The 72,089-nt window shown below is 38.1% G+C and overlaps 2 protein-coding genes and 1 pseudogene across 6 annotated transcripts; 2 read left to right on the forward strand and 1 right to left on the reverse strand.

Moving 5' to 3' along the window:
* Window positions 1–13,171: 13,171 nt before the first annotated feature.
* On the forward strand, window positions 13,172–13,922 carry LOC148874957 (protein RESPONSE TO ABA AND SALT 1-like; annotated as a pseudogene).
* A 5,133-nt stretch (window positions 13,923–19,055) lies between these two features.
* Window positions 19,056–46,293, forward strand: CLC-F (chloride channel F). Its single transcript, XM_088963930.1, has 9 exons — window positions 19,056–19,744; window positions 24,033–24,435; window positions 34,966–35,160; window positions 40,701–41,155; window positions 42,017–42,121; window positions 42,586–42,819; window positions 43,013–43,225; window positions 44,328–44,560; window positions 45,883–46,293. Exons 1-9 carry the CDS (start codon window positions 19,397–19,399, stop codon window positions 45,956–45,958), a joined length of 2,262 nt encoding a protein of 753 aa, XP_088820056.1. The 5' UTR covers window positions 19,056–19,396; the 3' UTR covers window positions 45,959–46,293.
* A 3,775-nt stretch (window positions 46,294–50,068) lies between these two features.
* Window positions 50,069–58,163, reverse strand: WRKY2 (WRKY DNA-binding protein 2). Of its 5 annotated transcripts, XM_088963935.1 has the most exons (7): window positions 57,417–57,744; window positions 55,695–56,254; window positions 52,256–52,346; window positions 52,161–52,171; window positions 51,109–51,956; window positions 50,779–50,937; window positions 50,069–50,685 (listed from the first exon to the last, which is right to left on the reverse strand). In XM_088963935.1, the coding sequence occupies exons 2-7, from the start codon at window positions 56,172–56,174 to the stop codon at window positions 50,127–50,129; spliced, it is 2,148 nt and encodes a 715-aa protein (XP_088820061.1). In that variant the 5' UTR covers window positions 56,175–56,254; window positions 57,417–57,744; the 3' UTR covers window positions 50,069–50,126. The 5 variants fall into 5 exon arrangements, with proteins under 5 accessions (XP_088820061.1, XP_088820057.1, XP_088820060.1 ...); XM_088963931.1 differs by having other exon boundaries at window positions 52,161–52,346; window positions 57,417–58,163; XM_088963934.1 differs by lacking the exon at window positions 57,417–57,744 and adding an exon at window positions 57,234–57,404 and having other exon boundaries at window positions 52,161–52,346.
* Between the last annotated feature and the right edge of the window lie 13,926 nt (window positions 58,164–72,089).

Consider the following 72,089-nt stretch of genomic DNA (forward strand, 5'->3'; position numbering starts at 1 on the left):
TAACTTTGGGTTTGTTGTTAAGTTACATGCTCCGCTTGTCACAAAAAATGATATAGTTGAAACTTTCAAGATGGTATTCATCTACCTCATAGGACCAAAGAATGGGTTCTTGGAGGGTTATAGAAAAATTGTGGATCATAGTTATTGATTAAGCTCAGAGGTTACTAACCTCGATGGGAATAATGGGATATTCCCTATTGCATATTCTATGGTGGAGGTTGAAAACAAAGAAAGTTGATTGTGGTTTTTGACTAAACTCAGAGATGCTTTGGGTATTGATAACCCACATAGATGGACTTTTATGTCAAATAGGCAAAAGCTATGCAATTAATTACATGCTTGTATTGATTAATTGAGATAATTTGCTTTTATGGGTTATCTAGAATGTATTTATTGATTGCTCTTGTAACTAACAACTTGCTTGTAATTAGTAGGGTATAGTTAATGGGGTATTAACTTGCATGCCTAAAAGCCTAGTGTAAATCATCATTTTTGCCCATGACACCTCTACAACAATTTTAAGAAGATCTTCAAGGGTAGTGCATTAAAAGATGTTGTATGGCTACTAGGAAAGCTTACACATAAGCTTATTTTTGCCATTATATGGAGGTTGTGAATAGTTGTTCTAAGGAAGCTTATGGATGGATTTGTAAAGTCCCCCAAGACACATGTTTCAAACATGGGCTTGATCCCATAGTAAAGTTAGATGATTTAGCAAACAATTTGACTAAGTCTTTAAATTCATGAATTTTAGGGAGGAGGCTAGAACATAGTTGATTGTGAAAATTTTGGAGGATATATAAAAGAAATGGATGTAGAAGATTTATGAGAAGCATGAGAATGTCAATTCATTCAATGGTCAAATGTTGTCAAAGATGTAGTCTATCATTGATATGAGATGGAGAAAAACTAGGTAGTATCCAATGAAAATGCCAATCCATGGATTTATTTCTCTCTTTTGTTATTATTTTGAATGGCCATTACATATAATAATGGTTGTCTAATGTACATGTAGATTGCTTAGGGTTATATGCTCCGGGTAGTTTGAGTCTCAGACTTCAAGGAATGACTTAGTGGACAATGCCACAAGGATGAGTGTAAAGACTTGCACATGTAGAGTGTGGGATATCAATGGTATTCCATGTGCACATGCATTGGTTGTATTAACATATACCAAGGGCAAAATTGAGGACTTATGTGATAGAGCCTTCCATAAAGCCACATATGTAAAGATGTACAACCACTTTGTACATGCTTTTCTAGAACAAAAGTATTGTCCAAATGTAGATCATTGCCCAATTAGACCCCCATTAGTAAGGAGAAAGTCTATTAGACCACTAGTCTATAAAAGGAGAGAAGAAGATGAAGTAGGACCATCCTACTGTTCCCCACTAGAGTGTGGGACAATTAAATGCTTTATTTGCAATGGGTATGGTCACAATAGAAGGAATTGCCCTGCTCCTCCCCTTAGTACTAACAATACAATTGCAACGGTGAACTTTTATAATCAATAACCCCACCAACTTTTCAACCATTAATAGGTTGGGTCTTAGAACTAACTAATATTGCTAAAATATTGTAGGTGCATAAGCCTAGTCCTAACCAATCTAAATCAGACCATACTATAAGAAGGATATTTTTACTTGAGAATGGGGGTTTAACTCCTACCACTATTTAGAGCACACATGAAGTGGTTCCTTCCTCCATTATAGCTCTTAGTCCATCAACATATGGTGTGGGTTTTTCCTTTATATTAGCTCATGGTCATCATATTAAGTATGGTAGTGCAAGTAGGGGGGAGGATTGGTAATCCCAAGAGGATGGTAGAGGGAGTATGCTTAATCAAAACATACAAGATCCTCCACCAATTAATTTTATGTTATATGCTAAAGGGCCCTGCCCTATGCTAATTTACTAGCTATAATATACACTAATTTATTTGCAATGTGTATAGGTTGAACAACCTAGGAAGGGTGATAGAGGGAGGTTGCATTATCCACACATTGTGGTCCCCCCCAAGCAGACAAGTCACCCTCAAGCTAATTATCTATTTGTAATGTGTATATGTTGAACAGTCTAAGAGGGGTGGTAGAGGGAGGTTGGATCATCCACACATTGTGGCTCCCCTAGGCATAAATGTTACCCCTCGAACTAATTTTAAGTTACATGTTAGGTTAAGGCTTAGAATCTATAGTAAGTAATAACATTTTTAATGTGTAGGTAGAAGAAAAATCCAACCAAGAAGTTATATTCTCTCAGTCATGACTTAAAAGAGAAAAACATTGGTTTCTTTAAGTTACATATGGTTTTTGTATATTGAGTGCATTTTAAAGTTAAAATTCTTACATTAACCCTTTAACTTTTTTGGATAATACCAATTGAAAACCTTACATTAACCCTTATACTTTTTTGGACAATACCATGGATTTACAGCCCCATACTTTTTTTTTTTGGATAACTATTTGATTGAGCCACAACCCCATACTTTTTATATAAAATGACAACACAATACTTCAGTTTTTTTTTTTTTTTGTGAGGGGCACTTATGTAAATGGGTTGTAATCTAATGTTGTTTATATACTTGTAGACTAGACCCATACTCTAGTTATTTATCAATGTAAACCGATGTTTATGGATGATATAGCCTTTTAATGGGCTATCAAAGTAGTGGATCTTATTACCTATAAATGATTCATCTGAGTATACTACCTATGATTTGATATTTATGGATGATATTACATTTTAATGGATTATCATATTAGTAGATCTTACTACTTGTAAATGATTCATTTGAGTGTACTACTTGGAATTTGATGTTTATGTACTACCTAGGATTTGATGTTTATGGATGATATGGCATTTTAATGGGTTGTCAAATTAGTGGATCTTATTACTTATAAATGATTCATCTAAGTGTTAATTGGGATTTGATGCTTATGGATGATATGGCATTTTAATGGGTTATTATAAGATTAGTGGATCTTACCACTTGTAAACAAGGTTTTAAAAACCGACCTAGAAATAGAACCGTTCTAGCTACCAGTTTCTAAGTTAGCGGTTCGACCATCCAAGTCGAATGGTTCAAACGGTTTGCATTATGGTAAATAGTTATATACTTATATATGAGAAAGGAGAATTGAAGAAGAGAGTCAAGAAACTATTGTCGGCTGAGAAAGAAGAAAAGAATGAAAGAAAGGAAGGAAGGAGAAAGGAATAAAAAAAGGAAGAGAGAAAGGAAAGGAAGGAAAGAAAGTGGGAAGGAGAGAAGAAGGAAGAAGAGGAGAATGATTCGACGCTCACCAGCAACGACGACGGTTGTAACAACGCAGATGATAGATTTGAGATCTGAGATCGATTTTTCATTTTTTTCTCAGATCTTAGATTTGAGATCAATTTCTTTGCAACTTCTTCTTCTTCTTCTTCTTCTCTCTCTCTCTCTTTGTGTTGGATATCAAATCTGAGTTCGTATCTCAGACTTAGACTCAGACTCTTAGTTTCTCCCCTCTTTGCAATTTCTTAAACCGTGAACCACTGTCTGGGTCAAACAAGTCGACGGTTTGACCACCCGAGTCATCGGTTTTCTAACAAAGTCAATAATTTTTTTTACCTAAGAACGGCTCATGGGTGAAACATAACTAGTTTCTTGGATGGTTTTTGGGCTAAATGGTCTGACCGTTTTGGTCAACAATAGTTAAAAAACATTGCTTGTAAATGATTCATTTAAGTGTACTATATATAAATTAGTGGGTTATCAAATTATGGATGATATGGAAAATGATTAATCTAAGGCCACGTTTGGGAGTGCTTATTTAGGCCATTAAGCACACATTGGTATTTGGGAAATAAGCCCAAAATAAGTGCTTATTTTAAAAATAAGAACTTATTTTTAAGCCCAAATTTCCAGCTTTTTTAAGTGCTTATACAATAATCACATTCAATTTTTTTATTCCAAAATTATCCTTAGTTGAATTTTATAAAAAAGTATTTTTCGTATATTTACTTTTATGAAAGCACTTTAATAAAAGCACTTTGTAAATGAATTTGCAAAGCTTAATCCCTATTGTCTAGGATTTGTTGGATGAACCCTCTTTTACTTGAAAGAACAATTTAATATGTGTCATGGCTCCACAAGATTCCAATAAATGAATTTGCAATTTGCTAGAGTAAATGAATCTTAACTATGTGGTTTGTTCAATTTTGAGGAATTATCTAAATGCCTTACTTGGTGGAACTTAAAGTGAGTATAATTCAATGACTTTGTATGAGACTTAAAATAGTAATGACCCAAAACCACCATGAATATGAAATTAGAACTTAAAGCATAAAAGTAAGAACAGTTAAAACTAACAATCAATGCACTCAAGTCCATGATTTGGGAACTACAACAAAAATCTCTGAGTGAATTAGAATAATTTTTAACATATATTATTTTAGGTCTATATTATGACATAAATGTTTTTCTATTGATTTAACATAAGGAGGTTGTATTTGCAGATGAGAAGATTACTAGACTTAAAGGTTTGATGCACCTTGTTCATCTTTACCCCATATTGCCAGTTATCATGGTTCTTTATATAAGCTACAGGGCATGTAATGTAAATAGGGCCGAAGTATCCAAGTAAAGCTTTAGAGTAGCCTCTAAATCCTTTATGTCAATGCAACCTCAAAGAAGGCTACAACCTACAACAACCTTCTGCAAAGAAGGCTAACCGTGTTGCCTATAAAGACTTGGGGCTACAGCCTATAGTCTAACGGTTGTTTTATTGCCAAACTACAAATCTAAGCCATTAGAGACTTCTTCAAGTTCTAAACCACTAGAGACCTCAGGACAGCAATCCACCAATGCATGTGCACATGGGATACAACTGATATCCCATGTGCACGTGACAATCTAATCCATTGTGTTGGACATAGTCAAATTGCCTAGCTAACAATGTTACCTCTAAGTCCTTGAGGACAAAGCAACCTAATGGGACAAAAGCAAGGCAATGATTTTAGCTAGGAGATTATAGAGAACATTACTAAGACTGATAGGTCTGAAGTCCTGGATTTTGGTACCACCTACTTTCTTTGGAGTAAGACTCATGATGTCCCAACTCTCTTTGTAAACTAGGGCTGGCATTCCATCTTGTCCTAGGGATTTAAAGCTCCCAATGCTAAAAATTGCATTTTTAACTTCTTTCTCAAATGGGATGGCCAAAAGCATCATATTATCTTCTTGAGTGATGACAAGATTGAACAATTGTTTAATAATGATGCACGACCTGGCCACCATCCTGATGGAAGGTAGCTCAAATGCTGAGTTGGCAAGTTCATCGGGTCAACCTGCAAAAAGATAGTATCAAAGTACCTTGGTCAGGCACTCCGATGCTTAAGTCAACAAAGTATATTGGAGAGCTAGAGCACTGTGAGAGATAAATTGCGCATAACTCTAAGGGAGGGGATGCCTTTATAAAACGTAAGAAACTAGGAGCTTCCTATAACATGTCCGAGATTCCAGAGAAATCGTGCCTGCCATGTTCGGAGGAGATCTCTTAGTTGTGATCCACACAAAGGAATAAGGTCCACCCGATCAACTATGATGCAGACGATGCGGATAGATGGGTCTAATGGTCAAGCGTCATAATCCCATAGTAGTCAGAGATGATAACTCACTCAAGAAGGAGGTCACCCGGCAGGTCGCTAGTTGAACTTAGGTCAAGTCGGCAAAAGCAAGTCGCCTCTCATGCTGACCTGACATCTTGATGGGACTAGGGTAGTCTGGTGGAAGCAGGTCACATCATACACTGACCTAAGATCCCATCTACCTGTTTGCAGTTTGGTCTACCAAGGTTGCCCTGAGGTCACTAATGCAGTTATAAAGTGTTTGGGGTGATCTACTTATGTGGTGTCGTGGTGTCGTGGTGATATGCTTACATGGTGGCAAGGTGTCACCCAACTGATCTACAATGCCACGTGTCATGATGTTACTAGAGGACCAAATTACCCCTCATCAATTGCCCCCACTCCCAATATGAGGTCGGTTCGGAAAAGGGAGTAGCTCGTTATAGGTCTTTGGCCCAGAATGACTATTTCAATGAGTTTGTAGGCGAAGGGTAATCATTGTTGAATGCATAATTACGCAGGACTTTGCCATCTTGATTATCAGGGCACAGGAGAGAACTTATCTACTCGAGGAGAGGTGGAGCAAGCACTCCAAGGACATCTACCATACTTGAGAAGCAACCATTAAGGAGTTCTATAATTCGGCGAAAGACCTTAGGAGTGGAGTTCGTCATGCCATCCTCAAGAGGAGCTTCAAACTACATGACTGTCTCCTAAAGTCCCTCCACTTATATAGACTTCAATGCAATGTCCCTCAAATTGGTCCTCGAAGGAGTAGTCGATAAGGTCAATGCGGAGCTTGAAACCGAGGTGGAGGATGACTATGAAGAAAGCCAAATTTGCATGTTTGCCGAGGTGCTAAAAACGAACTAGACTTCCTTTGAACCAAAGTACACTTAGGTCATTGTGCAAAAAGGTGGACTAGCCAATTAGAGTAGCAGCTAAGTCAAAATGATGTCGAGCTAATTAGATGGGAGCCGACTTGTATAGATCGGTTGATGTGTCTCGAGTCAACTTGCTATACATCTTTGGCTCGAAGTGATTAGGTCCAGTTCGTCCCTTTATGATAGCTTGATACCTCGGCATTTGTAGTGAGGTGGACTTTGAACTTTTGAAGACGAGGCATAAGTTACACATGGTCAAACTCAAAATTCGATTTAAGGCACGCAGGAAGTAGTGCGACAAACTTAAAATTTGACTAAGGCGCACAAAATTCAAATTAAAATCGCCCGCCATGTCTTTGCGCAAGGCAGTCCCTGAGCTGCTTGATCAATATCATTGTGATTGTTCAATAGTCAAGCCCCTTTCCTATAAATAACGAGGGAGGGGGGGTCCCATTCGCTTTGTGCATTTGCGTAGACTGCTTGAGTGTGGGCGAGCTCTAACTGTTGCAAGCGAGGTCTTTTATCTAGTTTGTCATAAAGTTCTTCCATCGTCATCCTATCCGATGAGTGGCCATTCTTTTCCATAATGTCTTCCGAGGGTTCTAATGGGGAGTTGAATGTGCATGCTTGTGACGAGGTCGACACCTCAGCTCTAGAGTAGCATGCCTCTTAGAGGGATGCCTCCACTTCTCAACCCGTAGAGGGTTTATCCCTTGCTTGTTAAGCGGTGAGGAGGATGTCAATTTGATGGCAACCTTTTGGATTCCTTATCCTATGACTGCATTTTGCCCAACCCTATCCAATATCCTTGGGACCACGGCTCGAACCAAGTATGCGTTTTTGAAGAGGTGTTAGTCATTGGACTCCATTTTCCATTTCACCCCTTCTTTTATGAGGTGTTGGTCGTAGGGGTGATCTCTCTTTGTTACCACCTCGGTATTGAACTATCATTGACTACTTCTTTGGGCTCTGCAATATTAAGAAAATGCCCTAGGCGCTTTATTGTTTCTATATCAGTTACTACCCTAGGTACAAACTCCTTTATGGCTTCCCTTCAAAAGTAAGAGATTGGAAGCATAAGTATTTCTTCTTGTCTTGGGAGGAGGGCTGGTCGATTGATACTACTTGGCAACCTGAATCAAGGAAGGTCGTTGATATCATGTTTGATAGCGAGTTAGCCGACGAAGTCAAGTTCCTTGTAGCACAACGATCTCTGGTTGAGGAGTTCCTAGCCAAGACAATGCTCATTGAGGTCAGCCTTAGTCTTGTTGTAGGCCTTCCTCGATATGTTCTTCGTTGCAAGCTACTTATCCTTTTGTTTCCAATTCGAGTAATTGCAATTTCCTGTGCAGAGATGTCAAGTACATCCAACATCCTTATTGCAACCAAGGCAGCCGAGGTGAACAAAAGGCAAAGAAGGGTGAGGGAGGCCGCTAGCTTACTACATTGAGAAGGTCAGCCGAGCACATCAAGATCGACCCAAAAGAGGGCAGGGACGTAGTGCATCCTAATCCCTCCCATGTTCCTGAGTTGGTCTCCAACGCACCCCCTGTACTAACTCCTAAGGTCACGGCAAGGGCCTCCAATTCTGGGGCTTCCCCTTTCATTCCTAGTGTGCCCGATGTTTTCGTTACCAACCGAATTTGGGATCCCTTGGTCGTTGTTTGAATGGGGAGAGGTATTCTTCTTCCCGAAGATGTTTCGACCTATGGGGAGCTTGATCTAGTCAACTGGCCACCTTGATTGTTTGCAACGTGATGTAGGTACATTGTGCTTGTTTTTCTTCTTTTTTTAGCTCGCTCTAATTGCTACATTTGCTCACAGGCCAACTCCTTTAGAGGTTCTCTTGGAACAGGCCACCTGCACAAGGCATAAGACACACAAGATGAGGAATCAGATTGCGTGTCTCAAGGCCTAACTGTAGGATGTTCAACTCACTGTTGAGGACAAATACCACCAACATGGAGAAACCCAAGGGAGGGTGGCTAGCCTGACTGGCGAGGTGAAGGCACAAGATCACTTGCTAGAAGAGTGGCAGGCTAGGCATGTCATGGAGGTCCATCAAGTCGAGGTGGTCGCGATAGAGGCATAATGTGCCTCGCCAGAGATCGAGATGGAGAAAGCTACTACCACGTTGCCTTCTTTGAAGAGGGGGCTCAAACTTTGGTGCCGGTTCATCAAGGGCTGCCATCCTATCTTTGACTTTGGCTACATCTCCATCAAGTTGGTCCCCAATAACATGGCGGATGCTGTGGACACTGAGCCAAACACCTCCGACGAGATGATCAACAAGGACGATCTTGGAAAGAGGTCAGCAGGAATGATGATGTTGGGGAAGGGGATGCTTGACTGGATGTTTTTTAGCGATGTACTCTTTCTTTTTCTATATAATGGAATCAACTTTTTGCATATATTATGTCCCTCTTTCTTGCCTTGCATTTTTAGTTACTAGAAAATAGGTTAAGTATCAAAATATTCAATGTTGCGGAGGTGACGAGGTGCATGAGTTGCCTAGGTGCCAAAGCAATTGGGCTCTTAATTTTGGCAAAGTCAAAGCAATATTGAGTTGTCAAACTACCAATGTATCCCAAGGCCGGTGTAGGGGGCCTTAGCTAAAAGTAGATTGGCTTCCTCTTAGAATTTGATTTGACTAGGTCGTCAAAGTGGATGGTCATTCTGTAGTAGCTTTAAACGCGGCTGTATCAATGCCATCACATGGGATTGACTCTCCTGGGTCTGCATTCGCGGGTCAATGTTGCACATGTACTACACCTGCTCCTAAACTGCTAGCTGCCCACTCCTACTAGAACCATGGGGGGCTCACCTTGAAGGGGTGGCTCTATTGTTTACAGGTTGCCTACTCTCACGTGAACCATGAAGGGTTCAACTTGTGAAGTCGGCTCCACAGTCAGCCAACTGCCAACTCTCATGGGAGCCATGGAGGGCTTGATCAGCATTGAGGCTTTGTAGTTTGGACTGGGAGACAATCTGGGCCAAATTGAAAAAGCTCGCCCGCGCTGGTCATTTAGATTCTGCCATGTGTTGTTGTTGGTGTTTGAACGACGGGTTGGTGCCACGGCTACACTGCATCTACCCTCGGAGATGCTGGCTGTCTACTCCTATGATAAGCCATAGGGAGCTCAACCTGCGAGGGTGGCTCTACTATTTGTAGGTCGCCAACTTGCATGGGATCCTTGAAAGGCTCAACCTGTAAGGGAGACTACACAGTCCATTGGCCGCAAACTCCTATGAAGCCACGAAGGGCTCGACCTGTAGAGGCAACCTCGCTAATAGAGCTGACAAGGCTCGCCTGGACTGATTACCGTTGAGTGCGAATTTAAAATGAGTTGAGAACCTGGCATTTAAGTAGCGGTTCCCACAGATGACATCAATTGATGATGTGTTATCTAGCCACCACCCTGTTGGAAGGTAGCTCAGATGTCGAGCTGGTGAGTTTGTTGGGTCGACCTACAAAAAGATAGTATCAGAGTATCTGGGTTGGAAACTCCGATGCTTAAGTTAGCAAAGTATATTGGAGAGCTAGAGCATTGTGAGAGTTAAATCACGCATACCTTCTCTAAGGGAGGGGATGTCTTTATATAGGTGTAAGAATCCGGGAGCCTCCTATAGCATATCCGAGATTCCTAGGAAACTATGTCTACTGTGTTTAGAGGAGATCTCTTAGTCATGATCCACATAGAGGGATAAGGTCTGTTCGATCAACTCCAATGCAAAAGATGCGGATAGACAAGTCTAATGGTCGAGCGTCGTGATCCAAGAGAAGTCAGAGACAATAACTCACTCAAGGAGGAGGTCACCCAGTAGGTCGCTAACTGAACTTAGGTTAGGTCGGCAGAAGCAGGTTGCCTTTCATGCTGACTTGACGTCTTGACAAGACTAGGGTAGTCCGGTGGAAAAAGGTCACATCATACGCCGACCTGAAATCCCATCTAGCTGTTCGCAATTTGATCTACCAGGGTGGCCCTGAGGTCACTAATGCAATTATAAAATGTTTGAGGTGATCTACTTACGTGGTGCAGAGGTGTCACCCAACTGTTCTGCGATGCCACATATCATGATGTCACTAGAGGACCAAATTACCCCTCATCAGTTAAGTTGTGTTAAATTAGCATCAAATTGTGAAGTAAACAATTCTGAAAAATAGGAGATAAAAGCTTTGACCTATATGTTTATGGTCAATCACCCAAGCTCCTTGATCATTCTTAATTCCATCAATATAATTGCTTTTCTGACAAAAGGTAGTAATCCTGTGGGTATTCTTACTTTCAACTTAAAAAGAAAGGTCCCCATATTGTTTATACAGATCAAAGAGTTTAGAACTGTCCCAAGGGGTTAGTTGCTTAGTTTGTAAGGTTTGTTATTCGATTAATTATTGAAGTTTGGTTTGAGGGTTCCTAAACACATTTTTATTCCACTGTTGAAGGTTAATTTTTTTATCATGTCTAGTTTCAAGGTGAGTAGCATACCCTTGCACTCATAATTGCCATTCATAAGACATAATGTCCTTTCACTCCTAGTGCTACATCCACATTTTAAACAATCTAAACTATTTAGGATATATTGATGTTTTTAGGGGTTAGTTCAAGCTCAATAGGATGATGGTCTGAACCCCATGTCGGGGAGCAAATAGGTGAAGACAAGCATGAAGATATATAGTAAGTGAACCAATCAGGAGAGGCCAAGGCTCGATCTAGGGTCCAGTTTAAGCAGAGGGGTTAGCTACTTTCCTTTTATTAGATCAAGCTAAACCAATGGCCATGAGTATGGTGTAAGGGCTGAGAATATAGTGTCGGAAAAGATGACCCACTTTATGGCAAAGATGACAACAAACCTAGGGAAGATGTTCATAACAGAAGGTGACCCAATTTTGAGTACCACCGAAAAAACAACCTTTCCATAGAGATAAACACTTTTGCTTGGACATAATTTTTAACCACTGACAAACTCAATTGATTAATTGGCTCAGTTTGGAAAGAACACAATGTACAGTCTAAATACATACAAAATAATACAAAATATAAGGTTTTGTACTCTATATATTTATATTTGTACTCCTGGAAACGCCATTCATACAGGGGACATCTAGGAACCCAAGGTTTAAGGATTTTATTACCGGCCGACTGACCATCAAGCAACCAGGGCCCAGGGGGCATTGTTATTTCTAATATACATAAAATCTTCTTCATATCGAAAGCATAGACGAAGCCTGTTGTTGTTTAGTCTCCACATCAACCTTGTTCTAGCTCAAGCAAATTAATTGGTTATTTTAAGCGAGGAAACAAGCAGAAAAATGAAACTTGGGACTAGACATGATCTCCAATGAGAGAACTCGTCGCATAGTAACAACGATGGCATCTTCTCATTGGAATTAATTAATGGTGTCTAAAACCCAAGGAAAATGTCCCCATGGACATGGAAAGACTTATCGTTTCAGTTTTGAAAACAAAATTCACATATATAACCAATAACATGCATTTTGTATTTTTATTTTTAGAACTAATTTATTTTTTAAATAAGATGATTTGGATTTGTTTTTGGAACTTGCAACAAGAAAAAAATGCACATTGGATAATACCCAGTTGGTAATTAATTATTTTTGTAAATTGCAGATAGGGTACCCTAATATAGTTTTGGGGTAGTCTCACTTTAGGGCTTGGACTCTTAAAATCTGAATTTTCAGAAATATACATTAAAGTTTAATTTCATTAAATTACATTATGATAAGGGATAAAATTACAAAGATGCCCATGTTCTAAATCTCCTTTTTTCACTATTAATCTTTCTTTTACCTTTGGGCTTCAAATGCAAACCAATGGCAACAAAGTAAGCATCCAAAAGTGAGAGTACTACCAATGAACAAATTAGGGTTAACTTACTTTTTGCTGCTGGGTTGCGTGTAAAGTTCAAAGGTAGATGATGGTGAATAAAAAAAAAATCAGAAAATGCATTTTCAGAACTTTCTCCCTTACCATAACATTAGTTTAATGTAGCTAGACTTAAATGTATATTTCTAGAGTACTGAAGTAGCACACTTGGTTTCTTTTGTTGAAAATCCGGTCTTCTCATCACATAGCACTTCTCACACAAACCTCACAGCATGTCTCAACTACACATTAGAAACATCTCCCATACTTGAATGTTATTATTTATGGGGAGATATTTTCAATGCATAGTTAGATGTACTGTGAGGTCTTTGTGAGAAGCACACGGTAAGGAACAAATCCCGAAACCCTAATCCTTATTAGGGTACCTATATGCAATTTACCCTAACTATTTTTCTTTCCCTTTTTGGCCAACTAATAGGTAATAGGTATACTTTGGCCTGTACACTTGCTTGTGTGTTTTCCTGCTGCATTATCAATTTGAATGAGAACATTTCACATAATTTGGCTGTTTATGTTTGCCAAGCAATCCAATCTCGTCAAAATTTGGGCTTCCCATGGAATATCTTATGGTTCTGGTGGTTTCAAACATTGGTAGTAGGATTGGCATCTCCAACTGCCATGTCTAGAGGAATTTGATCTATATGGTGTAAGTATTCGAGAATTAGGAATGGCAGTTAGTGTGACAAAGATTCCGGTCACTTTTGGCCCTTAATATCAATAAAAATATTTTTTTCAATATAATCTCTAGAATATGCTATCTTTTTTAAAAAATATTAAATGAGGGCAAAAATTTTATTCACCTCCTTCCGAGATCTCATCGCGCGGGTCCTAACACACTAAATCCAAAGCGGCTCACAGGGACATGTTCCTCGTGTTGTCACCCCCTGGTTCAGCTCCTTAGTGTGGACCTTGTTCTGGATTGGCGGATTCAGACCCGGACTGGTGTTCCGGCTCGTTGCCACTTCCGTTGGGGACCTTCGCAGGACCAAGTGCAGAGGATGGAAACGCTGAGGGCTGAGACAAGTGCGGAGGAGCGGCAAGGAACTGGCGAGGCTACAGGAGAGCGTGGTGGCGCCACCCCTGTTTGAACTTCTGAGGCGGGGAGGGAGCGTGGTGAATGGGGAGGAGGGGAATGTCAATTCTGTGCTTGAAAGCATGATAACTGAGTTCGAGATTTTGCTGGGGAATGCAAACATGCTATGAGCAAACAGTGCAACTAATGTGATTTAGATACTAAGCCCTGTTCAGACTGTGAGCTTTTCAGTAGTCGCAGAATAGCTTCAGCTCAGTATTCGAAGGTTGGGTTTTCAAAGAGACGCTGAGCGAGAGGGTAAGTAGAAACCGCTAATACCCTCTCTCTCTCTCTCTTCTTCTTCTTTTTGATGGCTTACCGTCTACGACGAGTTGAGTCAAATAGAACGAATAGTTTGTAGTGAGAGGAGAGGGAAACTATGCTCTACTCTAAGAAGAAGAAGAAGAAGAGACGTGGGGGAGATCAGAGATAGGGAAGGCCACCGTTGTTCGCTGTTCAAACGAGGAATGAGGTGAACATTATTTTTGCCTTGGATATTTTTTTCAATTTTTTTTTATTGATATTAGGGGACAAAAACCCTTCTTTTAGGGAAATGAAGAGCACTATTACTGAAGTTTGCAAAACTCCAACAGCTTCTCTGTTAGTATGGCTTTTTAACTGGGGAATGACAAAGGAAACCAATTAAAAGTATTCAAAGTTATTGTTAATATCTAAAATTTGAATAATTGTATTTTCATTTAATGTTAATTGATAGAAAATAATTATTGTTAATTTAATATGAATAAATATTTTTTAATAAATTTAGTTTTTATTAATACTTTTAATATTTTTTATTATTTTTAAATGAAATTTTGATTAATTTTAAATAAATAAAAATAATTACAAAAGCTAATATTTTTATTAATTTCACTAATAACTAACAATTATATAGGAATGACAACAGGGTGGATTCAGGGCACGACATCCCATCTTTGTCCCTGCCCCATAGTTAAGACACTCTACCCCATCCCCGCCCCCATCCTCAATGTCAGGCGGAGCAACCACTCCTCAATGTCAAGCGAGTTCAGGACCAAGGCACCCCACTCCTCATCAAGGATGGAGAATCCTCAGATTTCCCTACCCCATCCCTAATATTGGGCAGGTTCATGTAGATGTGTAAATCAAGTCGTGTTGGGCCAAGCTAGGCTGCGAACATGGCCAAGCTATGAGAGGTCCATATAAAAAAAATAAAAAAATGTTTAAATTTTTATTTCATATGATTTTTGATATATACAATTAGACGTATTCATGGGCTAGGTAGCCCGACGGCCCGACACGACTTGACCCATTATTTTCAGGCTTAGACAAAATTTGAGGCTTGTGGGCTTGAGCTCAAGCTTTCTCAAATAAGCCTGACCCAATACTATTACATATATAAAAAAATTATTTATGTTATATATAATAAATATAATATGCTTCTTAAATTATTAATAAATATCAATTTACTATTAGGAAATATAAATTAGTTTATTAAATTATTACTAAATTAATATAATATTAGTTTATAAAAGTATACTAAAAATAAGACATTTTGTGTACAGATCGGGCTTCGGGCTCGGGCTTAAGCTTCGGGCTTTATATAAAGGCTGGGCTTGGGCTCAAGATCTAGGCCCGATGGTCAGAACGAGCTCGGGCTTAGGCTTGCACATTTTCTGTTGATAAAAAGGTTCGCGTTAATTATAAAACTATGATTTTTTACAAATTAAATTTTTTATTTAATTCTAGTTTAGTATAAAAAATATATAATATTTCTATATATATATATATATATTAATATAAAATTTTTTATTTAGATATTATATGATAATATTTACCATATATGCATATAACTTTCAAGTTGAGCTTATTAGGGGCTGTTTAGCTTAAGCCCTATTTGCTAAAGCCATCATTGGACTCCAGAAGTTTGATACCCAATTAGACTTTGGATTTGACTATCCCTGTTAATGTGTGGCTATAGTGCATATCTCAGCTAGACCTAATTCAAAAGAAAATAGCTGCTTGAGCTTACAAATTTATAGATCTAATCGGGTTAGGTTAAGTTATAAACGGTTTGTTACTTTTTATTATTAATTATTAAAATATTGTAATTAATAAATTACTATATTTATTTAACATACAATAGTTTCTAGAAATTATAATATTTTCAGAAATATTGTTAATTTCTTGGCTAAAACTAATTAAATTTAATTTTTTGGTAATTAAATGTAATTTTCTACTATTTATAGCTTAAATTATAATTACTATTAATTATAGTTTAAAAATAATTATTGTTAATTATATTACTATTAATAATTAAAATACATTGTTTTTTCATTATTATTTAGTTTTTGTAATAAGATACAATTAATTTAATTTTTTAATTATGTTTAAGTATTTTAATTAAAATTTAGGTCTTTTAGAATTTTTGGATTTTTAATTAACTTTTGGTGTTTTTTCATTATTATTCAATAATTTTTGCATATGAGTATTTTTCAATAATTTTTAGTATTTTTATCATTAATTTATTTTTTCATATTAGTCACTATAAAATTAATTTGCATTTGCTTTCAGTAAAAATAAATTAAATAACTAAATAAATACAAAAGTTAATGAAAAGTATAACTAATTTTCAATATTTTTCAATAATTTCTGGCTTGGGTATTTTTTTAATAATTTTTGTTATTTTTAATAATAAAGTACTATTAATTATTTTCAGTAAATACCCTAATTAATATAAAATATTGTTAATTTTCAATAATTTTTAATTATTTTTAGTATTTTAATTATCTTTTGGTTTCTCAAAATTTTTTGGATTTTTAATTAATTGTTGGTATTTTAAAACTATTTGTTAATATTTTTTATTAGCATTTATTAAAGTCTCAACTCATAAGTTATCTAATAATATTATTAAAACTATCAATTAATATTTTTATATTTAAACTTCTTATTTGTATTAGCGTTTATTAAGTTGAAATTTTAAATGGAATTGGAACACATTTTTTAATATTTACTAAGTTTTGTTAACCTCAACCTATTTATATTATTTGATTTATATCATGGTTTTCAAAATCGAACCGAACCGAAAAAACCGAGAACCAGTTAGGTCCACTTTGTACCCCAGAACCGTTATTTCGCAAAAAAAGAAAAAAAAGAAAAAATCGTTGATTTGGTCAACAAACCGCTGACCCAGGTGGTCAAGCCGTTTGAACCATCCAATAGTTTTGGCCATTTTTTGTCAAAATGGGTCGTCTATTCAGTTTGAACAGTCAAATCGTTTGACCCAAGAACCAAACCTATGACCAGTTTGGTTTTAAAAACCTTTATTTATATTATTACTACTATTTCTCTCTCTCTCTCTCTCTCTTAAATGTAATAGTAACATGCATTAAAATAAGAGGCATTGGAAAACCCAAAGGTCTCTCTCTAAGACTATGTTTGGTTTGAAGGAAAAGGTAGGGAAAGGAAGGGAAAGACAAGGAAACCTATACAAGGTTTGTAACGGTTTCCCTACCTTTCCCTTCATTCCCCTGCATTTTCCTTCAAGCCAAACATAGCCTAATAGTGTGCAGCTTTATTAATCTAATCAAGATAAGCAATGATTACTGTTTTATATTTTTAAAACAAAAAAAAGAAAAAATACAAAAAATGAAGAAAATAAATAAATGACTTCTCTCAAAGGAAAGACATACTGACATGGACCATCCAATTTTAATATATAGATGTTCATAATATCTCCCTTCCTCCTATTAAATATTTTTCCCTCCCTAATAAAATATGGGTATAAATTATATATGTTGGGTGGATTGGGTTAGGTTTCAGCTCAATCTAGGCCTAATCCTAAAAATTGAGCTTCAATTGAGGATGAAGTCAAGCTTGATCTGTCCAACCCAGGCCCAACCCCATTAAAAATTGATGCACTTGTGTTGGGCTTAAGCCCAAACTAGACATGGTTGGTCAATCAACCCACACTAAAATTTCACATAAACATTAAGGATACATATATGCAAATATGTATCTATATATGCATGCATGTATGTGTATAGTCAGCTAAGCTCGGGTTGGAATAAGGTTAGGTCAGGGCCAAGTTCGAACTATCTAAGATTTAGGCTTGGGTCCATCCTAAAAATAACATAAAAAGTTTTGAACTTTTGAGTTTAGGCCTAGCTGAAGGAAAAAAAAAATCTTAGCTCAAATTGTGTAAAATTGTGACTTGGGTGAGTCAAAGATAACATTGGGCCACCCAAATTGAACTCATAAGGCTATGTTTGTTTTGAAGGAAAGGGTAAGGAAATATTCACGAATCATGATATAGGGATGGAATCTGCTCAGAATAGGAACCGTCCCAATACACTTCCAACATAATTTGTGTCCGCACATCTCACATTGAGATCGGGACCCACACGTCTGCAATGTGTGGATAATATTATGTTGGAACAGATTTTTGTTGTGAGCAGATCTGACGCCACACACTATACATATGTGAGGCATGCTTTTAAGAGTTTGCATCTGTTCCCCCAAAGAGGAGATGGGATCTGCTCCTCACACTTGGCGCCTCACAGGTGCCTCACATGCACATCCTATTATATATTGGGAACATTTTACGTACTTATTAATTATTATTCACGGGAGATGCTCTCAATGCATGGTGGATGTGACTGAGGCACCCATTTGTGAGGAAGTAGACCCTGTCTCCCCAAAGAGCAAGACCGGATCTATTCCTCACACAGGGCACCTTACACCGATCTCACATGCACATCAACATTTTTCGTATTTGTAAGTTATTATTCATAGAAGATGTTCCCAATACATGGTGGATGTGCCTGTGAGGCACTCATGTGTGAAGAGCAGATCCCGTTCCCCAAAGAACACGTTCCATAGGCGCCCCACATATGCACCCCACTAACACCCCACAACATATCCCAACCATGTATTGGGAATATCTAATGGCAATTTTGGGAGATGTTCCCAATGTTGATGAGATGTGCATGTGAGGGATGTGATGGCAGATTTGATCTCTTATATCAACGTGCATTGGAAACACCTCCCTTAATTGTCAATGGGAGATGCTCCCAAGTAAGGTTTTTAAAATCGACCTGGAGAACGAATCGGTCAGGGTCCAGTTCCTGGGTTGAATGGTTTGACCGTTAGAACTGAATGATAGGCCTATTTTGACAAAAAAAAAAGTCAAAACCATTCAAACGGTTAACCACCCAAGTCAGCGGTTTACTGACCAAAATCAACGGTTTTTGGAAAAAATCTAGTTTTGGGGAAACCATTCAATCGGTTCCCAGTTTTTCCGGCTGAACATCAGGTCCGGTCCGGTCCGATTTTGAAAACCATGCTCCCAAATCGCAATACAGAATAGGGGATGTGCCGTGGGGAGCCCTTGCTCTATAGGGTGTACATGCCAATTCTGTTTTTCAGGACCAAACCAATTTGCCACGTGGTTTGATCATTCTTATCTGGACGATGAATTCACATCTGATACATCTGTTGCATATGCATATCACATCAACTAAAATTTTGATCAAACGCTGACGTGTTCGCATTTCACTGGTAGGCGTGGGTGCAGCGGACGTGAACTCCTGAAAGACTGGTACCGTCGGCTACAGATATCACCTTATTTTTTTTTTTGGTACGATACAGCAATCACTCAAGGTTATGGTTTTTCTTTGTAATGTTGGCATATAACTACCAATGGTTAATATTTCTCCTTTTGTTTATTTTTGTTTCGTTTGTTCTCCCCCTTGCACTTGCAGCGTACGACGAGATCCGCTCCGGGGATGAGCATGGAGAGGAGAGCAACAAATCATGAGGGGCCTCTGCCTCTGCCTCTGCCTCTGCCTCTTCATCTCCATTTATTTTATTGAAATAGTTCAGCAAATTCCTTTCCTTTTGCTCCTTAACATATCAAGTCTTCGTTGATTCTTGTTAGATCTAGATAGCGGGATATGTCGGGTGGAGAATTCGGTGACCACATACATATGCTGCGATCGAATTCTCCATCAGAGGAACCGGATTTGGAGTCCGCGCAGGGAGGTGGAGTAGGGAGGAAGAAAGGAATCAGGGACCTGCTGAGGCATCTGGATCGACAGCTCTCGGGCCGACGCCTAAGCCGGAAGCATTTGGACAGGGAGCCTTCTGGTCCTTCGTCTTCAACGTCTTCTTATGTTGTGGTAGGTGATCAATCGTCCCACGATGCCCTCAGCGATGGCGCTCCCCCTGAGTGGTTTTTGCTTCTTGTTGGCTGCCTCCTCGGCCTCGCCACCGGTCTCTGCGTCGCTGCGTTCAACAAGGGGGTGAGTCAGGCTTTGCTTCTGTTTCTTCTCCATGTTATCATTTAAGTAACTCATTATTCTTATGCATTTGATTATGAAACTCTGAGTCGTTATGATGAGGTCTTAATGTGTTGTTCCGCATGTTTTGATTAGGTACATTGCTTGTGTCTATGTTTTCTTTCTTTCCTTTTTTTTTTTTTTTCTGTAATGAATTTAATGATTCCCATATTCGAAAACGAACGAGAAGAATTAGATATTTTTATGATGATGTGGTGCTATATTTTAGAAGCGGGGAATCATTGTTTCACCATATTCTTTTTCCTGTAAATGGTGTTTGGACATTGTGAAAGATGATATGTTAAAGGTGTTCCAGGTATTTCAGGGGGACTGTTTGAATTCCATTCTCTTAGCCTTATTAATCCCAAAGAAAGGCGCAATGGAGTTGGAAGCCTTCTAGCTGTTATCATTGGAAGCATCTACCATATGATATCCAAAACTCTTGCTTTGGGAATGAAGAAGGTAAAGATTGTGATAATCTCCCCCTCTGAAGGAGCTATTCTTACAGGACCGTCAAATCTGGGGTGTTTCCTAATTGAAAATGGGTTGATTTTCTCTAGTAGAGGTTAGTAGGATTGGGTTGACATGCAAAATATACTTGGAGAAAGCATATAACCACCCCAGCTGGAGCTTCCTTGATTACATATACTTGGAGAAAGCATATAACCACCCTAGCTGGAGCTTCCTTGATTACATATTGGGCAAAGCAAATTTATTGGAAGTGGAGAAACTGGATCTCACCTGTTTGGAAACTCCAAAATTTTCTACTTCTATAAAGTGGGGGGTATCTAAAGGCTTCTTTGAGAGCTTTGACAGTACAGGACAGGGTGGTTCCCTCTTCCTATTGTTTGTTTATTTGTTTGGAGGATGCACTCGGAAGGCTTTACCACAAGCAGTAGATGATGCTTTCATTGGGAATTTTGGAGTAATTGCTAACCTTATTCAGTAGCTGGTGACAGTTTGACACATCATTCTTTTGTGATGCAGAACAAATGTCATTGCTATATCTCAGATGCCTCTGGGGTTATCAATTGGATCAAATGTACTGAGGTTCAAATTTAATATCATTAACACAATGAACTAGAAATGTTGTTGATAATTAATAAAGTAAACTAAAAATGAACTGAATAATATATTATTAATAAAATGAACTAGAAATGTTGTTGCTCAAAAATGTTTAGGAATGACTTAAAAAGTAACTCCTATCCTATGACACTTTTAGTAAAGATACAACACTCAAACCAACTTTATTAATGCCTGAGGTTAGGTCTGTGTCCAGTCTATCCCTTCCAAGACTTGCAATAGCAGGCACCAATGTTGTGTACTGGACCTTATTTACATTATTATATATTTAAGTGTTATTGGATTTGGATATTTTGGATAGCATTGATCTGAATTCATATTTCAGTCCTGGTTTAATAATATATCATATTCAGATCAGATTTTATATTCAAACTTAAAGTAAATGGATACCTTTTACAGTCTTAACCATCCTTTGGTTGTTTGAAGCAATTTCAGGCCTAATGTTAGGCCCGGCTAAGAGTGAAATATTGGATGTTGGAGAGGTGCAAAACAAAGATGAAATGGTGTTGACCTTGGGTTGTAGTCTATGATAGTTGTACTATGTTTCTCCCTCTATCAATAAAATTTTCACTTTACCTTCCAAACAAAATGATAGTTGCCCTTGGCTTACTTGGGGCAACCTTTGGGTGCTAGGTGTGTCTCAACGATGATTTGGAATCAATAGTGGGGAGCTTTGAAAAAAATGATGGCCTTCTTAGAAAACCTAAGGGAGACAAAATAATTATTTTAAAATGTCAATTAGTTAATATAAGTACTTCATTTCTTTGTTTCTTATCCCTATTGAAGTGGTTAACCTACTTGAGAAACCTATAATACTTGAATATCTGTACACGGGTGCTTTATTTTGTTAGTTGCTTAAATTTCTAGTGTAAATTCTCCAGAGCTGTATCCAATCGTGTCCTTGCTGTATTTGGGTAACATAGTGAGAAGTTTCAAATGCACTTTCTTGTTTTTTGATAAGTAAATAAATCCTTTTATTAAATTAGAAATATTAACACACACAAGCAGCCCTCAGAGAGGCGCGAGTTGCGATCTCTCCACTAAAGAATGAAACTTTTTAGTCCTGTCGGTCTTACACTTCCCTTTAATGAACGAGGTATGATCAATATGAGATTGCTTATAACCAATTCTCTGGAGAGCATTCCTAAACCTTTCAAACCAAGCTTTAGGAGACCATTTCCATCTGTAAATTAACTTCTGGAGATGACATACTTTCATTTATTTTCTGGTATGTTGATACCTGGATGCAGCCTCATATTTTCCTCCTCATGGAGATCTCCAGTCAGAAAGGCTTTTCTTTTTCTCTTTTCTCATTCAATTGATACAATCGCCAAGCGCAATGATCAGAAAGAGATAATAATAGATGAATTGATTTCATTTCGGCTAAAGGAGCAATGGTCTTTTGATATTTAAACCAACAAATCTAAGTGTAGTCCATGAGCATGAGTCTGATTTTATACCTTTCCGTTGAACCATTAACCTTATATTTGATGATGAACATCTATTTACATTGAGCTGGTTCCTTACCACTAGGAATATTAACTAACTCGCTGGCAGTATTTTTAATGAGAGATTCCATTTTTTGGGTTATTACATCCTAATATTGTGGATATGGCATGTCTTGTGTAATGCTAATAAGCACAGGAAGAAATGAAGTGGCAAAAACAAAGGAACAATAAGAAGAAGACAATGACTCATAAGAAAGAGGTTTGAAAAAGATAAGCAGTAGAAAAGTCAATTTGAGTATACTACCTTTTACTATCATTCATAGGGTGGTCAATATCTGAAGGAGGTAGATACATAGTCTACTGACAGGCTTAGAAGTAGTAAGAATCTCAAAAAAAAAAAAAATAAAATAAAAACACCAGAAGAAATTTCATAATTACCTGAATCACCTTATCCATCAAAAAGGATTACCTGAATTACCTAGAGCAAATGGATCCAAATGTTGTAGCTGATCAATAAAAACTTTTTTTTTTTTTTTTTAAACTTTAATTACAATGTTTAAGTGCCTTGCACCCTTTTTAGGTAGCTGGCCTTAGATAACCCGCCCATTACACATTTCCTTAAGTTAGTATTTAACCCCAATACGTTTCATGTTTGAAATCTATATACCCCAGACTTTGCCAAGGCATCAGCTAGGTGGTTAGCTGACCTTGGTGTCCACTTGTATTGAACTCCTATTTTCATTGACAGTCTTAATGTACAAAAGGCCAGAAAGACTATCCAAAAGGCCAGATAAGCCTATCAGAACCTATGCATCACTATGTGTAATAATCTCCAAAACAATCCAGAAAGATCTCCGAGAAGCTTCTCTGTCCATGTCTTCAAACTCTGCCAACTGTAAGAATATACAAGAAGTTATATAGTTCTTTATTTTCTGTGTTATGTATAATTCCTTGTTGTACATGAGCATACTTGTAAATCTCTATGCTCTTTTTAAATACAATTTATACTTAAAACAACCCAGAAGCAGAACCACTTTTCCCTTGAGTGACAGGTCAGCAGTTTAACAATCCAGGTCAAACAAGTCAACTCATAATGTCATAAATCAAATAATAAAAACAGAAAGAATAGAAAATGCAGAAAAATTGGGTCTTTCTAATATTATTTATTCATTCATCATATTAAACAAAAAGAAGTGTGGTGAATGAGAATTATTGTTATTAATGAAGGAAATAGTTAAAAATGCAAAGAAAAAAAAAGAGGAAAAAGAGAATTAACTGTGGCCCACTGACTGGATCAAATGGTTAAGCGGTTTAACTGGCCAAGTAACCGGATTGTTGACTGAGCTCTTTTTTTTTTTTTTGCAAATAAATGGTTCAAGGGCTAAATGGACCCAAAAATCCGGTGCGTGGTGATGTCATGGACAGCTCTGACTGGTCGGTTCAACCACAAGTTGAAAGCATTTCTTCTAGCATCTTTTTGAAAGAAAAGTTAATTTCTAAAAGAGAAGAACCTGATTTACAAAGGACAAGAAAGAAATCAAATAAAAGGGGTTATACATTTCTCTTAATACTAAGAAATAACTTGAGGCTGTTTATGTTTTATTCTTCGTAGGTACATGCTTCATTGCCTTTTCTGATCCATCTATTTGCGGTCATTAAGTTGTTGTTCTTTCAGATTCTGTTCTTCACCTTGTTGATAACAGTTTTGTTTCCTCATCTAGGTACATGTAATACATGAATGGGCCTGGGCAGGCACTCCAAGTGAAGGTGCTGCTTGGCTCCGTTTACAGAGACTAGCTGATACATGGCATAGGATACTGTTAATACCTGTGACAGGAGGAGTTGTTGTCGGTATGATGCATGGACTACTAGAAATATTTGACCAAATAAGGCAGTCTCGATCTTCTCATAGTCAAGGCATTGATTTGGTGGCTGGAGTCTTCCCAACAATAAAGGCCATCCAGGCTGCTGTAACTTTAGGTACTGGTTGTTCTTTAGGTCCTGAAGGTCCAAGTGTTGATATAGGAAAATCATGTGCAAATGGGTGCTCAGAAATGATGGAAAGCAACAGGGAGAGGCGGATAGCTCTTGTTGCAGCTGGTTCAGCTGCTGGGATTGCCTCAGGTATTCTGGTTTGTCTTTGCTAAACCTTTTTTTGTGGTTCAACAATTTTGATTTCATTATAGTGATTGGAACTTCCTTTTGGTAAGTCTTGAACCCAAAACTATCCCCTTACACCCCCACAAAGGAGAAAAGTGAATTACAAACAAAGAACCCATATGTTTTCACAATGGTGAAAATTCCTAGTTCAAGAGTGTATGTTGTAGCATTTTTTATTTAACAACCTTCAAATTTTTTACGTCTGGGTCTAGGTTGTAGTGGAGCTAACCTTGTAATAGGTTTGGAATGGTGAGATGGTAATTTTTTTTTAATTATTAAGCAAAAAGGATTTGAAGTTTTGTTTATTTTTAGTTGTTTCTTTTAATTGAGAAGTCAAGTTTTGGACTGGGATGAATACATTGTTCATTATTATTATTATTATTATTATTATTATTATTATTATTATTTTGATATCTCATTTCTAGAGTTTTGCAAGGTGATCAGTTATTATGCCTTTTGTTTTGTTATTTAAGGTTATATTGTAGTACACATTTTACATTAGATAATTGGTTCTTTAAGGAAGTGGATTTACTTTTCCTATTAGGTTTTTCTGCAGAGGTCATATATAACCTACTGCAAGTGTTGTACAGTCCAAATGAAAACTAGGTATTTTGTTTTCTTTCTTAGGCGCATAGGTGAGGCACATTTTAGGGTCTGTACCTCGCCTAGGCCCAGGCACAGCCCCTTTGAAAAGGTGTGCCTAGTGCGCCTAGTTTGCTTTGTGTCTCAGATCAGGCATATACCTTTGTTAAACTTTACACTATTTTGTGCTTCAAAGGCCCAGGTGCTGCCCCTTTGAAAAGGCGCACACCTAGTGCACCTGGTGTGCTTTGTGCCTTAGCTCAGGCACATGTCTTTGTTAAATATTGCATTTCTTTTGTGTTTTTTGAAGCACAGTGGCTGGGCTGGGTGCGGGGCCCCCTGGACCCCAACTAAGCCCCTTCAAGAAAACTCAAGCAATTCCATGTTAGGGTCTTAAATTATTAAGTCCTACTAAAATGGTTCTATAATTTTAATTATCTTTTTCAAAAAAGTTAGCTTTTAGGAAATATCTTTTATTAGGAAGAATGAAATGAACAATTTTAGCAAGTAGGGGGTTCTTGGAGCTTTGCCTCAAGGGGCTTGGTACAAAGGTGGCTTGTAGAATTAGGAGTGAGACATGTTTAACTTCATATTATCCATTTGAAATAGTGCACTAATTCAATTAGGAAAGAAATGAAGAAATTGAAAGTTTGACATACTTGAATATGTTTGATTTTACTGTTTGCATCTTCAATTTGAATATGCTTTATATGTTATGGTTATGTATTTTAATTTGAGCTAATAAAGCTTTTTTAAATATTTAGTTTAAAATTGAAGTTTGCATTTTTAATTAACATTATTTAAATATTTTCTTAACTTATTATTTTTATACATTTTTTGCAATTTTTGTTTGTTTTTTTTTTTTTTTAATTTTGCACACTGCTTCGGAATGGTGCACACCTCAAGCTTCAGGCGCAAAATGCCCTTTGCACTTTTGTCGTGCCTTTGCTTTTAAAACAATGGCTTCAGGTTGATTGCTTCTGTTGGAATAGATAGGCGGAGGTATGGGATAAATCATAAGTTGTTAATGGTTGGATGGAAGTTGTCAGTAAAGGTTTATGGAGTTTTAGTCATTATACTAGAGGGTCAAGGGCTCTGTCTTTTATGTTGGCACCTCTGTCAGGGGTTGAAGGAAAGGAGTTTTGTTTCATATGTATTCATTCATTTATTTATTTTTTGTTTTTAAATCTGATATGCTAGGGTTGTGGCTTACTTCCTGTTTTGCATGCTTTCTTGGTTTATCCCTAGGGCCCAGGTCTAGCTTCTCTAGGTAGGCTAGATAACTATACCATACATCTTTTTGTTGAGGAAAGCAACTTTTACCAACCTGAACCAATGTCACTTGTTTAGTCTTCTTTCATAATCAACTATTATGAATTGAGAAACCAGAGAGATTGCCCTGACTAAGCCAATCTCTGCTGGAGTTTGGCTTCTGTCAGGGCAATGCCTGTTCGAGCAGCCTTTACAGCCTTGCCTTGGGAATATCTCCCTCCTCATGTGCTTTATTTCACGGGGAGATATTCCCGATGCAAGGTTGCAAGAGGCTGTTGGTACCAGTTGACATTGGGCCTCTAATATTGGGCTGTGTCATGGTGCATTTTGTGTTTGAGGATGTGAAAAAGGCTTCATTTGGAATGTTCTTTTGGATATTTTATAGCAATGCAAAATGTACTAAAGGGAAAAAGGGAAAGGAATGCAAATCACACATGGGCACTAAGGTTCAAGCAAAATTGAGTAAAAGAAAAAATTCTTTTTTGTTGGGGTGTTTTCTCTATGCCCTTCTACCATTTTTTTATCAGCAACAGTACAGTGAACTTCATTAATGTGAAAAGAAGAATCCCTACAACCCAAAACTGTGGGTTGCAATGGTACATAGAGAACCACATTTTGCTCTTCATACCAGACTAACAGTAAAAGGTCTTTACATCTCTCTTTGCAATGTTGCGTATCCCACTCAAGTCTGTCCCTTGTAACCCCTGATCTAGCTATGAAATCTGCCAGACGGTTAGCAGCTTTTGGAACCTATTTGAATGAACAGCTCAAATTTGTGGCCTCTTGCTTCTCTTACCAGAAACCATAGTATGCATGGTGTTTCTTCTCCTGATATCATCCAATTTTCCACGACTTGACAATCCCCTTCTACTTGTAGGTCCAACCAGTTTGCAGGTGTAATAGGGCTAAAAGCTCTGCTCTCAAAGTGTTTCTATTCATCAACGGGTCCTGAAAAGCTACGCAAGATATTTCTGCCATCATCTCTAACCACACCTCCAATACCCATAGCCCCTGGGTTGCCTAAGCTGCATCCATCAAAGTTTGACTTTCTTTCTCCTTACTTTTGGACCCTACGTTTTACTGTTCATTTCTGTCTTCTAGCTGAAAGTTCCACTACAATCTGCCAACACCACATTAATTTGTCCATGGTGACCGTTAAATCCTGCATATGATAATATCCAATGAATGCAAGAATTTTTGAAGAAAACAGCATAGGGGTGGACAAATTTATTGAACTCGCAACTTCTAGAATTGCATCTTGTGTAATGGTTTATGATGAGTTCAAAGGAGTATCAATGAATGAATTATTAGGAAATTGGTAAATAGTTGCTTCCTATCAAAGAGCTGAAGCACAATGAAGGGAACAATGGGGGGGCATCTGCATGGAAAAGGTTGACATTCAAATATGATGGATGCAGTTTAGGGATCTAGGAGTATTGGGAACTGGAGTAATTCAAGACTGCAGCATCACATACTTCTGAGCTTTTCAAGTAGAATACTAGAAGTGCAAATAGCCTAGAAGATGGGGGTGAGCCTTGGTGCAATGGTTGGGTTGCTCCATTGCAACTTGGGTGACCAGGGTTCAAATCTTGGAAATAGCCTCTCTGTATGTGCAGGGGTAAGGCTGTGTACATCTGTCCTACCCAGACCCCGCATTGGTGGGAGGCCTCAGACACTGAGCTGCCAAAGATCCTGGCAAATGAACTAGTTAAAGCTTGACCAGTTAAAGAGTTCTTGGATTAGGTAGAACCAAGGCCATGACTTACTTTGATGAAGAGGAAGTTAGACAAGCGTGTTCTCTATGGATAGAAGGTCCAGGTCCAAATGGATTTATCATGGCTTTTTATAAAGATTTTTGGGAAATAGCTAAGGTGGATTTGCTTAAAGTTTTCAAGGAATTTGAAGATAGAGATGTAATCATCCCTAGAGTTAATGCCACCTTCTTAGCTCTTGTTCCTAAAAAGATTGATGCTAAGCACCCTAAAGATTACAGGCCTATTAGTTTGGTGACTAGCATTTATAAAATCTTGGCAAAGGTGTTGTCTCTGAGGATTAAAGTGGTTCTACCATCCCTCATTTTTCAAGCTCAAGGAGCTTTTGTACAAGGCAAGCAAATAACTGATCGAATTTTAATAGCCAATGAGTGTGTGAAGGGTTTGATGAAATCTGGAGGTTAAGGTTTTGCTTGCAAATTGGACCTTGAGAAGGCATATGGTTTGATGGATTGGAGTTTCCTTTTAAAGGTACTTAGGAGTTACGGGTTTGGGGAAAGATGGTGTAATTGGATTTTTGGTTATCTCACTGTAGTTCACTATTCTGTGTTGGTTAATGGATTGGTAAAGGATTTCTTTCCAGCTTGCAGGGGTTTAAGACAGGGTAATCCTCTCTCTCCTTTCTGTTTTACACTGGTGGCAAATGTGCTTAGTAGATTGATCTCAAAAGCAGACAGGGAGGAGGTAATAAGTGGTAGGAAGATTGGCAGAAGTAGTGTTTAAGTGACTCATCTACAGTTTGTGAATGATATTATATATATATTTTTTTTGTGTGGGAAGTGATTTGAGCTTTGTGGTGGGTATCAATTTGGATGATAGGAAGGTTGAGTCTATTGCAATATGCTTAGACTGCTCTATTTCTTTTAGCCCACCTGACCTACTTGGCTTACCTTTGGGTGCCAATCCTAGGGAAAGTTGCTTTTGGAATTCAATTCTAGAAAAATTTGGAAAAAGATTGGCAGCATGGAAAAGAATTATATTTCTTTGGGGGAGAGGGTAACACTTATTATTCACTGTTTGGAAAAAGAATTATATTTCACCTCATGTTTGCTGCCTTTGCAAAGCTAGTAGAGAGAGTATCTGCTATTTGTTTATTCATTGTACTTTTATACTTTGTGTTTGGGAGCATTTCTGTTCTCTTTTTGGTCACAGGTAGACTCTTCCCTAGGATGTAGCGGGTCTCTTTGATCCAAACTCCTGAGACAGTCAAAGAAGAGAGGAAGGCTTCTGTGGAAAGCAATGAGATCAATCTGATTTGGACTATTTAGGAAGAAAGGAATGGGAGGATTTTCATTGGAAAGTGTAGATCTGAGTTGGACATCATAGAAACCATTAAGATAAAAGTTGCAAATTGGATAAAATCCTTGGAAATCTTCCATGATTTCTTCTCCTTCAATGACATTTTGACATCATGGAAGTGGGAATCAACTCAAGAGAAAGAAAGGGTGGTTATGGAATGGAGACTGCCAACACCTAATGCTGTGAAACTAACTTTTAATGGAAGTTTCTTGGGAAATGAAGGGCTAGATTAGGGGGTGTATTCCGAGGTACAGAAGGAGAGATACTAACACTTTACGCGGTCCTATAGAAGAAGGAGAACCACTGACAGCAGAGTTAATGGCCTTGCTTCAAGGGTTGAAACTTGCAAAATAGTTTGGTTTTCAAAGGTGTGGAAGGGGACTCTCAGGTGGTTATTTCTTGGACAAAATTTCATAGTCTAACTCCTTGGGTTTACAAGAAAAGAATCATGGAAATTGAAAGGTTATCAAGGGAATTGAGTGTTACTTTTAAATGTGTGAGATGAACTGCAAATGTCATGTAAGATGCTTTTTAGCTAAACACGGGGCAAATGGGCAGCACTTATTTTGGGATAAATTGTAAGGCTGGTTTTGGGGACTGCAATTCCAGTTGTATTTGTTTAGTCCTATGGTTGTGGGAGATTACCCACAGAATTGTCATCTTAAGTTTTATATAATGCATATTAAAATTTACCTTTGCTGATAAAAAAAGGGTAACTCTGATTAGGGCTACGCTTGCCAATCTACTGGTGTATTTCCTCTCTATTTTTAGGATTCCCTCTAGGGAGGCTAAGAAATTAGAAAAGTTGATGAAAGTTTTTCTTTGAGAAGGGGGTTTGGGATTAGGGAACTTGGTTCTTAAGAATGAAGCTTTACTAGGGAAGTGGTTGTGGAGATGGCCCTTGGAGAGAGAAAGCTTGTGGCATAACGTTGTGACTTGTATTCATGGTTGTTCTGAATCTGGTTAGGATGCTAGAGTATCTCGTCGGGCTACCTTAACAACATCTTAGGAAAGCAATACATGGCGTACTTCCCAAATTTCTCCAGTTTGCAAGGTATGATGTCTATTCTGGAAATTCAGTTCTCCTTTGGGTACATACTTGGATGGGTAATGTACCTCTAAAAGACCTCTTTCCTTCTATTTATTCTAGTTCCCTTTATAAAAAAGAGGTTGTCTCCAAATTTCTCTCCCCCCTCCCCAGTCCTCCCTTTGTCTTTGAATTAGGACTTTGGCTTTCATAGAGGTTTGAGGGTGGTTGAGTTTGATTGTGTTTTTGAGTTGTTACTTTCCCTTAGCAATGTTTGTTTGGACCCTTCGAAGTTTGATAGAAGGATTTGGGCCCCTGTTCTAAAATGTTCTTTTACTTGTGCCTCCTTTTTCAAATGTTGGTTCCTTGGACTTTCCCTACGAAAGAAGTTTGGACTAAGCTCTCCCCAAAATTGTTGTTCTTTGCTGGGAAGTGTGCTATGGTAAGATTAATAATTTGGAGAACTTGCAAAAGAACATGCCTTTTTTGTGCTTTTCCCAAACTGATGTTTTCTGTGCAAGGTCCATAGCGAGGACTGCTACCACTTACTGATTTCTTGTTCCTTTGTTGCAACTCTATTTCAATAGATGTCTATTTTGTTTGGTTGTAGGTGGAGCTTGCCAATAGACACAAAATTGCTGTTTAGTTTGTCTACCTTTGTTTGGTCCACAGAAAGAGGGAGAATCATTTGGAGATGTTTCAAAGTAGCTGCCTTGTGGACTATCTGGGAAGAGAGGAATGCTAGAATATTCCAAGACAAGGAGAGAACATTTTCAATAGTGAAGGAGTGTATTTTAAGTAGGGCTATCCACTCTCTGAAAACCCTGAACTCCTTTATTTCCTTTTCTTTTGATGACATTTGGAGAAGTTGGTCTGTAGTAGTTAATACTTCTTTTAAGACAAATAGAACTTTAGCAGTTTGGACTCCACCTCCGAAAGCGTTTACTAAGCTGAATTTTGATGGGAGAAGTCAAGGCAATCTAGGACTGTTAGGCATAGGAGGGGTTTTGAGAAATGAGGATAGTAACACCATATCCTTGTTTTCAGGCCTGGTGGGGATAGGTGATTCCACAAGGGTTGAGTGATTAGTTGCAGTACAAAGGATTCGGATTGCCAACCAACTTGGGGTGGAGAATCTACTAATTAAAAGGGACTCTAAGGTGATTGTGGGATGGTTGTTGGACCTAGATTGTCATTTGGTGTTATAGGGATCTTATAAAAACAATTAAATGGTTAACAAGGCACATGACAATTAGAGTCCAATGGGTGGGTAGGTCAGCAAATGCTTTGGCTGATTTTTTTGCTAAACAAGGGTCTTCTCGGGAAGTGTTATTTTGGGCAGCTTTGTAATATTTCTTTTCTGAGTATATGCAACCTTTGTTTTTAGGAGAGGCTGCTCCTCACACCTCTCCAAGGGATGCTTGTAAAAGTTTATTATCTTTGATTAAAGAAGTTATTATTCAATTAGAAATACATATAAAATATTATATTATAAAAAATAACATATTATATATTATAAATAATAAAAAATATATAAAAATATATAATATACATAAATATATGTATAATATATATAAATATATATACCGGTTGGTTCGGTTAACTGCCAGTATTTTATATTGGTTAACCAAAACTGAATCAGTAGCTTCAGTTTAAAAAATTCTGGTTAACCAAATTAGTCGGATCGGTATTTTTGAAAAACCGAAGCTATCGGTTCAGTTTTGGTTAACCAATATAAAATACTGGCGGTTAACCGAACCAATCGGTATATATATTTATATATATTATACATATATTTATGTATATTATATATTATATATATATTTTATTATTTATAATATATAATATGATATTTTTTTATAATATAATACTTTATACGTATTTCTAATTTTTTATTATATGTTAACTGCCAGTATTTTATATTGGTTAACCAAAACTGAATCAGTAGCTTCAGTTTAAAAAATTCTGGTTAACCAAATTAGTCGGATCGGTATTTTTGAAAAACCGAAGCTATCGGTTCAGTTTTGGTTAACCAATATAAAATACTGGCGGTTAACCGAACCAGTCGGTATATATATTTATATATATTATACATATATTTATGTATATTATATATTATATATATATTTTATTATTTATAATATATAATATGATATTTTTTTATAATATAATACTTTATACGTATTTCTAATTTTTTATTATATATTTATATATTTATTTATAATATATTTTATAAAGTCAAAAAATTGAAAAAGTCGATGAGCTGAACCGATGGCCAAACCGATCGGCTTTGGTTTAGTTTTGGTTATCGGTTTTCCAAAAACCGGTACTACCGATTCACTTTGGAATTTAGGCCCACCGTGAGCACCCCTATATTTATTTCATCCTATAGGCTTCACAATATTGCAACCTTTCAATGCCACATTAGTTTTTGCCTCCTTGTATGACAAGGAAACGAATGAGAGAAAATTAGGTCATTGACATTTGTTTCTGCTGTCCATGATGCCCCAAAGAGAGATAATAGATGCATACAAGATAACAAGAGATGATTAATACATTCCCCATTCTTAGAGGATGCACACATGAGGGGATAGATGCCAAGACTTCTATTTTTGTAGCATCTCACAGGGCTCGGGCTTGGGCTTTCACTTGTCATTAAGGGAAATATGCTAGGCTCGAGCCTGAGCCCGGCCCGACCAACAGGCCTATAACTTGGGCCCGAGCCCGGCCCTGATAAAAAGCCAGAAGCCCGAGCCCGAGCCCGAGCCTGAAGCCCGACCTAATAAAACAAAAACAATTTTCCCTATTCAAATTAGAATTAAAAATTCAAATAGTTTTTTTCCTATTTAAATGAACAATGGGCCTACAAGATGGTTTTTTCCCCTTTCTTTTGTATTTTAAAACACAATTTTATATTCTTAAATAAAAAAAATTATTCAAATGGGCATAATCACATTACTCACTTTAAGTCTAATATTAGGTCGGGCCGGGCCGGGCTCGGGCAGAGCTATTTTGACAAAACCCGAGCCCGGCACGAATTTATTGCGGGCCGGGCTTTTTGGCCCGAATTTAAGCCCGTGGGCCTATAACCACGTTCAAGCCCGTCCGGGGGCGGGGCCGGGCTGGCCCGTCCGGCCACCCGGCCCATGAACAGGTCTAACAACCTCCCAACAAGAAGCTTTAACCTCAGAGGAGAGGGATTTTCCAAGATGGCTTTAATAGGGAAAGGTTGGAGAGGTGTATTGATCTGATGAAGGGTTTTAAAGAAAGAAGCATAAGAAAAGGAACCACAAGAATCTGGACTCTAATTTCTTTTATCAACCTTGGAGGCTTGGATGACAAAGGAAAACAAGTTTTAGGTCTTCTAAAAGGTTCAAAAGCTTCAAAATCTCTAAAACCCCTTGTCAACCCCAGGTTTGAAGATAAACCCCTAAGCCCCAACTGAGAAGAAACATCATCAGCAATGATTTTATTTTTGCAATTGGAGAAAGTAAAAGATTCTTGGGTAGGTTGGACACAAAGGATGATCTCCTCACTCCTTATCAACCCCAGGTTTCTTTATTTGCATATTTTCCTTTACCTTGTACAATTCATAATTTGGGATGTTTTCTACCAAGAAACTTCAATATGTGTATTACATGTGAATTTACTATCTTTCCAGGTTATTTTCATGTTCCAATACCCAAGCTAAGCTGCTGGATCATAGTGAAGAATGGCTGAAAACTTAGAACAGTAGGAAGAAGAAACACCAAATCAAACTTCATCATAAAAAAAAATATAATTGAATATGTGAGAAATTAGAATAATAGCAAGAAATTTCTCATTCATCACCATAGACTTAGAAGCAAAAAAAAAAAAAAAAAAAAAAACAAAAGACTACAATACCTCCACTTGTGTAGACTTGGATTTTCTTAAGACTGTGTTTGGTTGCAGTGCAATTTTATTTGCACTAATACAAATGTATGGGACTGCAAATGAAAAAAATGCAAATTTTGGTTCAATTTTGTTTTGGATTTTACTCTATTGTGCTTTGGGTCTTATTTTACTTCATTTTTACTGCAATCAAACAAAGTAAGGTAAAATTTGAAAAAAAAAAATCAAAACTTGCACCCAAATCATTTGCACTACCATAGTTTTGCATCAGTGCAAATGAATTTGCACTGCAACCAAACACAGTCTAAGGAAAAAAACAAAAACTACTACCTGTGCAAACACAGTATTTTGGGATTATGGCTTCATATTGTCAATCCCATGAGTTACTTAGAGGCAAAGACATGGTCATGCTTGTCTCGACCCAAATGCTTTGTCCCAAGGATCAATACCAAGTTGAGTTTTTGATTTATTTGAATGAATAGATTTCTGAACTTTCAATTTTAGGAGTGAGGTACCATTTTCTAAATCCTTTACTTTCATATATAATTGTCTTGTATTCTTTTATGTATTTCTATTTTCTACTTTTAACATTGTGAACCATTTATAATCCTCAGAATATTTTCTTTTTTTTGTGGATATGATCCTTGATATTCCCTTTTGGATTTTCAGGGTTTAATGCACCAGTCGCTGGTTGTTTTTTTTCCATTGAAACTGTATTAAGACCACTTCGTGCAGAAAACTCTCCTCCATTTACAACTGCAATGATAATATTGGCATCTGTTATATCATCCACTGTATCAACCATTTTACTTGGAGAAAGACCAGCATTTACAGTGCCCACGTATGATCTGAAATCTGCTGCTGGTATTTTATCTTATTCTAACCAACTGAGCTTTAGAAATGAGAACATTAATTTTTGGTTATCAGGGAATGGTTTGATGGATAATATCAAAAAGTGGAATGCTTAAACATCTTGTAGAAAACTTTTGCTTTTATGTGATTGACTGTTTCTATGTATATATGTTTATGCATGTTTGTTCATGGTATACATGTTTAAATGTTTCTCAATATTTTCATGAAATGTTTACATTTGACCATTTCTATAGGCACCACCGACATGAAGGGCTTCAACTTAGATGTACATGGATATCCAAATAATTTGTTTTAATCAAATTTTTAAAAAGTGACCCAGAAACAGAAGTTCTTTTCTTTATGGGTTGTCCATATGCATTTCAACCATCCAGATCAAATGGGTTAGCCTGTGACATCATAAATCAAATAATAAAAATATAAAAATAGATAAAATGCAAAAAATTGGACATATCTCTAATATTTATATATTCATCATATTAAACAAAAACGTTTGATAAATGACAATTGTTGTTATTAATGATGGAAATATAAAAAAATTAAAAAATAAAATCAAATAAAAACAGAACCTGTGACCTACTGGCCAGGTCAAATGGTTCAGTGGTTCAACCTTCTTGGTCACTGGGTTGTTCACTGAGTCAATGTTTTTTGCAAGTAAACAGTTCGAGGGGTAAACTGACCTAGAAACCTGGTTGGGTGATAGGTTGACCAGTCCATTCAGTAGGTTGAACCATGGGTTGAAATCATTGGTTTTAATATGATTCTTTTCTCTTCAAGGTTTTAAATATTGACATGATACACCCAATACAGGGTGTCTTGTATTGGTTTCAGACCAGGTGGGCACGTGGCATGGGTGGATAAGGCACTTTTTCTAAAATTCCACCCATGCCCACACCATATCACTTGGTATCACATTGTACCGGCTGATATGCTATAGAATGCAATATGCAATGATACAATTTGAAATTCAAATTTTGTGCCATATTCACATACATTTAGGGAGACTTGAACCCAGGTCATCCAAATCTGAAGTATGCTCTATGACCACTAGACCATCTTTCTATCTCATGCTAAGAAGTGAAATAAAGTAAGTCTTATTTTATTTAGTGTCCTCATATAATCCAAATAAAAGCAAAAGGCCTGTATGTGGATGTGTTATCCTTTCAAGGAATGGTATCCACACGATGACACTTCCTCACATGTGGGGTCAAAGGCTATTCTGGTCTTTTTACCTTTCAGACTCTCTCTCTCTCTCAAACCTGATCTCTCTGCGTTGCTTCCATTGACCGCTGCCGCCAGCCATTGCAACTTTCAATGGTAATGGAGAGGGAACAGGGGTTGGTTCAATTAGTTCCCCTCATCAGCCCCTGCATCCGCTAGTTTACATTAAATAACAACATATTCATTATTTGCAAAACTATTTGAGAATTTAATATTAAGTTGACTTTTTTGTTAATATTAAAGTAAAATAATAAAATAGAAAGTAATTGATTTAGTAATTAAAATATAATAGTTGCATATGATTTGTGTCTTGGATCTTCCACATTCTTATGAGTCTAATATATGTTTTAGGTTGATTATATATTTTTATAGTTATTGATTGGTAATTGACTTAAACAAATAATAACATAATAATGGCTTCATACGTGTAGTAATTTGTAAGAATCTATACAACGTGTTTATTGAACTCTTAAGTGTTGCATTATCAATAATTTGTAAGAATCTATTTTGATTGTAATGTATATCTTCATATGTACTATTAAAATATGTTTCCTATGTATTTATACCTTTTTGTGGTTATTTCAACCTTAAATTTAGTGTTATTAATGTATTTGTAGAATTTATAGGAGTTTCCCTAATTTATCCATCATATCCATATATTTCCACTGTACTCATGTGTTTTTAAAGCATATTCGCATCCGTATATGTATCCAAGCTTAATAATATGATACTCGATACTGATATTTTGAACCTTGTTTTTCTTAATTATACACAATTTAAGAAAATATGGTCAATGTTTTCAAAATTTTAAACTCTTAAGAAAGAACAAATAATATAATAGCAAACAATCTGAAAAATAAATAATATAATAGCAAACAATCATCATCATCATCATCATCATCGTCATCATCTAAGCCTTGTCCCAACCATATGGGGTTGTCTACATGAATTCTATTTCACCATTGTGTTCAGTCTAGTGCCATATTTGTTGTTAAATTGCGAGTGATTAAATTGTTCACTGCTACTTCAAACCACGTCCTTTTTGGTTTTCCCTTTAGCCCTTCTAGCACCTTTAGCTTGCAACAAACAATCTCTTATGGATGTTGTAGATGATCTTTAATGCACATGACCAAACTATTTTAGTATATTTTCTCTCGTTTTATCACTTATTGGAAGTTGAAATCACTTTTAAGTTCCCTCAAATGATTTTTTTTAACTTATTTTTTTGACATGTTGTTTCTATTATCCAATACTCTGCTCCATAGAACAGTGTTGGCCTTACAACCATTTTATAGAACTTCTCTTTTAACCCAAGTTGTATTTGCCTATCACATAAGACTCCAGATGCACCTGTCAATTTTGCCCATCCTTTTCTAATTCTAAGGTGACCTCCTCGATCTCTCCCTTGTTATGAATTATCTGACCAAGGTAGCAAAAGATATCATATTATCTCTTGGTCTCCAATCATAAGGGTACCCTCTTTTTATTAAATTTAAATAGCATATATTCTATTTTAGTCCTTATTTTAAAACCTCTTGTTTCTAAGGTATTTGTCCATAAACTTAATTTTGCATTTTGTCCTTCGTTAGTTTCATCAACTAATACAATGTCATTAACAAATTACAAGCACCATTGGATCTCCTCTTGAATATGTTCCAAATCATCTATGATCAGTGCAAATAAATAAGGACTGAGTGCTGACTCTTGGTGAAGACCTACCATAACTATAAAATCTGATGTCTCTCTCATAGGTGTTCTGTTTTGACATTGGTTATTGGGGCTGTTCATAAGAAGACCCAACCTGACCAAACCAACTTAGTAGTTAGTAGTTAGTTCGTAGTTAGTAGTTACAACCTACTTAGTTCCTACTTAACTAAGTTGTCTCTATCCTAGTTACAACCTAACTTAATTTCTAGTCTTCTAGTTAGGAATGGCATTAAAGGCAAGTATTGTAAGACAACTAGACAAGGATTTTTTTTGGAAAAGTTTAAAGAAAAGAATCAAAGGATCCTAGTTTCTATGGTCTTTTACACCAAATAGGCAACCAATTACAATTATAATTAGGTATCATTTTTTACTTAGATTAGAAGGTTTCTTGAAATATACAAATTTCAGTCTTCTTTCTCTAATACAGTTTGACTTTCTATTTTCCTGATAACTTCTATTCTAACTTGGTCCGCCTCCCTTAGCCCCTCAACTCAAGCACAATCTTTAATACAATTTGACTCTCAAGCATGGTTGAACTTAGAGTTGAAACCGACCCAAACCGACCCAACCCGACTCAAACCGACCAGGTCGGTTTTGCTTAACACAGGGTCGGTTTCGGTTTAAATTTTAAGTAACCCGACCAGGTCGGGTCGGTTGGAAAAATCTCAGTAAACCGACCCAACCCGACCCATGAACAGCCCTATTGGTTATTGAGCCTTCATACATATCCTTAATTAGGTCCACATTCTTATTTGGAATTGCTTTCTTTTCCAAAACCCACCACATTATCTCTCTAGGGACTCTATTATATGCTTTCTCTAGATCAATGACACCATATGAAGCTCTCTCTTCTACTCTCTGAACTTTTCTATCAATCAAGTTCAAAAGAAAATTAGCTTGCATGGTTGATTTCCCTAGAATGAACCCAAATTGGTTCTTTGCTATACTTGTTTCATGTGGTGACCTTTGGTCAATATGTAGATCATAATTTTTATTTTAGGTAAGGAATAGCAGAATAATGTGGATGATATGGCACTCATAGAATGGAATGGCAAAACATGATTCATATAGCCTATCCCATATGGTTGGGATAAGGCTTGGTCTGCTTGGATAATGATGATAATGATGGCATAAAAGAATAATGTTTATAATTACAATAGCTGTTCTAGATTGTGCTAGATTCAAAGAACAAAATTTTCTAATCTTGTAGGAAGAAAGAGCTTAGTCATTGCATGTTCTAGATTGTGCTTGTGCATTCCATCACTTCAACTACTATCCCTGCAATTTGGTGTTTCTATTCCCTCATTTCTTTCTTATATTTTTCTTTTTGAATGATGCTATACTATATTTAAACACACTGGGGAACAACCTTGTGTACATATTTCATTGACTAAACTCTCAACAAAATGTTAACAGAATTTGGTAGATGATCAAGGGCTATGCAAGGGATAGAACACTAGTTAGAACATACTGGGTGATGCAGGATCATCCAGCCCATCTTAAGGTCTGATAGGCCTAAATTAAAAGCCCATGAGAAACAATGAAGGTCATAAATTTGATCCTTTCTATTATTGTGTGCTTCTAAAAGGCACTCCTAGGTTTATATATGAGGCTTGTTTTGTAGGATGTTTCTCACCTGGCTTGTTATGAATTTTTATGATTTTTTTTTTTAATTTGAAATGCCCCATATTTAGAATTTTTGGCTTGGTCAGAGTTGCCCTAAATGCATTTATTAGTAGGTGTTATAACATATGATATATTATTGCTATAAAAGAAATAGCTTGTAATATATATCGTTTTAATCTTATTTTGATACAAAATAGCTTTAAGAGAAAATCTTAGAATCATCTGCTATCTTTTTTTTTTTTCATTTATTCACATTTTTTTATTTGAGTGAGTCAAGGAGTTGCCTGGGCAGTTGGACCATTTTACTCATGACTCAATGACCAAAATGGTTTTACGTCTGGTCGAAGTCTTACAACACTGGATATAAGCTCTCTTTACCTAAGGATATGATAAGAAATGTCTCCTGTCAAAGTTATCAATGATTAAACCATCAAGCAACATGGCTCACCAATTGTTGGACCTTCCAGTGCTTCTTCGAATGGTTAAATGGACCAGCAATTTTGTCAATCCCTTCATGCACATGCCTCACTTCCTATATGGGAATCAAACAATATGGTTGCCTCTTATAAGGATAGGAAAGTGAGTAAAGGGTAAAAATGGATTTTGAACCCAGGCATTTCACATTTGGCATATAACATTTTTTTATCAATATTTGGTATTTAACATTGATGTACTTTTTTTTTGTTTAACAAGTTAGCACCTTCATGCCCACAGGTGCTCATGTACTTAGTATACATTACACAAATAGGCGTAATTTAGACCTTATCAGAAATGCATGTAATGGAGCACAGTTGCTGACTTTGTGTGAATATGGAAATTAAATGGTGTATGGTCATAGATGTTATTTTAATAGGACACTTTGTTACATAGTCCTGAAATCTATTCTGGTTGGTTTGGCAAGTATATGCAGATGGAGGTAAGTTTTCTCTACATTTCCCCTTCAGAAATCTGACTGCATGGTTTATACACACTTCTTGCAGAACTACCTCTCTACTTGATACTGGGTATGTTATGTGGAGTAGTAAGTGTAGCCTTCACCCGCCTAGTGATTTGGTTCACCAAGTCATTTGAATTCGTCAAGGAAAGATTTGGCCTTCCTGCTGTTGTCTGCCCTGCTTTAGGTGGTTTAGGAGCTGGGATAATAGCTCTGAAGTATCCTGGAATACTGTACTGGGGTTTCACAAATGTCGAGGAAATTTTACACACAGGGAAGAGTGCTTCAGCACCTGGAATCTGGCTCTTAACACAACTAGCTGCAGCCAAAGTTGTAGCCACAGCACTGTGCAAGGGATCTGGGCTTGTAGGTGGCCTCTATGCTCCAAGCTTGATGACTGGTGCTGCTATTGGTGCTGTATTTGGTGGTTCAGCTGCAGAACTTATAAATTCAGCCATTCCGGGAAATTCTGCTATTGCCCAGCCACAGGCTTATGCACTTGTAAGTTTTCTTATTTTGGTTAAATCAGGTTGTCTTATCCAGTGATTTAAAAGGCGCACCTGAGGCGCGCATAGGTGCACAGGCAAGGTGCATTTTAGGGTAGGCGCCTCACCCAGGTCCTAGGTGCAGGCCTTTCAAAAGGCGCATGCCTGGTGCACCTAGGCATGCGCTTGATGCGCCTTGTGCCTCAACCCAGGCATGCGCCTTTTGAAAATTTGACACTTTTTTGCTTTTTTTGAACTTAGCATTACCTCCTATTTAGTAATGTTGTTCATTCATTCGTCCTAATAAAATATCTTCTTGAAAAGCAATTAAAATTATAAAATCATTATTTTTTATATGAGAATTAAGAATTTAAGACCCTAACATGGACTTGTTTGGGCTTGTCTCAAGAGGCGTGGCACAAAGGCGGCTCATAGAATCAGGAATGTAATATACTTTACATCACATTAGCTAATTGAAGTAATGTAATTGAGGAAAAAAAGATTGTGGGTCTTACATGCTTGAAAATGTTTTATATGTTTGATTTTATTTTTAAATTCTCATTTGAATATGCTTTACATGTTATGTTTATGTATTTTAATTTTAGATAATAGGTTTTTTTAAAACATTTATTTAAAATTTAGGTTTATATTTTTTATTAATATTATGTTTACTTTTCTATTTTTTTGAATTTTTTGGCATTTTTTTTTTATTTTTGTGCCTTGCTTCAAAAAGGTATGCGCCTTGCCTTGTGCCTTGCACCTTTTTTGTGCCTTGCGCTTGTAAAACACTGGTCTTATCTCACATTTATCCACTGCTTTTGTAATCACTTTGATGGCATAAATTTTGACCCTCAGAAATTGATGCATCTTAATGCAGGTAGGAATGGCTGCTACTTTAGCCTCAGTTTGTTCTGTACCCTTGACTTCAGTTCTACTGCTGTTCGAGTTGACAAAAGATTACAGAATCTTGCTTCCGCTCATGGTATTTTTTCAACCCTCAGTGAATGCATGGAAGTAATGTCCCACCATTTTGCTCTGTCAAATTGTTTATTTTTCTTACCACTTTGGCTCGCATTTTCTTTGGTCTTTCCCATGCTACTTTAAGGCTTCCATTCATTTCAGATTAAAGAAACTACTATAACTCTTAATCTGTTTAAACAATTTTTACCAGAAAAAAACTGTTTAAACAATAACTTCAAAATTTTAAACATAAGCTAACTATGACCAGACAACCTCTAGGCCAAATTATGCCTGATAGATCTGTAAAATGAAAGCAAAAAAATGCATTAAAGTTCCGGGAACCTCATTTCTAACCAATTAGTTCCTGCATCACTGGTCTTCGTTTTTGAATGATTCTTTTTTCATTTTTGTTGAAGTTCTGTGTGCCATGGAACCTACCAATATTGTTGTTTAATTCTCTTTCGTATGCTTCTATTTCACAAACAGGGGGCTGTTGGATTAGCAATATGGGTGCCCTCTATAACAAACCAGCCGAAGGAGACAGATGTGTCTGATACACGAGGACCAGCACGAGGCTATTCTCCTCTTTCACCTGTTGAAGACATAAATGAGGCTATCTGGAGGCGAACTGATGGTGGAAATGATTTTGAACTCTCTTCCATTGCAAATGTTGTTGGTCATGAAATAGATAATGAATATATGCTTTTGGATGACCTTAAGGTTTGATCTTTCAAAGTTCCTTTTACTGGTTACCAGTTAAAATATTAAGTTGATTGGGTTGTTTCATATTTGATCACTTATGTTGTTCAATCCTAGACTAGATTTTAGTTAGCCCGCAACAGATTAATCTGTTTCCTGATATTGAAACATTTAAGTAGACTTCCAATATTCTAGTCTTCGTGCTGGTTTTCAGGTCTCTCAAGCAATGTCAAAGGACTATGTGAAGGTTTCACCATCAACCACCTTAATTGAGGCAATCAAACTTATGCATGACTGCAAACAAAATTGTGTCCTTTTGGTTGATACTGAAGATCTTCTTGATGGGATCCTTACTCTTGGGGATATCAGGCGGCATGAGTCTAAGATATCTTTGGATGCTCAAAAGGGGGATTCCACCACTTTGGATGTATGTACTATTGAAGTTTTCAATCTTCATGAATTATGATGATGTTGGGATATGCATACAATCTTGCTTTATCATATTATCTAACCGATTTATTGTCTTTCTTAAGAAATAAGCTTATTGCTTGAAAAGAAAAGGCCATTACACAATGTTGGTCCAGCTATCTGGGGTCTTGGGAGGGGTAGACTGGGTATGGTCCTAACATTTGACTTGTTTTGCACAAAGTGGCCACTTCCAGATTGAAAAGAATAAGAATGTACAGAAAATTACAAATGCAATTGCTGCTTTATAGCGTGGCACACACTATCCAGTACAATATTCCAGTTAAATACAAAACCCCTTTTACAGCCGTACCAAAATATCTTTTACTGCTGAAGAGCAGTCAATGATGAAGCTACTAGGATTGGCTTAGAAACAAGGCAGAGATTTTTCCATCCTTTGAAAATTATGTGTTCCTTTCAGTTCAAATGCTGCAACAATATGGAATTAGCCTAAACTTGGGGTTTTAGATGATTTTTTGCAGCTGCTTAGAGCTAGCTTCTGATTTTTCTTTTTAGCTTTGGACTTCCATGGGTGTATTTGTTTTTGCTTTTCTGTTTTCTCTTCATGTGACTCTCTTTCTTCTGTTCTATTTTCCATTTTTCCCCATCTTAATATTTTTCATGATCTTGTAACCCATATTGAACCACCTTTAGAAACCAAAGCAAGGCCTAGAGGAGGTTCTCCAAGTGAAGATAGAGCATCTTAATGGAAAACGATATTATTTCATGGTGTTGGAAGTCTTGAATGTAGATTGATATTAGTACTGGTTCATTTCCTTCCCAAAAATGGGGTTTGATAATGATATGGAAAAGATATGATATCTGAAAAACAACTGACCAATAAACCAGAATCATAAACGTGGTAGGGAACATGGTGTTATTTATCAAGATTCATGGGTGGGTTTTAATTGGTCAAAACTCTTTCCATACCATATCTTTTCTGCATCATAGATTTTCCCTATTCACATAGAACTTTAGTTCCATTTCTCTGAATATAATTTTTATTGTTGTCTTTTCTTTTACTTTCCAAAGGATGACATGTTGACTTTTTAAACACTTGCCAGGTTGATGCATGCCTTGTTTCATCCGTCTGTACTAGAGTAATACACTATCGTGGACGTGAATGTGGACTCTTGACTTGTTATCCAGACACAGATTTAGCCCTAGCCAAGGAACTGATGGAAGCCAAAGGAATCAAACAGTTGCCTGTGGTTAAGCGTGGTGGAGAGCTGAGAAAAGAATGGAAGCGTAAAGTCATTGCTCTTGTTCATTATGATTCAATCTGGCGCTGTCTCAGGTTAATATCAATTTAGATGTCTACATTGCGATATTCTGTTTCCTTGTTTCTCTTGGTTCTATTTGATTAATGCATAGTTTGCATCAATCCCAATCATCTCCATCTGGATTAGTTATATTTTGTTCAATCTAGATGCCTTTTTTTAATGTTTTTTTGAAGCTTTTTTATGTTTCATGAAGTGAAACATGAGATGACAAATTCATGCCTTGACTTACTTTATTTGATATCCAAGCACTATTTAAAAGTCAAAAGCTGTTACCTTAGTCATCGTCAAAACCTCGTCCCAACCATATGGGATCAGCTACATCCTGTTTCACCATTCTGCTCTGTTAAATGCCATATCCATTGTTACATGATCCCTTAAGTCATTTCTCACTACAATTCTTGTCATTTTTTGTCTGCCCCTAGCTCTTATAGCCCAATTGACTTGTAACAGGTTGTTTCTTCTTATGGGTGCTGTAGATGGTCTTCTATGTATGTGACAACCTTCTTAGTCTACTTTCCCTCATTTCATCACCTATTGGAGATACTCCTATCTTAGGTGTCCTAGGTGATGTAACAAAGGTTGTGTTTGGTACTATTGCTATTTCTACTTGAAATGGTTTGGGTTGATCAATACAAATTGTGGTTTCTACCTAATTTGATATTTCAACTGTAATCATCAATGATCAACCCCACACATGCATTTTTCTAGTTGAAGTGACTCTCATATGTAATGTAACAAACTAACAATACATATTTCTCACCAATTTGTATTGGTCAACCCAGAATATTTCAGGTGAAACAGCAATGGTACTAAACACAACCAAAGTCAAAAGCTGATACTTTGTTGATCTTAGCATATCATATTTGTACAATGAATTGCTATAGAGATTCTGTTTCTTGCATATAGAAAAGAATTGCTAACTTTGAAGTCTCAAGTGGATGCCACAAGCTAATTGGTGTAAATGAATTGCTAATTCATAATTTCTTAGTAGGTTTTGAGAATCAAGCACGTGGATATAATGCAATTTGAAGAATGGTTTAATCTTTTGTGGCTTTATTAGTTACATAATGGTTCTGATTATCATTTTTTGAGTTCTTCAATTTTTGTTCCTAAAATAGATACATGATGAGTTAAAAAAGTGCAATGAAAAAAACTATATAGTGAGCACTGTAGCATGAAATAAAACAAGGTTGCCCTTTAGTTATAATTTCATGTTCTATATATCATCACAATTGAGATGTGAAACCTATTTCTGTACCTTTTCTGGAGTATGACTACGCCAGTGCTTTTCACTACCTGATTAACTGTTTGGGCTTGGTTTTCTTTGTCGGTGCAGAGAGGAGATGAATCGTCGAAACTCAGTCTACAAGCAAAAAGAGTTTCAGGAGGAAATTATTGTTAATGGTCACTGAATGTGGTGGTCACATGGATAATTTTGATACGAGTTCCAAAAACTCCCTCTCCAAGGTTGAAGTCTAAAGAAGGCACTCAGGTTAATCCTAATTTCATAGTTTCACCCACTATAGGATTGAGAGGGAAAAGAAAGTTTTGGGCGAGAGGAGCTACAATACTGTCTCCAGTATACGTCTGAGGGCTTGTTGGGTGTTAATGGTCGTATCTTGTTTATCTGTAAGAAAGCCGGAGGGCAGAGATGTGCGGAGATGAAGAGTTGGTTGTGTAATATTGATTCTAAAGTATATGACAAAATGTAATTATATGCATAGAAAATATTCTCTCTTTCTCTCTCTCTCCCGGTGTGCGTGTGTGTGCAGTGTTTTTTGTGATTTGTATCCAAAATGCATCTTTTCAAACTGTTAAATAACTAAATTGTTCCAGTATTTATAAAAATAAATAAAAAATTGGATAAAATATAAGGTGAAATGCAAAAACCTCCCCTGAAGTTTCTGACAATCATAAAGACATCCCCTATAGTTTTACTTTAACAAAAGCCTTCTCTTGATTTTTAAAAAATCCGACAAAAACCTCCCTGTCAATGATCAAGACAGAAAATGTCAGTAGTCACGAAGTTACCCCCAAGTGTCATTTAATTATTCTGTAAAGTATCATTTTTGCCCTCAAACGAACCACATTTTACATTTTCCTTTTTGTCAGATTAGAAGAACGTAAACCCTAAAGTTGCAGCAGTGCTACACCGCTACTGGTCGGAATATTCTACTTCTCGAATATTCATCCATTTTCATGCAATTGTTCTTCATTGGAGACTGACGAATATTCTCATATTTCCGTTTTGAAGTTTGCTATCTGTATTCATTCTTTGAAAATCCTAGGAGTTCGGTTTCTTCACTAGCCAAGGGTTCAACATCTGAACAGTTGAGTGTTCATATCATGGTTTTTAAAATCGACCTGGTGACCAAATCGGTCAGGGGTCCGATTATTTGATCTGAAAAATCGGCCCGTTCTGACAAATAAAAAAAATTAAAAAAATTGAAAAATGGTCAAAACCATGGTTCAAAATACTGATATGTCCGATATGCCGGTATGGGTGTATCAGATGAACCGATACTCCTTTTGGTGATATTTTTTATTTTTTTTTGCCAACTGGTTCAGGGGAGCTGGTTTAGGTCTTTGCCACACCCTGAACCGGTCAGACCACCAATACACCCACTGTAGGGGCATATCGGTGGAGTGTCGGAATGATACGTATCGGTCCATATCTTTGAACTTTGGTCAAAACTGTTCGAACGGTTCGAACAGTTAACTGATCGGTTCAGCAATTTGCTGACTAAAATCAACGGTTTAGGGGGAAAATGCGGTTTTGGGGAAAAATGGAACTGGTCAGGTGACCGGTTCCCGGTTTTTCCGGTTCCATCCGGTTTTGAAAAGCATAGCAGTTGGTTTGAATGGATTTTTATTGGATACGAGGGGGGTTTATTGTAGTTTATAGGTTTTCTTTGCTTCATTTTTTTTTTTTCATTTTCGTTATTTTAAACTCCCATTGGTTTTTATTTCTCCACTGTAAGTTTGTAACCCATTGTTTGACTTCATCAAACTTTACAACAATTCATTGATCTATATTTAACCGGTGCATAAAATTACAGAAAGAGGAAATAAGAACCAGAAATATGATACGTTTTTAGAACGGTGCAAATAATTATAATGTAGTGGAATTTGACCTTGGAAGTTTGCTTAAATCAATTCATATCCATATTTACAAGCTTAAACCCCCTCTTTGTTTATTCAACAGAAATTTTCACATATGTTTGATGTCCCTAAGGCTAATAGGGGCATTCAAGGATTTTTCTCTCCGTTATAAAGCAAAAATCCCCACCTCATTTTGCCAAAAATCAGTGTTAAGACATACCGAAAATAGAGCAACATTGACTCAATAATATCAACAGTTACCTCACTGGCTTTGTTACAGAGGTATAATGTCAATGGCTACCTCGCTGGCTTTGTAACAGAGCAGCACTAGCTAAAATTCAAAAATTACCTGCATCGATGGTATAATGTCAACGATTACCTCTCATTGATTGAAAGAGAAGGAAGAAATCGACAAAGATGAAGAAAATGGAAAGGAAAAAGAGAGGCAATAGAGTTCGTTGAACCCTTGTGTTCCTCCTGCTCCTCTACAGATTTGATAAACTGGGATAAGAAAACATGGTAAATAGGACAACATGAGAGGAAAAGAGGATAAAATGTCGATAAAGGTATTTTAGCAAAAATAGATGCAAATTAATTTTAAAAAGGGTAAGATAGGTATTTAAAAAAATTGATTCATGAGTTTAACGTTCTCCCTCTTGATCATTGATGAAAGGGAGGTTTTTGTCAGGCCTTTTAAAAACCTAGAGTTTTTGTTAAAGTGAAATTATAGAGGAGGTTTTTATGATTGTCAGAGAAATTTACCAGAGGGTTTTGCATTTTACCCTAAAATCTATTATATTTTATTTCTTATTTAAAATTAAATATTGACGTATTTTTCAGCTCATATGTTTTTATATGCAAGGGAAAACTGGTATTTTATATAGAAAGTGGAAGAGCTTTTGACCAATCAAACCACTCCCCCCCCCCCCCACCCCCACCTGAATTGTTATGAATACCACCTGATTGGACACCTCTTTTATCATGTCAGTTTGTAACTTTTTTTGGTATCATAGTCGAACCCTAAAATAAAACTCAAGTACAAAAATGTTTTATTCATTTGCAAACTAAGGTAGGTTTTGCTTCATGGTTTTGAGAGTAATTTTAACAGTTGATGCCTAATTAGATGGAAGGTTTTAAGGTATGGATATGGCAAAGATTATGAAAAACACAATTTTGAGAGATGGAACTGGGTAAGGTTGGAAATGCATGGCTACGATGGAGAAATGAGGGTGACAATACACTCAAGGTATGGATATGTCAAAACCTATACACATTTTTTTAATTGTCATTTTAAGCACATTAAAGTGGATGGGATTAAATCTAAATCTGATCCAAATCTCACATAATAATTGAATTTAGATCCAAAGATCTGATAATCAGATGGGATGTGGATGTAATTGGTTCCTATGAATTTGAATCTGGTTACAGCCCCAAAAGCAAGGTTGATCCATGTGATAAATTACAGATAGCCACCCTGTACTTGGGGGTGGTAATACTTAGCCCTTCTACCAAATGTCTTGTTTCCTGCTTCCAAAATCAACCCTTCTTAACATTGATAAGATTCAAAAACAATTTTCATGGGGGAGGGGAAAGACCCTGAACAAATTAGCATGGATCAGCTGGAGGAAATTGTGCAAACCCTAATGAATGGGGGGAGAGGCTTAGAATCCAAGAGGCCAGAAAATCTCACATACCCCGAATAATGTATGGGTTAAAGTGGTCGAGCAAATACCTAAGAAATGGAGCCCTGTTTTAAGCCATCCCCAAAAAGAATATGTCCCTCAGTTGGAAAAGAAGGGCTCAGATTTTGGGACCATGAGTCCTTCCCACATCCCTACCTACGTGACATTACAGCTGGGCATTGGGAATATCTCCTTTTTCATTTATGGGGAGATGCTCTATGGATAGAGATGTGGGAACAATTAGTAGGCAGCAGATCCTGAATGCAAAAAGAATCCTTGCTAAATTGCTAATAAAGATCTTTTGGTGAAAGGATTGAGATGGAGCATTGGAAATGGAGAGACCGGCCTCTTACCATTGATTCTGCATCTTGGGTGATCTCTGATCAAGAGGATGAAGAAGAGAGAATTTAAAAATGAAAATTTGGTAAAGCAGAAGGTGCAACCAAAGGTTAAAACTCTTCCTTTGGTTTTTATGAATGGTTAGAACTTAGAATTCCATCGATGACAGTTGGATAATGCAGTAGCATGAATGGAAAGCATGATGAATTTTATTTTTATGGAATGTCTCAAATCTCAAATCCCAGCCAGACACTCCTCGGGGTCCAGATATATAATTGGCTTGACATCAGCTTGTTGTTTATAGTTTTGATATTCTTCCACCATAAAACTACATCAATGCAAGCAAGAAACTTTCAAAGAGAAGGAAAAAAGGACTCATAAGATGCAGAGGAAAGAAAATATAAAATAGTGAATCGCCATTATATACCAACACAAAATTTTCCGCTTACAGCATGGTTTACAGTGGAGGTCCAAGAGGAAGCCTATTCATGATCTGATGATATACGGATGACCCATTTGAAAGGTTAAGACCAGGCTCTGGCATGGTCTCTTCCTTTGGTTCCCCTTTTGGTATCATAAAACCCATTTCACTTAACCGGCGCTGTTGCCCTAGATAGGGATGAACAGGCAAAACAGGTAACTTCCTTTCACTGGGGCCCAACCCAGCCATTGCCAGATTGGCCAAGCCTGGCTGGGTCATTGCAAAAGTGAACCCGGTTGAGGGTCCTATTTGCTGCCTTCCAGGAAGACTAAATGAACTGATTGATGCAGGCCCTTCAAACCTTGCCATGCTATTGTGAATTTGAGATGGCTCAGGCCTGTGAACTTGAGTTTGAGAAGTTGGCAGAGGTGCTGTTATCGAGTTACTGGAGCTAACATGGTTACTGTTCCTTGCAGCAGGAACATCATGATTGTGCTTGCCCTCGTATGTGGTGATCACTGATTTGAGGTCATGTGCAGCCCTTTCTACATGCTTCCTCACTGTGCAGCCTGCATTTGTGCACTTGTAGTAGCTCCTGCATCAAATAAGCCAAAATGTTGATCTTGCTTCAGATTTACCATCTTATTAGCAAAATGACAGAAAGATGGGACGTAGAAAATAGATATACCTTGGATTTGGGTTTCCTTTGACAACTTTCTGCCCATACTTCCGCCAGCGGTAGCCGTCATCGAGAATGTCTACCTCACTTGTTGTTTGGACCACAACTCTAGGCTCCCGAATTGCTCTTGAGGCCCCATTCATTTCCAATACAGATGCATCAATCCTCCTGGAATTACACCATATGCATAAGTGCTGCCTAAGTTAAAGATCTAATATAACATGACAATTTGATCTATCAAAAGATATATATATATATATATATATATATATATATATATATATATATATATATATATAACATGACAAATTGCAGAACAATTAACACATTAATTTTGACCTTCTCTTAGATTCGGACTCATCCCCTTCACCATCATAGCCTAATGACATGCTTCCATGAGTTCCCCTATCATCTTCATCTTCATCATTGGAAAGAGTAGATGAGACGTCCACAGCATCACCAGATTCTAGGTGAAGACCATTTTGAGCCTGTGAGTTGGATGGGTCACAGAAGTCGGGGCTCATAGCTGAAGTCACCTCCAGGCTGTCACGCCTCCACTCAGGGCCTCCAATGATAGATGCTGGCTGTGAGCTTGCCCATGCTGCATCACCCTCAGCTCCATCCTGCAGCCCTGCTTGTTCTGGGATATCAAGGTGCATGTCACTCAAGTTTGAAGATCCAATGGCCGATCGTCGATTAGGTGGGGGTTTGGGGTGATTGTGGGCCCCCTTATAGATTATCTCTGTGATATGACCTTCAGGAGATCGTTCTACCTTCTTCTTTACTTGACAATGTGGATGTGTGCATTTGTAATAACTTCGAGGAAACTCACTACCTTTAACCTGTTTCTGCCCATACTTCCTCCAGTTGTACCCATCCTCAGATGGGGCACCACCAATGGAGTTCACTTCTCTTTTTTCTTCTTCTCCATCATGTTGTTCTTCAAGTGGTGGAGAACATTCAGCATTGCCTGCAACTGTATCAAACACCACTGGATCAGGCACAATATTTTTTCCCTCCCTATCTCTTCCAATTGATGCTTTTGGAAATTCTGGCTGATTAAACCCATTTTGATTCTGAGAGAGAACATCTGTTTGTTCTGCATTCTGAGACATTAGAGACTTCCCTGATTGAACTGAGACCTCAATTCTGGGAAATGACTGCTGGAGATTTGACACACTAGTGACCTGTATGTAGAAATCAAATAATTAGTTATTCTTTTTTTTTTCCTTTCTGCCACAAAAGTTACCTATCTAGCATTATGACTGACATTCACATTGCCTTTTTATCCTTTGTACCTAAATATAACTTGAGATGTACTTCCAACTTAAAATGCTACACTAGAGAGAAAATCAAAAGCTACTCCAGAAAGAAATCCAGTTGATAGTTACTTTATTTGCATCTGCGAAAAACAAGAAGCTTGATTTTAAATGAGGCTTGAACTCAAAAGATGAGGTATCAACATCTTCGAAAGTGCCATCCTTACTTCTTTCAGGAGCTTCTGAGATTGACAATGAGCTTCTACTGTTACTACTTGAGGCAAAAGAGAATTTGCCTGTTGTAGGAGAAGGCTGTGCCTGCAAAGTGAGTTTAGAAAGTTAGATAAAATATATCACAGAAAGGATTCATAGTCCGAGTGATTTCAATAAATGTTGGTGGTATCCAAAACAAGAATTGCCTTGGGTCAAGGAAAAGATATAAAATTGACCTAATCATGAATTAAAATCTAATATTCTAATTAATTAAGATTTTAAAATAACATCAAACATATATAAATCAACAAGGGATTACCTTGGCAATTGAAACTAAACACTATCCTGATTTTTCATGATAATTTATAACTTAGCTAGCACCTTATTGCTTGACACACAAATGAGTATTGATTAAGCAACTACGAAATTAGTCCATACTTAAAATAAAAGGAGTCTAATTAAGAGAAAACACAAAATTACCTTGACAGATTAATATTGATCCTTTAAACTAATCATAATGTTTGTCATGTAAGATTTTGTGGAAGGAGAAGATTCTTCCCCAGTCAAAAATTAATGAATTGAAACTGGTATCTGATCCAGCCATCATAATAAAGTGAGTACCTCCCTTCATAACCACTTGGTCCATTAGTTCATTTGAGAATTGTAACTAGATCTCCACGAGCACTTCTCAGGCATGTTCTCAAGGAAAAGAAGAGAGAACACAATGTGGAAGAACCAAACATATAGCATTGTAAGCAAGTGATTGGCTGTTTTCAAGCAATGATATCAATCTTTAACTAATACGAAAATAATATTTTCTTGCTTGAACCAAGAAAACTAAAAGGCAAATACCATTTTCCACTCTTGCACCAAAAAGACTTGTCATCTCATTGACACGTTTATGTGAACAAACACATTACGTTGAAATTGGTGCACACATGGGAAAACTGCATGTAAAACAGTGAATCATGGGAAGATACTTACATTACATTCTCATAAATATACGAATGGCCATGTGATGTGGGAAAGGAAACATGGAAAAAGAAATAAGTTTCTTTCAAAAGCTATATAATGGCAATTTTGTAATTTGTGGTCAGAATTTGGTCAATTTGAGTTTTGTAAAAATTATTTTCCAGTGTATTAGTATCATCAGGAGGCTTAATCATCTTAATAGGATCATAATAATTTAAGGTGTCTCTTTTAGAGTTCTAGAATTTTGAGAAGTTGAAGATGCATTAATATCAATTTTCTTTCAGCCTATTTTTAAGGAATCAAAACTTATCCATTTCTTGTATCAAATCAGGGTGGAAGAGAAACAGAAGCACAAAATTGTATTCGCAGAAGAGATGGAGAATACAAAGAGGAGCAAAAGATCTGTCATCAGGATAGCATCATTGTCTCCCTCATCCCATACAGCGTATTTGCAAGATTGTACTCTCTCTGTGTGTCTCATGCAACTAAGAGGGCATTTTTCTCTTACCTTGCCCCCAACCCAACCCCCCTCTGAGGGCAGAATTGCCTCAAATCAAGGTGGGAACCAAAAGGATAAAATTGTCTTTACAGAAGAGCTGGAATACAAAGAGGAGCAAAATCTATCATCATACGAGTAAAAAGATAGCACCATCTTCTCCATCATGCAGAGTAATTGCAAGATTGTACTCCCCCTGTACCTTGTGCAACTAAGAGAGTGTTTTCTCTCTCAGGGCAGAGTTGTCTCAAATCAGGGTGGGAAAGAAACAAGGGGAATATTGTGTTTGCAGGAGGGTTGGGATACAAAGAGCAAAAGGTCTGTCATTTTGTGAGTAAAAGGATAGCATCATCCTCTCCCTTTTTTTGAAAGAAAGTAACTGGAATTCATTAGAGAATCAAAGCACACGAGAAGATGTACGAAAGGGTAGGGGAAATGCCAAGAAATTACACAGGTAGCAGTCTATCACTATAAAAAAACATCAAGAAAGAGCACCAAAATTTGCTAAACCATCTGCTACTGAGTTTAGATCCTTCAGAATCCAGGGCAAGTTAGCATCTAAAAGCTCCAGTAAGTCTCTAACCTATGCAAGAAAATGGCTGTCTCCGCAGGCCACCTTCTTTATCCCCCAACCATTTTATAATATTTGCGAAGTTGCCTGCAATGGATAGGTTCTGAAAATCCAAGTTTCTAACTATTCGAATGCCTGTGAGAGTAGCCAATGCTTCAGCATTAGTAAAATCAGCAATTCCAATTGGCCCATGATAGGCCCAACAGATAATACCCCTGTTATCTCTTAAAACTCCTCCAATTCCAGCTAAACTGGGATTGCTAAAAGCACTTCCATAAAATTTTGAGGTCATCCCTCCTTCACATCTGAAAATTGGTGGGAGAAATTGATAAAAAAAAAGGAAATAGGTGGGAGAAAAGGTGAGAACAGAAAGTTGTGCACAGCTCTATCAAGGTCACTAACTGAGATTCCTTTAAACAAATCAGACCCACAGATTTCAGTAAAACATGATGTGGGAGGTGGGATATTAACTCTTCCTGAGATTTGGCCTTATTCTCAAACAACAGACCGTTCCTTTCCTCCCACACACCCCACATCACTGCATGCAGCACTGTTTGCCAATAAACCTTTCCTCTTCTACTGAGGCCTCTGCCTTGCCAGTTGCCACTGATGTAAAAAGTTGAGAACATGTTCAGGAGCAACCCATCTGTAATCATCCTCTCCCTCTCCCTCATGCAGAGTAATTGCAATTCAACATGTTGAATTGTATAGAGGAAGCAAGCATAAACCTGTCTTTATTGTGCATATGATGAAGCACAGGAACTGCCAAGTCTACCATGAATTGACCCATTAATATGTGTCAGCTCACACATCCCAACCTAAAGTAGGGTGTCCATCAGAAACTAATTGAAAGACCTAACCAAAACTTCATGGTCAAACTCCTATGATCTATGAAAGCTCCTCCTACTCCAGAATGGACCCAGGTTCACTATGAATTACCTTAAGAAGTTGAGCTTAGTATCTCCTTCTCAAAGATGTTTAACTGGTAGTTGTAGGATGAGAAAGTAACCACCACCCATTACCTTCCAACTATAGAATCCACCTAGGAATCTCTGAACTCCTCTATAGTTAAGATCTAATGAGAAACCTAGATATTGAGGAAGACCAATCAAAAAAGGATAAACTAGGTAGTCATAAAGTCAACTAAAACCTCAGCATACTGCTTTTTCGTAAAAAAACAAATGTTTGAGTTACACTTAACAAGGTTGTTTAAACTTCGAAATTCCACAAACCATCTCACTACCTAAAGATACAAAATATAAGTTTTTGGAGAGCACTGTATTCTTATGATTGTGTTGATATCTTATCAAACCATTTTCTTTAACAATTTCACATTTTGCCAATAAATGAAAATAAGCTCATGGTAGAAGCATAAAAAAAAGGAATTAACACTTTCCAAGCATTTTGATCTTACCAGAGAATTGGAAAGGAAAACTGGAGAATCCAGCAAGGTGGTTGGACTTAGACCCGGTGGAATTGTTATATAGGGAGACTGGATTTCAGGTGATGAGGACAGGTTAGCGGATCTGATCTTTTCGGTATTCAATTTTGGTGCACTAAACCCAGCTCTTGCTGCCATTCTCTCTGCAAGTCCCCCTCGTGAACTTGATTTTTGGATAGAAAAAAGGTTTGGTTCTGACAAAAGATGAGTAGAAGCATCAACTCCTGTCCCATTTTTATCTTCCGAACGAGCCATATCTTTCTGATCAGCTCCCGCATGAGTCCCCTGACTACTATTGGGTAAACTCCCTCCATTTCCATTATGTTCAAGCAGCTCTGAGAATGGCCTTGAACCAAAATCATCACCTAAGATGGTTGAGAAGAACGTCCTTGGGCTAGGCTCAGGAGGGGCCCAATCCCCTATTACAGCAACGTTGTCATCAATCCCAGCCATGATAATTCAAATCTTTCAGTAATATCAGATCAAATCAGGTCTTCTTCAATTAAAGTGTCACAAAAGAAGAAATCATAATCCTGAAGGAATTAGAATTCACAAGTTAGATCCATTATGCCAAAAAAAAAAGGGCAGACCCAGCTACCCCTGGTTCCGGATAATATAGAAGAAACAATTAGTAGGACAGAACTCAAATTTACAGATGTATAGACTTCAGAAATTAAAGAATTCTATATTTCAAAGGGTCCAAAAGGTAAAATCCTCAGAAGACCAGCCATTTAGTTGAAAAATGGGCAAGCCAATGGCAAGACTAGGAGTTTCCAGGAGATGTCAAAGAAGCGCATCAAAAGCATGAAAGAAACGCAAGTTCAGCTGACGTTTAAGATCAACACGACCTATATAAAAAAAAAAAAGAAAAACAAAAATAATAATAATAACAGTTCAATCGTTTCTAAAAACTCTTAGAAAATATACATGAGGAGAAAATGAAATGAAGTACCGGTGAAGAAAACATATTTCAGACTTTTAGGATAAACCCAATAAGAAATATTTTGCATTTATCGTTTCCCTGCCTCAAGGAATCAAAACAAACCAAGGCCAAGTATCTAATTGGAAATAGAGAACAACTGCCCGATATATCTGAGAAATGGAGAAAACCCATCAAATAAAACACCATAATAAACAAAAAAAAATGCAAAAAGAGAAAATCATTTGCGCTAACAAATTTCAGACGTGAAGAAATGGGACAGACCCAGTAAGAAATATTTTGCATCTACTGTTTCCTTGCCTACAGGAATCAAAACAAATCTCTAACTGAAGGAGATGGAGAATAATTCTCCAATACATCTGAAAGAAACAGAAAATCCATTACAAAAAAAAATGTGAAAGAGAAACCCATATAAAAAATGAAAAATCCGAATCCAATAAAGATCTAATCATTAGAAATGAAAATAACTCCCATGGGAGATCCAAATCAATATATCCCCTGAAAGCCCAAATAAAAGAACCAGCAAAAAAAATCCAATAAGCAGCTAAACAGGATGAAGATTCAAGAAACACCTTATATTTAAGGATAATACAGTCACAGAAGCAGCTGGTTAAAATTTCACAAAAGAAAAACCAATAATAAAGAATGACAATGATAAGAAAAAGAAGAGGACCCAATCATTAAAATGGAAATGGAGTTAAACAATGATTAGTCCAAGCCCGAGAATAAATGGAGGAGGAAGCAGAGAGGCAGACCTGATCAGTTGCAGTTTAAAGCAACAAATCCTTCTTCAGAAAATAATATCCCCTCGCTGTCAATTTCCCAGCTTCGGCTTCGTACGGTTAATGAGAGAGAGAGAGAGAGAGAGAGAGAGAGAGAGAGAGAGGAAATAAAGAAAAGAAAAAAAGCTGTGTTGTGGTGGGGAAGTTTGACCGAGACTGGAACGGGACGGATTCGTTGTTGAAGGGAAAGACGAAATAATTAAAAAAACAAAGGGGGGGGGGGAGAGAGAACCTGAGGAATGAGACGGAGGAGGGTCTCTTCTCTTCACTCTTGGCCTTGGGCTTCGGGAGACCAAAAAGCGGACTCATTTGTGTTCCTCTCATCTTCTTATCTCATACCCACTTCCCACTTCCAACCTCTTTTCTCATCAAAATCTTTTTTCTTTTTTACTGGGACAAAGGAAAAGTTAGTTAATTTACATTATTATGGTTTGCTTTATCGACTTTGGAATATTACGCCATGATAATGATCGTAATGAAGATTGAAGAGAAGTAGAGAAGAGCCCTACACTACACCACCCTGCCACCTGTTATCCTTCTCTTCGTCATAACCTTCGTTTCCATGAATCACAACAGTTTTACGCGGTTTTTGCTTTTTTTAGTCACACATCACACGGAGAGGCCGACTGCTCAGAGCGGAAGCCGGAAGCTCTTCTTCTCTCAGCTCAGGCTCAGCTTCAACTCTCCAACTCTGCCAAGCGCCAACTGGAGAGTGGAAACAGGAGACGAGAGAGTTGGTGGCCTAAGGCCTTGGCTTGGCTTGGCTGGGCCGGGCCTACTACCTGGGCTATTGGGCTGGTGTACAATCTACAGTGTCCCTTAATGCCCAAGACCAAGACCAAGCCTGCTCCTCCAGCATCAGAGATCAGACCCCGCAAATTCTGTCACCCTTAGCCCATTAGGAATTCACATCCTCTGTTCCCTTGGTACAGAAAATATTTTCTGCATCAGACGAATAGCAATCTGCCACATTTGATTATTTTCCCCATTTCAAAATTAAAATGATGTGGAAGATTGCTATTAGCCGGGTTCCAAGGGGACAGACGATGTGAATTCGCCCATTAAATCTTTTCCTCAAAATAAAAAAATGGTTTAGAAATCAGCATGGTTTTCAAATCGTCTTTAACCCACGTGTTCCGATCGATCGGCACAGAACTATTTGTTTGTCAAAAATCGTTGATTTGACAGCGACCCACTCGATATGATCCAGGTGATTAAGCCATCGACTTGTTTGATTCGGATCAGTTTTTGGCCAATTTTTTTAATTGCAATGGGCCATCCATTGGACTAGACAATCAAACGACTGACCCAAAAACTAATGGCCCAAACAGTTCTGATTCCGGATTAGTTTTTAAAACATTGGAGGCCCCCAAGCCAAGATCAGGCCAATAAGCGCAACCTAGTTCATGCCAACACAAATCCAAAATGCATTGAGTGTGCCCTTGACTCCTTTGCCATGCTGAGATGGAGGACAAGATCTGCATGCATGCTAAGTGTAATGTTTTACTTAATCAAGACAAGTCCGGATCTCCTACCAACAAAACGCGTTCCAATCCCTACCAACATGATCTAACACCGCACACATCTCATTCATGCTAGGTCCCAGTCTCATGGTGAGATTTGCGGTGTTAGATGAAATTGATAGGGGATTGGAACATGTTTTTGTTGGTAGGAGATCCCAATTAAATGAAGACATAATTACTACATCTACTACAAATTTTGAGAGAGAAATGTAATTTGTAATGTCTGTTTAACATTTAAGTTGTGCATCTGACCAGACCACTTATTCTTGGAATTCATGTTTTCTCTCCTTCCTACAAGAAATAAATGTTCTCAATGCATGATTACAAAAAGACTGTGAGAACAGTTTTGTGAGGACGGAATCCAAATTCTAATTATTGAATTTCGTATGCAGACTCAAACTTACAAACTTAATGACTCCACTGACCACTGAGCCTTATCCCAATTCCCAACTATATGGTGTTGCCCATCTAAATCTTGCTATGTTATTTGACATTGTTAAAGTGTTAATGCCATTTTTTTATGCCCTTAATTATTATATCTATTGGTAAATTAGTGGCCCTTAAATCAATTGGGAAAGTTGGTCAATGGGATTTTAGTTTTCATTGACCAAAAATCCATATTCTTTTTTAGATTTATGTGGGATCTATGGAAAGTTTATTTTCCCTCGGTATCACTTACCTATGCCTATCTCCCAAGTGAATAACTAACTTTTTAATCTGGGGACAAATTTGCTGACACTTGGATGGGACAAAATAATCCTTTTTAATAATGACTTTTTATGACTAAAACCGTCATTTCTTTATTTACATGGGAAATTAAAAAACATGGATAAATGCACTTACCCGATAAGTAACTTACGAGAAAACAAAAAGGACCTAAGTGTAACCAAACCATATTAATCTACTTCTTCTCATTTTATCATCTATTGAAATTTGCTCCTACATTCCACTTATTTTTTTAATATGTTTCTTTAACTGCTGGAGACATGTTTGGAAAAACATAAACTAAATGCCAATTTTGTCCTTGAAAACTTTCCATCCACTTTCTATTTCTCTCCTATTTCCTATCAACTAAAACACAGTCAAATTTGATTAATCACTTGGAAATTGACTTGGTTAGAAGAAAAGACGTCCTCTTTATTAAACAATTATATTAGAAGTGAAAAGAGTTGTCTTCTTCTTGCCAGCATGTCATTGTCACGATAAATCAATGATGCAAACAATTGCTAATGATTCATGGTTCTCATGGTATATGATACTTCACTATAGTTAACAAAAGATGTGTTTTTTCAAGTAGTAAATTTTAAGGTACTGTTTGGAACTGATGCCATTTCTCAAGATTTCTTTTATGAGAAAATGGTGCTGCATTTGAGGAAAGTTTTTTTTTTTTTTTTTTTTTAGGACTGTTGCTACCACCTAAGTGTTCCACATCAGCAATCCATTGCTAGCAATGGTATAAAAATGAGAAAACACCATTTTCTCAAACTGCACCTTTCCTGATTTTCAAAGCGTGGTATAAAAAAATATTTTTTTAGAAAAAAGCCCAAACCAAACAGGCATAACTTTCCCCAATACCGAATCTCCTACGGGGCATGAAAAAATGGCATCCATTCCAAACATGGCCCAAGTTAAGTTTGTGAGAAATGAAAACCCATACAAATAGAACAATAATTTTGCTTATTATTGTGAGAAATGAAAATATAAATACTCCACTCATAGTGGTGCGCTTACCCTGGAGTGGCTCTTAAGAAGCTGAATCAAAGAGTTTAAGGCTTTTTGTTTTTTTTTTTATGAAATTTGGTTTCAAGAAGCATCTTAGTGATACTTACATCACCCAATGATGAAGCTGAAACAAAATAGAAATTTGCTCCAGGCTCCAAGTATAATGTTTTTTTTTTCTTTATTACAAGGCAGCATTAGTTTATTAATTAATGAAAGATGAAATTCAATTGAGCTTTTTAATAAATATTAAAAGTTCCAATTGGATTATAATTGTTATATTTGTTGGCAAGTGAACTTACGTATATAGAAAGGTGATATACAATAATGGATATGCATGTGCAGAGTCACCCCCACCATTATTTTAAGTGGGATCTGGGCTTGGTTAGGCCCACTGCCCATACTAACATTCCACCTACCTTAGCCTTTCGATAGTCGGTACTGCTGTGATGCATGTAGGTACATAACATTATTTATTAAGACCCGTTTGGTTTCGAGTCCGGATCTGCTTCTTACAGAGTGCTCTTTACACCGACCTCATCCCTACATCGGAAATATCTCCCATATTTGTATATTATTATTCATGGAAGATGTTCCTAATGTATGGTGGGATGTAGCTGTGAGGTTGTGGGAATAGGGGTCTAGAATTGGAATTAGAATGGTCTATTCCAATCCCCACTATTTGGTTGAGTGGAATCAGAATTCCTTTCCCTTTTTTGGGAATGTAAATTCATTCCAACTGATTCCAATTTGAATATCGATTCTTGTTTGAACCAAACAGGTGGGTGGAATAGACCATTATAGTTCTAATTTCGACATATTTAGATTCCAACTCTGATTATTAGCCAAACAGACCCTTAGTATAATATTTTCAAATTATAAGATGAAAATTTATCTAGAAAAAAAAAACAAGCTAAAAGGGACAAACCAGTTTTGTTTGGACAAAGGGCAAGCAATGAAACAAAAGGTAAATCCAGGTCGTCGTGGACTAGAAGGAACTTGTCCAATATTCCTTGTTTATATAATAAATTCATTAATTGATGTTATAAATTCATAACTCATTGTATTTTTTTTTGAGGGAAATTGTCTAAAACTCATCATGAATTTTCAATATTTCTCTTAAGCTCACCACAACTTTTCAAAATGTCTAAAACTCACCATGTCAATAAGTTTTTATTTTTCAAAACTCACATTCAGTTAGTGCACCGTTAATGCTTCTTAACAGATGTATCCATGTCAGCATAAATAACAATTTTCATGATCAATTACCCTTGAATGGTGAGTTAGAGGAAAAATGGTCTTTTTCAGTTTTCAACTTTCTTGTTTTTCTTTTGCATTTTTACTGTTTTGTTATAATTTCCAATGTTTTTTATAATTTCTATTTTTTTACAATTTTCTATTCTCTACAATCTATAAATTTTCTTGTATTTTTGTTATTTATTTACAATTTTTGTGTTTTCTATAATTTTTGGTGTTTTTTCTACAATTTTTATTTTCTGATTTTGTTTTTCAATTTCTATAGTTTCTATAATTTGAAAAAAAAAATTATTTTGTTTGCAATTTCTATATTTTTTATATTTTTTGTAATTTTTATGTTTTTATGTACTTTATATTTGAAAATATTTTTTTAAACTTTTTCCTTTTTTCATGTCTAAATATTAAAATGGTAATATATTAACAATTTAACACCCGTTAATTTATTTTGTATATATTTTATATTTTTTATGAAGGTTAAAATGATAATATATTAACACCCGTTATTCTGTTTAACATCGAGTTGGTGGCATGGTGAGTTTTAGACATTTTGAAAAGTTGTGGTGAGTTTAAGAGAAATGCTAAAAACTTATGGTGAGTTTTAGACAATTTCCCTTTTTTTTATTCATAATTTATAACTCATTGTAGATGGAAGGACTTTAATTTCATGCACATTTAAATTTTTTGATCTAAACTTAACTTTTTAAGATTTCATGGACCCTTGGAAGGCCGCATTCATGTTTTGAAATGTGCTTTTCCCAAATATCATATTCTGCAACTGCAAGAAGGTTAGGTTCTTTCTTCCATTAATCCGTGCTAATTTTCTTGAAACCAAGGTTCAATGTTTTGATACGATAACATCTCATATCGAGCGTATCATATTATTTCTTTGGGGTTCCAATACACTGTTTATAGGTGTTTTAGGACCCCTCTCTTTTTAATAAAAATATGCATAAATAATTCCCCCAAAACTAAATTTTGAAAAAAAAACACTAAAAAAATATATAAAAGTTGTATGTTTCTAAGTATAAATATGCCTCTGCTGATACACAGGGGCATATTGATACTTTGAACCTTGCTTGAAACTATGGAGGATGGGAGTGCTAGCGGTAGCACTTGCACTTCCAATTCCCCGTTACAATTTTAGGACTTTTCCTCATAAAGGTCATTTTATATCATCAAGAAAAAATAAATTCATAATAACCTAGATCGTTTTTTTTAAATGATAGAGGGTGTGTTGGAATAGGAATCGGAAATGGAATCAAATCCTTTGGAATCGGAATTAGAATGGTCTATTCCCTGCCTATTTAGTTCAGATGAAAATTGAAATCAGCTGAAATAAAATTCTTATTCCCAAGGGGGACGGGGGTGGTCATTCCAGAAGGAATGGAAATTGGATTTCAATTCCAATCAACCAAACAATTGGAATCAGAATGAGTCCATTCAAATTCCAAACCCCTAATCCTGTAAACCGAACTGACCCACGATTACAAAAGAATTGGAAAATCAGGAGGAATAGACTAGGTTTTAAGGACAAATTTAGCAACCTTTTGAGCAGTCATATTACGATACTTGGATGTGCAAGTAACTGAGAATCCAAGAAGGCGGTACTATAAACTCCTGCAAACAGTCCAAGGAGATTGAGAAGAACCCTCCAACAACCATCAAGAGCTGTACTATAACTTTGGCATTGCCTTCAAAAAGTGCTAATGCTAATCCACATCTTAAAGAAACTGATAATAATATTATCAAGAAAATGGAAAAAATGAAATTGATTAGAACCAAGACTTTTATGCAAACAACCACAATTCGCAAAGGAAAAGAAATTGTAAGTGTAATAATAATAATAATAATAATAATAATATATTATTATTATTAATTTTTATTTTCTCAGGAACATGATGATAATATTTTAGATTTTGATGGAGGGTGATTTGACCCAACCTCCTAAGAAGGCGACACGTGGACGTGACTCAACGTAAGCAACAACTTAGCATGACAGACTGGCTACAACTGAGTAACGAGCTCGGTAAAGTCCTCGTAGGACAGCTCGCCACGGAATGAGCTCGCTACAACGTGAGCTCAAGGACCCCGGTACGTGGAAAGGGAATACTCCAAGCCAAGTCTATCCCAGCTCGTGAGCTGAGAGAATCAGCTCGCTCCAATACTTAGGCAAGAGGACTGCCCCAAAGGCAACCACAGGCAGAATCACCTCGGGATACATCCAGGAGCTCGCTACAAGGTAGCTCGCTTTGGGATAGCTCACTACAAAGAAACTCGCTATTAAGCGATGTGATGTTCTCAGGAAGCTTCTTATCTAATGAGACCGTACCCGTCAGACTGCATCGCGTCTCCTGACTGATGGCGCAGTCCCTGCCAGCCCAGCAGACTGCACCCACGTCTCTCGACAGGTGGTGGTGTGTCTGTCCTTTCCGGGTCGTGTCTCTCATCCGATTGGGCAGTACTCTGCAACAGTTACCTGCGCAGCCCTGACAAATAACAGCTGCGACAGAGAGCCAGTGGCGGTTACACCCGATTTGACAAGAACATATGCATTTAAAGGCCCCAGGGTCGAAGGGGCGAAGGTATCTTGAACTTGAACTGATCTAGCACTATCTGCACTCTTAGCTTTCTTTACATCATTCACAACTCTCTCGAGTGTTCTAACTTAAGCATCGGAGTATTCCCACTGGGCGAGCTCCCCAAGAATCCTTCATCTTCCTCTTCTCAGTTACCATCCGTCGCCAGCTAGGAGCCAGGTGTCTGCCAGCTAGGAGTGTCTGGATCGCGCTACATCATTTGGCGCCGTCTATGGGAACACTTCAAAAAGCCTTCCTCTAATCTCTGCAACTTTCTCTAAGAACTCAACATTCATGGCTTCCTCTAGCAATGTCGGACGTGGTGCCGACCAGAACGCTTCTGGGGAGCAACCCCAACTCCCCACTATTTGCATTGAACAGTTCACCGTCCCCCTCTCTATGGACGGAGTTCCCAGCTTGAATGCACCGCACACGGTGGCACCTGTGAATGCTCCACTCCCTTCCACGGTTGAAACAACCTTCACTGAACCTTCCGTTGTTCCCCCAGTGATTAACCAAAACAAGCTCGAAGACCTGGTGCAGTGCATGTGAGCCATGCAAGCTCAAATGCAACAGTTCCAGCAGTTTCAACTCTACTAGTAGCAAGTGCTGCATCAAGTTTCTCAGTACCAGTACCAACAACAGTTCCCTTCACTACCTCAGGCCCAGCAGCCGCTTCCCCCTTGGCATCTAACCACAAAGCACACCAAGCCCTCCCATCAAAGCGAACGTCCTCGCCGGGGAGAGGCCTCTCAAACCCAGAATCCTTCCAAGAGCCAAGCCTCATCCCACGGCAGGAAGGAGAGACCAGTCACCCTTGCCTTGCAGCCAGCAGGCAGGTTGGGGGCCTCCCAGCCAGTCAAGCACACATCGCCTCAGCACTCTCAGTTTGAGCTCCCGCTCACAAAAAACCAGTTTGAGGTCTTAGCCGTAGACTACAGACAGGGCCCTTCGGTTCACAACTATCATCAGCAATTTGAGCCCACCGAGCTCGGTAATACTGAAGCAAGCAACACCAACGCCGAGCCAATGAAGCAGCAGCGGAGGCACCGACGAGCTTGCCGAACTGCCACTCGCGTCCTGTCTGAGCTCATGGGCAAGGAGGAGGTAAGCTCAGATGAAGTAAAAGCTACTCCTCTCCTTTCAGTTCCTTCCCCTTTGTCGCCAGAACTTCTTGCTATTCCTATGCCAAAGGACTTCAAGCTTCCTCCCTTGGATAAGTATGACGGATCCTTCTACCCGAATGACCATGTTGATGCCTTCCAGTCCCAGATGCACCTGGCAAGGGCCAGTGAATCCTGTATGTGTGTGGCTTTCTCCACCACCTTTAAATGGGTGGCCTGCATATTGTACCAGAATCTCGTGCTCAGATCGATAAGAAGCTGGGCGCAGTTCGTGCAAGTCTTCACCTCCCATTTTGTCACCAGCAAGAGGTACTCAAGAACTCAGGAGAGCCTCATTGGCATAGTCCAGAAGGAAGGGGAGTCCATTTGGAGTTATATCAAGCGGTTCAATGACACTTGTTTACAGATACCCGATATGGACCCCGTAGTTCGTCTCACCGTAGCCAAGCGAGGCATTACCCACAAAGAATTCAAGTGGCATGTGGTTGTTAATAAGCCCAAGACTGTGACCGAGTTTCTCAAGCTCGCAGATCAGTTTATAGGGACGGAGGAGGAAATCAACTAGAAGAACGCAAGTGCGCCCGAGAAGAGTAAAAGGGAAGGCGAGTCCTTGATTCAAGGGGATGGTAAGAAGAAAAAAGACCCAGCTCGGAGGGCAAGGCCGAGTCAGCCTTTCTGAGCTCCAGCAACCGAAAGAACGGACTATACGCCCCTGAACGCAAAGTGGGCCGAGATCCTTATGGCAATCAAGGATGCCCCGTATGTGATGTGGCCACCTCGGCTAAAGGCAGATCCTAGTGTAAGAAATAAAAATTTGTATTGTAGTTTCCATAAAGACCACAGTCATAGCACCGAAAATTGTAAGAACCTCCGTGACAAGATAGAGGAACTCATCCGTCGCAGATACTTGAGAAATTTTGTACAAAATAATAATGATAATAAAGCAGGTCGGCAGGGGGAGCAGAGTAGAGATGCTCTTGAACCCAGCAGGCAAGGAGAACAACCACAGAGGCAGCCCCCCGAAGAGAGACCAGTTCGAGGGACTATCCACGTGATCTCGAAGGTTCGATTGTCGCGGGTTGTAACTTAGTTGCAGCTCGAACGTCAGCTCGTGAGGCCGCTAGGGAAGAGTAGAATCCCCTGAAGCGGCCAAGGACGAAAGACCCGATCTTCTTCACAGAGGATGATGCGCGCAGGGTCCACTACCCCCACGATGATGCGCTCATCATAAAGATAAAGATTAATGACTTAGAAGTCAGGCATGTCCTCGTTGACTCTGGCAGCTCAGTAGATATCCTCTTCAAAGTAGCATTCGACCAGCTCCAGCTCCAAGAAAGTGACCTGAAGCCCGCGAATACTCCCCTGGTAGGCTTCAGCGGAGAGGAAGTCAGGCCCCTAGGAAGGATTACAGTACCTATGGAAGTCGGCACCTGGCCTAGCATAGTGAGGCTCAACCACGATCTTAGTGGTCGCAACCCCCTCCCCATACAATGCCATAGTAGGTCGGCCGGTCACCCATGCCCTACGTGACTGTGGAGCAGTATGGTCCCTTCGATGCCAAGGCGTCGCCAATTGAGCATCTTTCCTTGAACGATAGTGCGGCCACCCCCGAAGTGGTGAACCCTACAGATAGTATGGCTAGCCTGGATTGATCTCTTTTTTTGTTGTACACAACTTGGTATGTCGGGCTTATAATCATTGTATCATCTTTTTGATTAATGAAAGTTTACTCTTTTTGACGAGCATGTTCTATGTTGTTTCTCCCTTTTTTCTAAGTTACTTTGCTTCGGAATTAGGTTGGTCGGTAGGGTCCATAGACCGCGCTTCTATACTTGTTGTTTGGTCAGTCGGTTGTGAAGGGGCTATACCTCTTCGATGTCAGTCTTCATGGTTGGGTGGCCCTTGGGCAAGATGAGGTCTTGGTCTTGGTGGCCAAAGTTGTGGTCCTCGTGGACTTGTTATTAGGCTAGTCGGGGTCTCAGACTTGATGCTAGATGGTCAGGGTCTTTGGCTTCGTTGCCTTGGTCTCATGTTGGCCGAGGTCTTGGGCAGTTAGGCTTCACGCTAGATGGTTGAGGTCTTTGACTTCATGGCCTCGGTCTTGGACTTGACGCTAGATGGTCAAGGTCTTCAGCTTTATGGCCTTGGTCTCATGTTGGCTGAGGTCTTGGACTTAACGCTAGATGGTTGGGGTCTTTGACTTCGTGGCCTCAGTCTTACGCTGGTTGAGGTGCTTCTGAGCTCTCAACATTGTCGGGGAGCTTAGTGGCACCTATTCTTAGAGAGCTTCATGCTCTTTGACTAGGCTAGCCATGGTCCTCAGCTAGGTTTGCTCCAACAGCCAGTCGTCTAGGTGTGCGAAGTTTGATGGCCATCCTCTTGCCATCATGTGGTGGGGACGTTGTTCCCAAGGTGCTTGTTCAAGGCTTTTCTTGGCCTCAATCATTTATGGTTGGTCAGGTCTCTCATGCGGTGATTGTCAGGCCTTAGCCGTTTGAGGTTGGCCTGGTCTTTAATGAGGTTGGCGCCCTGCCGCGGTGGGTCAATGCATGTGGCATCCATGCATTGCGTCGTGCATGCAGTGGGTTAGCAGTCTCAGCCGGGCTGACACGCATGTACAGTAGATTGGTGTTCCTAGGCCATTTAGAATTCAACCAGACTGTGTGCAGGCTATTGCTCGTTTATGCTTCAAAGAATATCTTTTATTTATTTTGAGTTTATACATTGCTATCTAGTCGCCATTAGAGCTCGGTGTGGGTTGTTGTCAATGCATTTCTAAGTTCTCGACATTCTAGCTCCTTAGTGTGGGTCCTCCGTGCCTAAATATTTTCTGCCTTGGTGGCCATCCCACCCGAGATGACCCCAACGAGGGGAGCTCGGGTTGGGGGCGTGTCGAGGTGGTGTGGCTCCTCTTTGGGCTTATGTTTTTTGATGTCAATGAACCCATGAAGCTAAACATTGATGAGCACAACCCGTTCATGATGGTGGCTATGGCCACCGACTGGTCAGGGCTCAGAGTTGAAGTGATTCAACATTGAATCTCGCCAAATAGTCTCGTAGAGTCTCTCCTCTCTTCTAGTGCTCCTGCATGAGGCTGGTTGAGGTTTCCTAGTGCCTCTAGCTGGTGGTGAACTGTGCTAGGAACTGCATCTCCAACTTCTCCTAGGAGGCTATGGACCGTGGTGAGAGTGAAGCGTACTAGGTTCGGGCGACTCCATGTAAGGTTGCAATGAAGGCCTTGCACATGAGACCTTCGAACGAGCCATGCAACATCATTATTGCCTTGACCCCTTCAAGGTGGTCGTTGGGGTCCGATGTCCCATCATACGTCTTGAACCAAGATGGATTCGCCTATCAAGATTGTGGGTTTCTACAAGCACTCATTGACCCGTTCTTTGGCCAAAATCCTAATGCTAGAGTGGTAGGATCTGCTGTGGGAGTCATGTGCGTGATGCCGCAACAGGGAACCAAACTTCCAAGATGGCTAGGGACACGTGTGGTCTAACTGGGTCCTTTGTCAATCTACGTGGTGCCTTTTGGGGTCCTTAGTTCAAGGATTGGCCATTGTAGGTGCCTACATGACGGGGTGAGTGGCTGGGGGAGCCTATGTCGACTATTCCAGTGTCTCCATCATGGTTAGGATATGGTTGACCTTTTGCTGCATGGCTTGCAACTGGGCAGGGTCAACCGTTGTCTGAGGGTAAGGTTCTTGAGGTGGAGACGTATGGAATGAACGACATCCTCGGATGAGGAGCGAGCTACAGAGCGGTCAGATACGTTCCTTGGCATGGTTGCGTTTGGTGTACGATAAGAGTAAAGGGATGAGAGATCCATCATATGGATGGCCGAACCTTGCAGGTAGGTTGGGCGAAATTTCAAAAATTTTCTCTCTTCCATCTGGGAATCACATTCCCTGTTTTAGAAAATCTGCATTTTCAAGGATCAATTTTTAACCAAGAGCTGGATCAGATCTGAAACCAAAAGGTATGAGAGGGAGATACCCGATACAAAGAAATAGTATCCACCAATGAAGGTGTTCACGCCCAAAGAAATCTCCAAAGATTGCTCCCACTGAAGATGACGCAGTGTAGGGTGGAGCAGAATTAGCAGTGTTCTTCCCAAGAACCAAATCCTTTAGCAAGAATTTGATGGAGGCTGTGAGCACAACTTCAGATCAGCCTTTCTCCAAAGACTGATATCAAGAACTATTCTTGATTGCTCCTACAAGAATGGAGATTGAACTTGCAATTGGCAGCAACTGGAGGAGAACGCAGGGAGAAGATGGTGTTGTCACACTGTTCTTGTCTTCTCTCTGTGTGATCTAAGATCTAATGATGAGATGAACTGAATGGTTCGCCCCCTTCTCCTTTTTATAGACTTAAAGAGATAAGCTCCTAATCCCATTAGGAGTTTCCTGATTCAAATCCTTATTTGAATCTGGACTCTCTTTAAATGATAAGGATAGATCATTATCTTATCTTCAGATTAGATCAGCTCTCCTAATCTCATTAGGAGGTTTCCAAATCCAAATCTGCATTTAGATCTAGACTCTTTGAGTGGATAGGGATAACTCCATATCCTATGTGCTGATCAAATCCTAGATCCGCCCCTCTCTTTAACTAATCAAATTAGACCAGTTCGAAATGGGTTTTAGGCCCAATAAGTCTATGTGCTCAGCAACCCTCCAAATTGCTGCCCAGTTGGGCTTCTTTTTATGGCATGGGACCCAAATATTGATCTACACATCAGCCACATGGGTTCAACCTAGCCTCTATTACAAGGCATGGCCGAATTCACTGTTATGGGCAGTGAACCCCTGAGCCCATCACCATGGGCTCTTAACGGGCCCAACACTTACACTAAGTGGTCCCTGGGCCAAGCCACCTTATAAAAACCCAAGGACTGTGGGCAGATGTAAGATTAGTCCATCAGGTGTTACCCTCAATGGTCTTACACTTAACCTCTCAGCCCATAATGATCAAACACTGCCCGACAAGAGAGGACCCCTCCCTCGGTTGCAAGGAACAGTGTTGCACTCTCTACTCACATGGACCTCGGGAATTAAAACATTTTGCAAACATTTTGAAACCGTAATATATATGTATATTTTTATATAAATATATTTTTTCAAAAACAAATTTCAACGATTGAAATCGGCTACCGGCAGTCTTGGTTTCCATAAGAAAGATTGCATCCCCGATCATTACCTTTGTCCGACAAAGGGACTGATCCTATCATTATGATCACCCACTCAGATGAATTCTCAAACCGTCCCAACATACCCAGGTTTTGACCCCCTCTAAGGATCTCATTGATTGGGCATATCAAAGACAACCCACTCCGACACCTAGTACAGTATCATAATCGAGTCTAGGGGTCAGGTGTAATTTTTCAGTTTTACCCATCAATCTCCAAGGTCCAGGGCAATATTGGAAATCTGGTCCGGTTCAGGGTTTCAAGTAAACCCATTGCATGTACCTCATGTCTTACCCTGGCAGCTGAGATAGGCTACCCCAACCAACTTGGCGTCACATCAGTGTCAGCCTTGGTAGGATAAATTTCCCTAGACTTATCCAACGACTGTGAACATTCTAAACTAACACGAGTCTCATATGTGTCCAATTTAAGGGTATTATACAGAAACACACCACAATAACATGAATCAAATATGTACTTTATTCATTTACAACAAATGTCATAATGTACATCATTCTGATTGGAGCTAAGGGCATACACTGTCTAACAAAGAGGTTGGGGAATTGATTTTTTGTACAAATCCCATAGACGACACCAATCTAATGCTATTTGATATGAGGTGTTTTGAATTGATGACGTAGTCAGATAGTACTACCAATTGGACGAGGCCGAGGTGGAAGGACGAAGTCGCACATCGAGATCTACAACCACAGGAAGAGTCAGAGGCCCGAGGAGTTATTCCCCGGGTAGGCACTTTGACACTCAAGTAAGTAAAGTAAAAAGGGTTGGCTGGGATGAGTAGGTTGAGACAATGCTAGTTCTTAGCCAAAGAGATTATGCGAAGAGGTAGTGAGTGAAGAGTTCCAAAAGTCCCTTACCTCAAGCGGGGAATGCCTATTTATAGTTGAATATCCGTGTTCTGGTCGGATAAGGCTTTTAGGGTTGTCGGGATGAGGTTATCTGTCGATGTCTTCGAGAGGTTCCCTCTTCCCCAACGAAGTCTGCTTTCTTGTCCGTGTGGGACACTCCTTCCTGGCCGTGCTCTCCCATTACGTGGTTGATACTGATGTGGCCCAAAGAGGGCAGCCACGGAGTCCACCATGTGGCACCCTTAGGCCAGCTCAGCAATCACCCAAACAATTCTCTCATTAAATGCTATATTTAAGATATATTTTCCTCATCACTAAATTTTACTAATTAAATCCACAACATTAATTTTAATAATACTAAAATAAATATTTTGAAAATAAA

Source organism: Nelumbo lutea, chromosome 1 (genome assembly GCF_056320005.1).
Source record: "Nelumbo lutea isolate HS-2025 chromosome 1, American lotus-T2T, whole genome shotgun sequence".
NCBI lineage: Eukaryota > Viridiplantae > Streptophyta > Magnoliopsida > Proteales > Nelumbonaceae > Nelumbo > Nelumbo lutea.

Bases quoted from the DNA above. Each gene is read 5' to 3' on its own strand.
- CLC-F (XM_088963930.1), top strand. From the start codon at position 19,397: ATGTCGGGTGGAGAATTCGGTGACCACATACATATGCTGCGATCGAAT. The intron at 24,436-34,965 runs GTATTCTGGTTT...TTGGATTTTCAG, and splicing joins AGCTGCTGGGATTGCCTCAG to GGTTTAATGCACCAGTCGCT. The intron at 44,561-45,882 runs GTTAATATCAAT...TTGTCGGTGCAG, and splicing joins TCAATCTGGCGCTGTCTCAG to AGAGGAGATGAATCGTCGAA.
- WRKY2 (XM_088963931.1), bottom strand. From the start codon at position 56,174: ATGGCTGGGATTGATGACAACGTTGCTGTAATAGGGGATTGGGCCCCT. The intron at 52,347-55,694 runs GTAAGATCAAAA...CTCACTTTGCAG, and splicing joins TTTTCCTTTCCAATTCTCTG to GCACAGCCTTCTCCTACAAC. The intron at 50,686-50,778 runs GTATATCTATTT...TATTTGATGCAG, and splicing joins AAAGGAAACCCAAATCCAAG to GAGCTACTACAAGTGCACAA.